Genomic DNA, 72089 nt, shown 5'->3' on the forward strand with positions numbered 1-72089 from the left:
ATTCTTTGACTACCTGCTCCAAGAAATGAACTTCTACAGTGTGTAAACATTTATTGTCAGCACACGTTAGTATATATGGGAATGACTAAAGATTTTCATTGTTATTTGGCTTCATGCCTTTGCTATTCCTTAGGATATATCCTTATGAAATGCTAAAGCAAATCAATCAGCTAAGCAGGTAGGATGGGGACAGTGCCTAGTGATACACCTTCTATTTTTCTGCAAGGCCTGTGATTTCAACCTAAAAGGATTTTGTGCTACTTAGTGTTACAATTAATCAAATTTTTTTTAGTTTTCTTTTTAGGCATATGCCATAACCTCTCCACCAGCAGAACCTACCACCACTCCTATATAACTACACCTGGAATTAAATAGTCCTATCCACCAAGTTTTTAAATACATACCTTTTTATACGCACACATACATATATATAAAGTACAAGAATAGAAAGTACAGATACTTATATTTTTAAATTTATTTTTATTATTAAAAATAAAAGTATCTGTACTTTCTATTCTTTTATTTTGGTTTAAGACATTTAAATAGTTGCTTGCTTTATGATCTCTTTTTAAAGAAAATTCTCACTGGCTGAACCTAACTCTGATTGTACGCTGCTTGAACATTTTATTCTATTCTAGAATGCTGTTTTATTCTTAGGTATCTTATAGTGATCTTTGGCCTGCCTACCTATGTAAAAGCATTACCCTGCCTCTGTGATACTGCATGCTTTTACTCTCCAAATACAAGTATGAAACTATATCCCCTGCTACAAAAAATTAATTTAAATTAATTTAAAATACCTCTGGAGAATCCTTCATAATCTACTGGACAGCAATGGTCATCACCTAGGAGAACTCTGTGCACAGTTGTCATCCAAATTTAGAAATAACAATGCTTATCTCCTTATCAATAAATGAGACAGATATACAAACAGATCCAAACTAAGAAAAAAGTATTGGATATTCTAATTTAAATGCTGAGGAAACCATGGTGCTATATGTTTAACAAAAAATTTAAGACAGACACTTAGACTACATGGTTTTTATACCTCCAAACTATTAACAGTAGATACCTTTCATATTTAATACAGCTTTATTACAAGTAGATATAACCATTATTGCTAAAAGAGAAAGGCTATATAAAAAAATCCAGTGCAAAATAAAAGCACCCTACAAAATCTGCAGTTCTGTTCCCATTGACAGGCATTTAGACCTCGCAAGAACAACTGATTTCAGTGACTTCAAAGCAGTTACTCACTGACACAAAGTTCAGACAGGATTTGCTGGAATTTTAGCTGTTGACTTCAAAGAAAAAAAATGGGAGACTCATTGTCTGACAGGTGCAAAAATTAATACAAAATGTATTAACACAATATGAAACAGACGTACATTAAATAGTTTTGTTTCCTGGTACATCAAATTACTTTTATAAAATTTACATATTTAATGAAATGATTTATCTATCATTGTGGAAAACACAGTTCTTTATTTCAAGTTTATATTAACTATAAATATCTAAGGACAGGAAAGATACTCTTCAAGTTGGCGTGCCTTACTTCCCCATCCTTTATGTCTTCTGCTCTTTGCCTTTTGGAGAAAACATTACAGCATAAGGCTGCCGTCTTTTTGGACGTTGACAGGGAGCAAGATCCTCTTTAATATATCCTTAAAAGAATAAGAACAGATCTGAGGTAAACCATACAGTATAAAAACACGCATAACTTTAGTTTCATTTTTTGTTTACCCTCAAAAAAATAACTTGTGAATTTTTTTCCTTTTATGGCAACTGGTTCTCACTTGACAAAAAGTTAGAGATCCCAGAGTGCAATATCGTTAATGAAAACCCTCAGCTGCCTTCTAGTAGATGACTGCATAGTAATGCAATACAGACAGATAATACTGAAGAAGAGAATGGAAGCTATGAATTATTCATCTATTCAAAACAAAATTGCGTTTTTCATTGTCTTTCCTACAGAAGATTTTACCTAAGAGTAACAAAGCATGTAATTACTGCAAATTCAGTTGACTAATAAAAATCACTTTTTAAAATGTATTTCCTAGTCATACACAGGAAACTTCAGGCACGTGTGCTTTGTGGGTCTAAACAGTACACCCCTCTGTTTTGAGGGCATTCTTATTTGTTAAAGACTTGTCCATCTGGAAAAAAAACCAAACATCAACCTATGGATCAAACATGCTTTGAAAGCTCTCTGATAAGAAAAGTATATAGAAAATTTCTATAACATGCTCAACTTAGCTAACGCTGATAGTAAGCAGACATTTTATGCAAATCAGTTACAGCACCTGGCTTTTGTCAAACCCTTACTGTTTATCAGCACTAACATCCGCTGAAGTGAGAGTAGTAGATTCCTACTTCATAGTTGGAAAATGCTGTCTATGCAACTCAGTTATTTAAAAAACAAAAATAACACAAACCACAATTGGTTCAATATACCAATAAGAAGTAGGAAATACATCCTTTGTACCCCATTACTTCTGAGTGACAGCTGCAATTGCTCATCATGGGAACTCTCTCTGGTATTTTGGTGTTCTTGCTGCACTCTTGTATAATATGGCTTTTTACCAAGAAAGGGCTGATCTGAAGTCTGCCCTTTAAAAAATATGCTGTTGAGGACCATTAACAACTGAACAGCTCTTACTCTAGCAGAACAAGGAGATAGCCAAGAAGCTAATTTTAACGAGGTTGCAAGCAGATTCCAAATGGGTAGTAACAGACAATCTCCCTAACAGGATATCTCGATCACCTGAAGTTATAAATGGACATGCCTAGTTTAGACCAGCTTTCTCATCGGCTGGAACAGGTAAGAGGCAACCAGGTTGGAAGAGGAAGGACTACGATTTGTTCATCTTGAAAGATAATGATCAAGACCCAAAAGGTGGTTCTAGAGTGGTGAGAACTCTCTCTCATTACTTAAGGTAAAGGAGGAATGGATTAGCCTCAGCCAAGCCCTGTCTAACTGGATACGCAAGAGAGGAAAGAGACTACTCACAAAGGAAGCAGCGATTCAGCAGCGTTCCTGACGTCCTGGCTAGCTGGACTGAGGGATTCACTTTCCTTTATGTGATACCAGAGACAAATTGATGGAAAAAAAAGAACCATTTTCCTGAAGCCTAACCAAGCCCAAGGAATCTTAACAGCCTGCGAATTCTATGACTAGTTTAACCCTTTGCAGTGGATATTTAAGAAGGGGGAACTTGACTAGGGCCTCAAGAGCAAATCTGACATTTGTCCCCCACGATGAGGGCGAGGCTTAAAGTTCTGAACACCGTGTTTGAAATACACATATTTCTTGGAAATACAGCTTTAAATTTAAATGAACTCAACTCACTATATCTTGATTAAGCAGTATGATTTGCACTATGAAAGTTAGGTAAGTCCCTAAAAATCAAGGCTCCCTGTTCTGAAAGATTAAAGATGATACTGCAACACTATCACACAAGAACACATACACATCTCTGGCTACATTTTCCTATGCCTGACCTGGAACTGTTACAAGAACAGATAAAAATAAGTGAAGATTAATGCTTCACAGCTAATAACATACGCACAAATAAAGATTAAGTAACTCAAAGAGAGTTCATATAGGGCTCCTTACCTCAGGGTTTCACCACTTCTGAAGAAACGTATATATAGTACACTACAAACTCACCATATTTTAACATCATTAGTAAAAACTCATTTTTATACCAAGCTCTAGGGTTTAGAAGAATTATTTAGGAAAGAACAATCTTCTGCATGAAGTAAAAAAGAAAAAACCAACCAAACCAGCTTTTGAGTGTCACTAACAAGCAGGGTATACGTATTAAAAACTATTTAATCACACCCTACCTTCAACATTTCCATTATCATGTGGTATTATGGAGCTCTAAAGATACAGGCAAAGGACATCAACAGTGCTGCCTGTCTCTCCTCAGTAAGTACAATCTCTCAGCCTTTGCCTTTGAAAATGCTGACCCAATTCTTGCTTTGGGTCAAAGACATGTAGGGTTTTAAGTTCTATGAAAAACCCAATTATTTCTGCCTTCTCTATCTAGGCTCTAAGAAAGTCTCCTTATATTCCCTTCTTCTTTGTAGTACAAGAGCTGCTAAAAAAAAGACAATATTTATTCAAAATAATGGCTGCTGATAAGGAAACAGACCTCAAGAAGACTGGGTGAGAAAGGCTGCTTTATGAACTAGAGATAATTTCAGGGAACCATGGGGGGGGCAGGAAATCAGCTTTAAAAAGTGCTTTGTAAGCCTTTTTTGCACAAACCTCTTTCCATACAAGTTTGGGTGGAAGGAAATCCCACCTCCCAGAAGTTTTCAGGAGTATTTGGAGGAATGTATCGAAATCTGTGTCTTGAACAGGAAGCTAGTTTCTTTTCTCTCTCTTCTTCTGGAATGTCTGCATAATACTGAATGTTAGGGAAAAAAAAAAATCCAAGTTAACAAATTCATATGTATAGAGCAACTGCTTTACACAATGACATTGTCAATCACTGTTTATTAACACGTTATCTAAAAATAACGGTGAGGATAGCCAAAAGTAGAGATTTGTTATCCAAATGACAAACACCTGGCCATTATCCTAAAAGCTTACTGAATTTACAGATTAAGTTTAACCTTATGGTGGCAAGTTTGTTAGCTTTACATCTTTTAACGTACCACAGGTACAAGGTTTAGGCATGTGTACAATTACTTATGTCAACAGTTTTACTGACTGATTTTACAAAGCTAAGTAGCACAGGTGTTGAAATAGATGGGAATTTTCTAATAAACTAAGTTTCAGCTTGCATTTACAAATAAAATAGAAAAGTGAAAAAACGCACTACAAAATCCATGCTGCAGAATTACGTCTACATTTACAGTAGTAACAGCAAACTTAAGTCAAAATGCTTCCTACTTTATTACCCTCAAATTAGGAGTAAATAAAGAGCTAGTTTAACTAGCTGACTGACACTGGGACTCCAGAAACTATCTGCCAGCTGGGCATTCTCTAGGGTATATAGTAAGTTGGCTAGCTACTCTTTCATCCCTGTCAGCTGTACTGGGGACTGCAACAAGAAAAGTATATATACTCTCCAAACTTTTTTGCTGGGTGTTCCCATGAGTAACATCATAGAAAGATAGGGCTTTTTTCATGCAGTTTTCTACTGTTTTAGTTTGTGTGTCTAGTTAGCATCTCCTAAAAATAGCAATCTGGCACTTGGATATCATAGAGTACCAAAATATTTTCAAAGTGAATGCACTGTTTGATTCAAGTGGCAAGCCAACAGTCACCATCTGGATTGCACAAGAAACCTAACCCTCATAAGAGCGGCAAAACAATTCTACTGAAATGACAGTGTTACAGTTCAAAAAGGCAAACTGAAGTTTAAAAGCTCATTCAATCAGCTGGAAAGTGATCTAGACTGGGGAAATCAAGAAAAGAATAGAATATCTCTGTCAATAGACATTACTTCCTGTCTCCATCTACGGGTAGGATTTCAGAAAACCTACTTACTTAGAATCATAAAGTACACTAATAAATTCCTTTTTTCCTACTAGATGGCAGACAAAATATAAAATAGGCATAAAAATCCTCCTCCAAAAAATCATGAGAGATAAATACCAATGATTGTATAGCAAAGAGTAATCACAGCTCTGAAAATGTCAGTGACAAAACTGCATGAACTAGGAAAAGTAGACTTGTTTCATTTTATGATTCTGTAGTCTGTGGGAACTGCAACTCTGCCTGAAACCAAGGTACATTTTCTCTCCCCGCCCCCCCCAAATCAATTCAGATTTCTTGCCATTCTACAAAGTGTGACACCAGAACGTATTCTTCTTTCAAAGCCCTTATTAATACAGGAATCTGATCTAGTAACATGTGGGTCTCTCCTGGTCAAGAACAGAGATTCAGGTTGTTAGTAGGTTGTACCCAAAATTTCAGATTACTGGTCTGTCTACTACAAAGTCCTGGCATGCAGGATAGAATAAACTGCCAGTTCCAAAGATAATATTCAGGAATGGTTATGAGCCCCTAGTAAAAGGTTCTTCAAAACGTATTGAGTGTAAGCCCAGGACACTCCCACACTCTTGACAGCAGAACCCCTTTCAGTCACTGAATTTGGAGACACTTAGTTTGAGAGTTTGCCACTGTCTTATGCAATGTTCCCTTAAACAGGAAAAAGCCTATGCTAAGACCAGAACTTAAGTGGATATCAGTAGTTTGGGGATTGAATCAGAGTGGGGTCACTCATGCAGCTGGACTTCAGAGACCCAGCTGGAAAAATGTCTGTGTCACTCAGCTAAAGGTCTAGAGACTAATGAAAGAAGCAGAACAGGTAATTATCATCTAGTACACATCAATTTTCACTGATAAAAGTTAAGAAATGACATGATGTTAAGTCAACAAAATTAATTATAAGAATTCTACAGTATCTGTGTAAACCAAATAAGATTAATAGCTGAGTCTCATTTAGGGATAATTAGCAGTGCACCTTACATTTGTCCTTTAAATAGCCTGGAATTTTAGAAATCGGCCTACTAAAAGTTTGCAGTGTGCTGCATTTTTTTGGAATTCAAATGTTTATGATTGGTGAGGAATATTTATGGATCACACAATGAAAAATACAGTACAATTTTGTAGGAACAGAAAATAAAAAGACCAATGAATAATCAAGCTAAGTATGTATTCAAAAGAAATTAGAAAGTAACCTTTTATTTTGGCTTGTTTAGAAATATATTAGGGTTGACAAAGAATGAGAAAGTTACATATATGTCTGCTAAACAGCAAAAAAACTCTCAGCTGTTTTCTAGATTGATCTCACTACCCACAGCATTTTCAGCCCACATGAAACATTCGAGCTAGGCTTTTCCATGTGTGAAAAGATACGCAAAATCTCATCCTGCGGTATCTGCACTGTGAAAGAATCGTTTACAGAACTCTACAATTTTCAGTCTCAAAAAAAGAACAAACCCTTAAAGTGTTCCTCTCATTAGTTTAGCACAAAGTTACTTAAGAGTAATTTCTGTAATCTAAATATATATAAAAAAATCTGATTCTCCTACTTATCTAAAGCATAGCTAGACTTAATAACCACACTAACAAATGTTACTTTTACAAGCTACCAGTAACTCCTGCATACAATCTTTCTCTGATTGCATCGCAAAGTCATAACAAACCAAAACAAGACCTCTGATCAAATGTTCTACATTGTAAAGTAAATGAGTTCCACAAAGTTTTAAGATAAGGACTTATAAAGGACTTTGATATCAGTCTGCTATGGCATGTGCAGAAGTTAAATCTCTCACATCTTCTCAAAATGACAGATAACTCTCCCCACTCTCATACTGCATGCAGCACATGGCCAGAAACAATTTACTGATTTCTACCCGCTCCCTAAGCATTTCCTTAGGCTTTGGAGACTTCAAACCCGTATGACTAATAAGTAAGCCAAGACTTTTTTAAAGCATCATTTATGCTTTGTCTAATACTCCCTTTTTCCATAGGCATTTCATTCAAAGCTAGTTTTATTATGGTACAGTGACACAGCCAAGCATTCCACACATTCCAAGACATTAATCTTGAATGGCACAGACTTAAACCCCCCCCCCACCAAACCAACAAACCCAAACTTTTTTAAAGTTTAAGGCAGAAACCTGATATTGTAAAATTGGAGCTGTAAATGTTTCCAAACACCGTAGTTACCACTCTAACTTGCCAGAAAGTAACAAGAACTGGATTTACGGAGAGAAGATCTGTAGCTTACAGAGACAGGAAATTAAGCCACTCAACACATGTCTCTTGGGCCAAGAAATAGACTGAAAGTTTGGGGTATTTTGGTGTTTTTTGTGTCGTCCACCCCCCCCCCCCATCTTGTTTTCTTTCAAACTTTTAAAATCAAACATATTTTTGAAAATGGTATTTATAGTTGACTGTAAAACTTAATTGTTTGTATTTAATGAGTTTTACCAAAGCTATTTTTCAGGAATGTGTTTTTGTTAAAAATATACTCTAATAAATTTCGTCAGCTAAGTAAACGTGACTTAACTACAAAGTGAATAGCAGAAGAATCTATGAAAAATGTTGGTTCTATGGTGTGGAAATTAAGTGAAAAGATTCCAGAGGATCCATCATTATTCAGTCATTAATCAATACTTCTGGCGAGCCATAATGTATAAGATCATCGCCTAATTAACTCCAGCCTGAAAGTTCATTAATGAGCAAATGAAATATGTCCTTATTACACATGTAATTACTTCAGTATTTTATCTCTATACCAAGTATCTGAAAGAAGTTTAGTAACTCGAAAGGGAGGAAGAAAGTGTAATGTGAAACCTAAAATTTCATAGTTTAACCTGCTAATATAAACATTTTTGCATGCATTTGCACATATATACCCATTGGCACCTATGCTGGTGCAATTATCTGAAAACACGGACACCCCAGAAAACAAGAAAAAAACCTGCTAATATAAACATTTTTGCATGCATTTGCACATATATACACATTGGCACCTATGCTGGTGCAATTATCTGAAAACACGGACACCCCAGAAAACAAGAAAAAAACCTGCTAATATAAACATTTTTGCATGCATTTGCACATATATACACATTGGCACCTATGCTGGTGCAATTATCTGAAAACACGGACACCCCAGAAAACAAGAAAAAAACCCGAAACCAACCAAGATATATCTATATATAGATACAACAGGACATAGAACTTACTTATTCCAGTACCTGTATATTTCAGTAGAGCTTTTGAGCTAAAGTTTAGAAACTTGTAATCATTCTTTGACTAGCTAATGTATTTGTTATTGACAAAAATCTTACTGGAACCATGATGTAAGAAGTTTCTATCCTTATAGAGATACACACAAAAAAATTAAGACTTTCTAAGTTATATGCAGTTACTACAGTTAAAAACAAACCAACCAACTCAAAACTTGGTAAAACAGCTTTGGTAAACACTTACTTCTCTGCTACTGTAGGTACTGATGATGATGCAACCAGTTTCATAATTTCAACAGCACTTTAGCACTTAGATACTAGCAGAGTTAGAAGAATGGAAGATTGACCAAATTTTAAAGCACTACTTACTATTTCACATTCCTTACAAGTATGGCCAAGCAATTTTTTTCTTTCTTCTTTTTTTCGAATAACCTCAATATGAGGAAAATCTAACACAGTATTCTTTCTGAAAAACAAAAATGTTTTCACACGATAGCACATTTATTTCTCCTACATGTCTGAAAATTTTCGGTTTTTAGAACACAATGAAGGAGAGTCTCAAGAAAAAAAATATCAGAAAATGCCTGCAAAACCCAATCATACTGCATTTCATAGCTGAATAGGACTATTTTTGTAACTAAAACAGTTCCAGTATTTTTTAAATGTAATATGATCTTTTACATAACCAGAGATGTGCATCTCCTCATTATGGCTTTTCATAGCGTGAAAATAATTCCTAGATCAAAATTACTCAAATATAGATCTTGTGTAGAATATTTATTTTGCTGGCGACACAGTTGTGCTTGTACTGATTTCTGCAAGAGGAACGTATGTTGGGGTTCAAGAACAGAACAAACAGATTCTTTTCAACTTATCTGCTCACAAAACACTAAGTAAGTTTTCCTCTACAAAGAAAACATACGCTGAGGTAAAAAATAAGCTAACAACTATTTAACTGAAGGGGTCGGTATCATTATGAAATGAAGATTCAGACTACCAACGATGATTATACAGAAAGGCAATAGAGGAAACACTAAGAGGTACAATTGTTAAACATTACTCCTTTATTGCCCAGAGGAAGGGGCAAAAGTGCCAGAGAAGGAAAGGTTTTCATTTGTACAAGCACCCAATAGGCTCTTTGCTCAAACTCATGCATGACCACATGCCTGTAAGAAACAACATGGATTACAGAAGACTGCATTCAATAAAACTATAAAAACCAGAAGAGGCAATCCCTTCTCTTCAGCAAATGTGATAGATAGGCATCTCAATGCGTTTATTCCCCGCCACCCCCACCCCAGCTTTTATCTAAGGCTTTTATCTAATCCACTAGAACTTTTACCTGTGCATCTTCAGCTGCTAGTATGTTACGTACAAACACGTTTATTTTATGGAAGAACAAGTTCCCTACAGGGAGGATATAAAGAGCCTTAAAATGCCTATACAGAACAAATTAAATTACCTTTCATCACTTTTGAGATAGGGCTCCACAAAAGCTTTCTGCTTGGCTTTATCTTGTTTATCCTCATGTTCTGTAAATACACAGGCAAAACAAGAAATTACATCATGTAAGGTTAACAGACTGCCTGGAGAAATGTCTGTAAAATTATTAGCCAGCTATTAAGAACTGCAAAAATGCCATGTACATGCAGTCTGAGACAACAGATTCAAACAGATACTAAAAATAATATAGAACTGATTGAACCATTGATCAAAAAGCATTACTAGAGTAGAAGGAAAACAGCAGTGAGACAAGTAAAAAAGATAAGCAGAATAGCAAAGGAAAGGTTGCTTAAAATATAAGATACTGCGAAACCTTTGATAGAACCTAGGAAGCAAGTAATCTGCAGCCAAAAACTGGTGTCTTCTGTAAGAGTCACTTTGCTGTACAGCTCCTATGCCAACTTCTATTACACATCTCATATTTGTGTGGTGGCTATAAACAATGAACTACCAAAATAATTTTCATATTTGTTTATGTTATGTCCTTACAATGAATAAATTTTCCCATTGAATTTATGAAAAATGAACTCATGGTTTATTTGGCATATTTGTTCCTAGAGAACAGAGTCTGATTTCAAATCAACTTTCGTAGTTTAACCAGGCTAATAAAGACAGAACAAATTATATCCCACTCTTTAGCTTCTTGCTTGCTGCTGTTATTCCCTTATCCTGCTCTTCATCATGAAGAGTTTCTTTTTGGTCACATGCAGAAGGACTGTCTTCTGGTAGGCAGGATTCATATTCTTCATAGGTTGTCCGATCAAACATTTCTGCTAAGGTATCATTCTTTTTTTTTTCTCCTCCTATTATAAAAAAGCATAATGAACATCCAAATCATCCTCTCAACAATTTAAGTCAAGAAAGTATATTTTGATTGAATGTGTATCAGAAGAACTAACATTTACTTCCTGCTCCAGTACTGCTTAACTCAACACCAGCAATATATTTGTTTCTGCAACTTCTCTGTCAATCTTTTAAATGTGGACACTGCTCATCTATTTTTCATAAAGATACCTTGATTCAATTTCTAAAATTTAATTACTAAATCACCTTGATATACCTTTAACCTTAACACTGGATACGTGAAATTTTTGTCCTTGTAATTATGGAGTTATCCAAGCAGAAGGAAATACTTTCTGTGGGTAGGAGATAAACTACAGAAACGTGATCAAGTTGCAACAGCTTAAAAAAAACCAAAACACACCATTAAAAGTCACTGCCCTGCAGCCATGATTCACCACATACCATAAATTAAATGTGATATAAACACATTCGGATTTAAGTATACCAGTTCTATTTATATGCCATTAAAAATGAAATTAGTCTTCCCATAGAAAGTCTGATATGATTACATAGAAAACTTTCAAAGCTGTTTGTTGTAAGAGTGATTGCCGCAGGTGAGATCAGAACTATTATATGGTCAAGTATTTAACTCTTTAAGCACTGTAAAAGTATAGCTACTGGCTCTATCTCAGCACAAATCCTATCATTTTCTTACTAAGTTAAAAAAAGATCAACAACCACCACTGATTCTACTAGGCAACAGACTGACCTTTGTAACCTACAAAAATACATCAGTGCTGTTTTACTGCAAACCATCTTCTACTGTCTATTCGTACAGGGGAAAAAAAAATGCCCTTCACTCTTTCCTCCTCCTTGTCACAAAAAAACAGCAAACCAAAGGGGAAAAAAAAAGTCTTACTTGGACTGCTTTCCTGGTTTTGCTCTTGATTTTTCATTTTTAACAGCACACTTTCACTAACATATGTATAATCCATATCAACAACTTCCCCTCCGACTCTTGATTGAGAACCACCCTAAATAAAAAAACCAAACATACAAAATTGCACTCAGAAGCAACTGATGTAGTCAGTGTCATTGCTGTATATCTGAAACGCTTTCGCAACAGCTACTGGCATCTTTTTGGACACTTTTATGATGTTTTTTCTGCAGTAATGTCTGTGTAATAAAGATGTAAAATCTAGGTAAGAGAATAACATGTTTTGAAATTCAAATGTGAAGCATTTATCTGGTGGATTACATTACTTGACGGGCAAGAAATGCCTTAAAAGTTTTCATGTTAAATTCTACAAAGATAAAGAGTAACAATGAAACATATAGAAATTAAAACCTGGTCAAATTAATACATTTTAAGATAGTCTTTAAGTGAGACAAAACAAATAGAGTTCAGGAAAATTCTCAGAGATCCTAATAACCAACCTGCACCCAACTCAAAGATAGATAATAGTCATTATTTCCACATTTTCTATTACTTAACATAAAGAGATATCACAGTGAACATTTTCACAGGAAAAATTATGAGATTTATCACATTTTTTTTTTCTTAAAAGAAACCCCAAACCACCCCCAAATGCATCAGTTTCATACTGAGTAGCCAGCTGGCTGAGTTTATCAAATACAACTAGACAGTGGAAACGTTTTAGGATAACTGTAGTGTACTATGCATAAACAAACATTTCAGGAGTGCAAACAAATATCAAATGAGCTGAATTTAGATTTTTTGTTAAAAAGTGGTTTTGATCTGCCCAGAATAAAGTTCATGGTACTACTTTTGTAGGCTTTTTTCAATATCATAGAACATGCAGACTTGTTACACAAGTTTACCTTTGTATCAATCACAGTAACGTCCATTTTGTACTGTGAAAGGTCAGCTCCTGGGTCTATGCACCACTGGAGGTTTTCTAAAGAAGGTTTATCTTTCGGGTCTGGATGCAGAGAATATGAGAAAAAAGGCAAATAATCAGAATCCAATTCCGCCAACAGCATCCTATAGTGTCTAAATTATAAGTCAGCTTTCCTTTTATCAATTAATCTTTGGGTTTAGGGATTGATTTTTCTCAAGCAATAAACATACCCATTTGCTTTAAATCATATTTTGCCTGAAGAGTTAGAAATAAATCTTTAATTTTTTGTCATATTCAGGGAGCACACCACTCCTTTGTGTTTGCATGAAGTACGTAATACATAAAATACTCTTGCAGGTAAAATCTCTGTACTGTGTAAATCAAGTAGTGTTAATACTCGCTAGAAGACATTAGGACAATAAGAATACAAAAGTCAGGGCTTAGACTACAAAAGAGTAAAAACCAGTGTCCGGTCATTGTTCCAGAGATGGCTCTTGATTTATCTGTGAAGTAGAGGTTTAGATTCCAAGCTACATGGCCACACCAACTGCTGACAGATTTTTTTAAAATTCACAGTGCAAGTATTTCTAAATAAAGTATGCAGTGTAACATCTCAGCTAAGGAGTACAAAAGCAGTGATTCTACAATCCCAGTTCAAAAAATAAGTTTTCAGACTGGGACCACTTAACAGGAAAGAAGATACAACTTCCAGGAAGAGTATTTGGCAGCATCTGCTCATTATCATTAAAGGTACAAATTTCTTTAACAGATCATCGTGAATCATGAAAAATGTTAACAAAATGGCTTATCCTTACACTTAAGTACAGTTTTCAAGCATTTGATATAGATAGTTTAAACTCAAACTTCCTGAGATTTTATTTCAGTATCTGTTATTCACATGCTGCAGTAAACAACAATGCTAAATAAACAAGAACGAACAAGATTCCTAGCCTGTTGAGTTTACAGCTGGATGCCAATGATATATGTATTATATAGTGGCACAAGAATGCCAGGAAGACACAGATTGAAAATGTTGGGGGTGATCTTGAGAAGTCCTGAATAGGATGAGACTAAGTTAGAAGCAGAACAGAGAAAGTGATTAAAATGGGAGAAAAGAAGATACGAAAAATTCTATTCAACCATAGTACAGGCTGGAGGGGCGGGGGACAATAAAAGGAACATTTTAATTGAGTTACCTTGCTCATTTTGCAGTGCTTTATTTTTTGATAGTCTACAAGGGTTTGGTTGAAGTACAGATGCTGGTTCAGACTCTCCATGTCCTGTCCTTGTTTTCTTTCTATGTGGTACATGGCCACTGACAACCTAACAACATATTGCAATTTTACTATTTCCCAAAACTTAAATATAATATTTCAAAGGAGAAGGAAAAAAAAAAGTCAGAAAAGCATACCTCCACATCATCAAAAAGTTGCTCTGTCTCTGGAGAACTTGGCATTGGTGCAATTTTGAAGGGAGGAACTTCTTCTTTCATTTGGATTTGGTTTTTCTTATCGGGGAATGTTTTTTCCAGCATTGCCTCTTGTCCATAGGATTCCTCTTGTAAATCTCTGCCAAACAAAGAACTCTCATTGTTGGCATTTTGAATGGATGACGAACCTTCAGGAATGGGCTTCCCTAGCTGTGAAAAAATGTCATGCAGAGTCACCTGTTTCAGTCTATTTTTACAGGTCTCCTCACTTCCTTGTTTTTTCTCTTGACAACGAACTCCAGAGAAGCGATCAGACAGATCCAAGGGCTTATCAACTGTATGTTCCCCATTAATATGCTGAACATCTGATCGAAAGGGCATAGAGTTCTCTTTGTTGAAGGATGTTTTTTCACAGCTAATTGCATGCTCATCTTCAGCTTTCTTCCTCTTGGCACACCTGCTTTCTAGCTGCCTCTGGTGTACAAGAAGGAAATCGCTCTTGATCAATTCATTTTTAGCTGCACAAGTGTTTCCAACACAGGTTACAGCCTCATTAGTATTCTTTTTCACAACCATTTGCCTATTGATAGAGGCCTGGCTGATAACTGAGTTGATTTCAGTTCCGAGATTCAGTGGTGCAACAAAAGCAACATCTTCAGATTTTGGTCTACTTTTATGAGATCTGGAACTGGAAGGATTGTTGAAGAGGTTGGTTTTGAGATTAGGCTTCAATCCTGAATCTAAAATACAAGCGGCATGACTTGTACTTGAGTTGTTCTTCATACTGCTAGAAGCTCCAAAAACAGGAGAGGCTACCTGAGAATCCCAGTCAACATGTGGTGGAGTGTTCTGAGATGGATCTGAAAGACTGAATACAATGAGAGATGAGATATTTTTCTGGAGTACACAGAGGGCTGGGAGGAGAGAAAGGGATATACAAAAAATATGTTTCCTATCAGTGATCTACTTTAAAGCTGTCAGACCTGCTAGCATTAACTGAAAACAGAAGGAAAAAGAAAAGGGAAATTTTTCGTCTAGGAGTAAGTACTGTTGCACTTAGAGCTGTAAAAGGCAAACAAAACACAGACCTTGTCCTTCCTTTTACTATGGTGTGAAATTCTGTTCCACGTTCAACTGAGAACCAAGGACAGAATTAAGCCTACCTAGGAATCTCTTCTACCAAAGGACTTCCTACCTTTCAATGCAGTGAAACAGAAGAAAGTGAGAATGGTTGTGATAGCAGCCTATCTAGGTTCTTGTATACATCTTATAATCATGATAACAGATTCTCAAAGCTTCTGCAAGTGAAGGAAAAATGTGCAAACTTCTTTCAGGTACTCTGTTTTTTACTTGTCATCAATAAAACATACATTTAAGATGACAGGTAAGGGCTAAAAAAAATTTCAGTTTAGACCACAACATCCTGAGGAGAGTGGGAAGGGCAACAGTCAACTGGTATGACATCTAGTCAGCAGAAAAGTTTTATGATCATCTTCCTACCCCAGCTCCAGGCCCCTTACCCCCAGGTTTACGGGCCTCAGAAAATACCTCGCAATAACAAGAAGTCAGTGAGGGAGGGACTCTGTACATAGAAAGCCAAATCAGAAGTTTGAGAATGAAGTAAAAGTCCACAGTTTTGCATTCTATCAGTTCCTTTGGTTCTAATGTTATTTACTTGAAAGAAGCCTGTATAATACGAAAATATTTATTTCCATCTCTGTACCTTTAAAGCAAACCGCTGTAAGGTTTTAAATTCTAAAACCAGAACTTCATGTAAGCCTGTTTAAAACAATATTATTCTAACCAAGTGGAAACACACCCTAAATTGTTGTCATCATTTCTTGATTCACAAGCTGGATGTTTTCTTGAGTCTTCAGACTGCATGCTCTCTGGGGTCTGGCTCATAACAGTATTAGTGCAGGGAAGACTCAGTATACTCTGGGACTCCTTGCAAGTGGTGAAGGAAAACAAAGAAAGGAAGTGTGAGAAGCTATTAGAATTAAAAATTAGAAATATGCTAGGTTTGCACATAAATACTCTGAAGACCCATTCAAATTGAACTATTCAAAACTCTGAAAAATAATAAGAGTTACAAGACAGATCAAATTTTGACCAACAATTTTAAAGAAGTCTTATGGAAATTTAAAAAATTCATCATTCAATGCACACATTAAAAAAACAGTCTGCATACTATCATTTTCACTGTAGTTACCAAGTAAAAACATCACATAATCTCACCTGAGTCACCAAACAGACTCATCACCAAATAATCTTTTTAGTGTCTTAGACTTGATTACTGCACAAAGGGAGTTTGGCAGACCCAAGGATTTAGTCCACTTAGTCAAACTTGAAAGTTGTATAGACAGCAGGAACTGCGCCCCTACCCTCCTCCCCAACCCCCGGGACAGGTCAGCACAGTTATCTCTCTTCTTGCTAGAGCAATTCTGTAATGAGTAAGCAAAAGCACATCAAAGTGAGCTTATTGGAACTCAGAATACTTGTGCAGAGTTTTAATGCAAAAGAGAAAAATACTGTTTTCAAAAACAACTGACACAAAAAGCTGATTATGTAAGAAATCTGGGAATACTACTTACAGATTCCTCTTGAACAGCAAGTCCAATTGTTTCTGCCACGACTGCAGCCAAGTTAAAAGATGGCTTTGGAACAGGATAGCCTCCCATCCTTGGTTTATCTTTATGAGTAGAAAGCAGCTCACAGTAAGTTGCATATACATTATAATATCTTACTCCACGCACACAAATGGTACACAGAACTAAAAAGATCACAAATTAAAATCGGTAATTATGGAAATAGTTTGACTTGTTTCAGGTAAAAATCGTATCTGGAAGTGGTAAGTGGAGAAGGGGGGCAAAAGAAGAATTTCTGATGAGAGCAAACTGCTGTATCACCACAGAGAAATATGCTTCCGATTTGAATACCGCTCCCCAAAATTAAAATACAAAGACAAGTCAATGTAAAAGTTGCTTTTCAAACTTCAGTTCAGGGCATGAATAGTCTGAGAAAAAGCATGTAGAACAGTGATAATGTATATGTATAGTAAAATGCTTGGGTTGCATATTTCCTATTTCACTTATAATTATTCTTCCTGTGTTTTTATTAGGAAAACAAATAGATGAGTTCCCCTTCTTTCAGGGATTTAACATTACTCAGTTTATTAAACTGGGGCAAGGAAATATGATGGGAAAGTACAAGAACCACAACCACCACAACCCTGACCTGCAGGCATAATTCCAAAATGCTGATTCTTGCAGTCATTTATAGTTAAATACTTCATAGAAAAAAAAAAATCGGGGACACAGAAACTTCTTGTCAAAGAACGGTTTATGGAGAAGGACTTAAGACTTAAAGACTTGTACCAATTCACAATTGCAAAAAAGGGAATAATTAACAGAAGCACTTCTAAATGTTACATATTCATGTCAGACAGAAGTGCAATTCCTAGAATATTTTATCGCCTGTACAGTTGGAAAATCAGACGTAAGACAATTGGATAAGTTGCCTAAAATATGAGATATCAGCAGTAAGAGCTGCAACTGAGCTTTTTAGTTCTTGACTCTAAGCCCTGATGCTATGCCACTAGATCATGTATCTAGTGGTATACAGACAGGCATTACAAGACAGGCATTTCAGCAGCAATTCTGTGATTAAACATAATATCCTTTTTCTGGCTCCTGTGTTTAAAGAGACGAACCCTCAGTTTTACAACATTTTTTCCTTATTTTGAATGGAATTAGAACTAAATCTATTAATACACTTACTTGGTACAGGGGATAGTTGTGGATCACAGGTGTCTGCCACTAGTATCTCTTCTCCATGGTGACTGTTCACTTGTGTGGAATACAGCGGAATTTTTCCAAACTCTTGGAGAAGATGTAGAAACATTTTCACACAGTGAAATTAGGTATCCTGTTGTGATAATTTTGTGTAGATACAGACAATGATCCTGATCTTAAAAGCACTTGAATGTGAATTTTGACATGTCAGTAGATCCAGTAACCTAAGCATATTCGATTATTTTTATTCTGAGGTATCACTATGACAAATTAGTCACAAATATTTCATATTAATCCTTTCTCTCACAAACATGAGCCTAGCCAGTCAGCCATAAAACAATACTGACATGTAGTTACATCACTTTCTATACTAACCACATAAAAAGTATGTATCCAACCTATATTTGACCTGTTAATATGGCAACAAAACTATTAAAGAGTAAACCATCCAAGGGAATAATTTTCTGCATCAGCTAAGGTAATGAAAAGGTGAAAAACCTGAGATTTTAATCATGACCAACTTTGTGCCATGTAGTCTTTTCTATCTGGACACCAACAACTTTTCATAGCCATTAACTGTGATGGGTATTTACACCATTTCCTACATATTTAACTTTGGTTTAATTTAGTAGCTATTTTTTTTATTCAGAAAATGGAGAGAATTAGGTATCTTTAGAAAGGAGAAACTATTCACAGCACTAAAATTACATACGCAAAATGAAGGGCGTGAATAACTAACCCACCCTCTTCACCCCACAGTTGTGCTATTTTTATTCTTGGGAAAAAGCTTTTAGTCAAAGACTTATATTTAGATGTAATCATGTATTATTTAAAATACTTTTTTTTTATTCCGTAAGATAAATTAGCACATTAAGAGCACCTGGATTGTTTATCATATTTCCTGTGTATCATTAAAATACAAGCCCGAAGTCCCTTATTTAAAAAAAAAAATTCTTACAGTTACTATGCATTAGAGCTATTTCTATGACATTACAGAATGAAGTTTAGAAGTTAAACGTGCACAATACTTCTGGAGTTAGACACAAAACAAATGCAAACAGTTTACCAGTACCAGAAAAAGAAAGATCATGTAGCTGCTAGAATTAGATATCTATCAGTTTCAGTAATATTAAATTGCTGAATGTGGCAAAACATTTATTTCACTCACCACTAGGTGGTGACATAGCTGTATGCACAAGTCAAACCCCAACAGATTTTTTTAGTTTGGAGTTACAGAAGAGGTATGGGTTGGAAAACTGTTATATTTGCATGTGGATGTGGATGAAGAAAAGTAGGAGGTTGAGATAAGCTTTGAGCATATCGCTGATATAACAGTTACTGCTAAAGATATTTTTTCCCTGACTCATGTATTATAGTTTAAATGGAAAAAAGCCAAACCAAAAACACAAGACTTTTTTTTTTAGTTTTCACCCTTTGCAATCAAATTTATACATCATCTTTTTCTTCAGCCCTTAAAAATATATTTTAAAATTAATTAAAAAAAAATACAATACTCTTACCACTGTCGCTTTCTGCAAGTTCCAAATCTGGGTGCGTATGTTCTGTGTATCGGACATGCCTATTCTCTTTTTTTCTTCTCATACGATTAACCACAGAAAAAGAAGTAGTCAGAACTGGAGAATCTGGAATGACTCCTCCTTCTAATTCCACCACTTGTTGCTTTCGCTCCCTGGAGACGAAATTAGGTGGTCAAATAAAACCCCAAGTCAGCAAGATGAAGAGCTTTCACTTCAGCAAGCAGGACAATCATATGGTTCAAGAAAGTAACAATTTAGAAAATACAGTCATCTCAGTAACACAACAGTGTAAAAAAGTAATACTAGAACCCAGTTTTTAGACACATCTAACAACAAATTCATACTTGCTCCACCAAGCCTAAGAACAGCATACAATCCTAGCTCTTCACATTTGAAGTCAACATTTAATTACTGCACTATGGAAGACTTTTTCCCTGGAAGAAACTAGGGACTGTAGAGTTTCTAGCTTGTTCTCTGAGGCATGTGCTACTTGAATGAAAGAATGCTGAAATGGATGGACTAGTGTTTCTCTCCCTGTATGGAAGTCCCTGCATACTCCAAGAATACTAACTGTCTTAAAAACAAAACAAAAGCTTTCAGACAATTTTAAATGGTAATGAACTGCACTGTATTAAAAACAATCCCTCTCCAGACCATTGGATGATACCTCTTATTCACCTCACAAAGGTCTTCAGAGAGGAGTGTAAAAAGCAATGTAAACCATGTAAAACAACTAATGTAAAACACAACATGGGTTATGAAGTTTATTTTCTCTCACACTGTCAGCTCTAACAGCATGTTGCAGAGTCAGTATATAAAACTTAGCGTAACAAGTAACTATGTCTTTTCTCTCCAAAATTTCTATCTAGACATAGCAAGGAAATAACAACAAAAAAGCGTTAATTTCACTTCTTTTAACTTAAATACAGTTTGTTTAGTACTTAATAAGGGCATTGCTACCTGTCGTATGGTGGCGGTAGCAAGAAATGGAAGAGGCAGTAAAAGAAAAACACAAGGAAACCTAAGCTGGCCTGCTTGGTCATCTTTCTGCAGTAGCACTTTTCCTTATGACTCTCAAGGGAAAACATGGGCCAAAAGATAATTTCCTAACTATAAAGAGAAGGATGTAAGGTTTTGATCTAAGGGAAGAAGAGGAAATATGGATATATATCTGCTTGCATTGAAGTGAACCACAATATCATATATAAAATAAGTTAATAACACTATGGAGAACTGTAGAAAGCTGCCTGGCTTGAGACAACAAGCATTTTTACAGTTAGGCTTTTTACCATGACTAACTTTGAACACTTAATGACAAACACTGATGCTCTTAAGTCTTGACAAGTCCTATTGTGCGATTTTGTAATTCCTCTTTTTAGCACATTTACAAAGACAGCACCATAACTGGAAAACTGTATCATCTACTAAAAATATCTTAAGAAACAAATCAAAACAAACAGTAAAACAATATATTCATTCAGTTACTTTGCAAATTTAAGTTAGCTGTTAGAGTCCTCTTTAAATTTACTGGCACACGTGGCCTCGTATGACTTCCGTGCAAACCAAAAGGTAGTTCCTATGTACCACCACAAAATCTATCAAATGAAGAAGCTGGCATACATACTATATATCATAAATATTCAATAAATAATTTCTGAATCATGGAAGCATTTATCTGAGACCCCAGAAAAGATTTTTGCAGAAATTCCCTTGCTGTTTCCATCCATGGATAATGAAATTCTAATCTGATAAAGGATCAGATAATACAATTCTTCTAAAATTTCATTGATTTCACTTTTATAAAGGATTCTTAGATATTTTTCCTGAAATATTAAACCTTGGTAACAAAATACAGAAGATTGCAAAAATCTAATTTCATGTCATGCACCAGAAACAATCTGTTACCTTGCACCTACGTGATGATGTTATGTTGATCTAAGTTGCTCATTCTAAATAAAGTAACACGACTGTAGTTCAACCGAAACAACCAAATGCAGTGGCTATAGCACAAACAGCAGGACCATCCTTGTTAATGACTGTTTATCCACTCAACTCTGCACTCATTTAAATGACCACCTAACATGCAGAGCAAATAACTTAGTGTTACATTGTTCACTCTCCACTTTCCTACAGTGGCCGGAGATTTTTACTGGAAGCTAAATTGCAAGACTGGGGATCAAACTAAGACATTTGGATGGATCTGTCTGGTGTCAATTTTTTTAATGTCACCTCCTAACTTCTGTCAAGCTCCATAGGAGAACCATTATTGAGAAGGAGTTATACAGTGGGAAGCATATAGAAATTTGTTCCTACTTGGTATTAAAAAGGAGTACTCCTGCGGTCATGAAATATGTTACTCTGAGAAGATGAAATGCATACAGAAAAAGAAAGGATGATTAAGGTGCAAATGATGGGAGACAAACCAAGAAATACAAAGGAATAGGAACACAGTCATTCTGAACTGAACTCTAAGTTGTTTTATTCCTCTACCAAAGTTACTGTCTGACAAAGACAAGAAAAAATTACATGCAGAAAAAGCCTTACGTATCAAGCCCACACATCCTGTCCCATTCCCCCCATGCACATACGCAACTTGTTCACAGATAGGCAAAACTGAGATAAGTTTCAGATGATGTCAGAACACAGCTATTCAAGAAAGGAATACTACCTCTGCCTTGCACAGTGCACTGTATTTGCATATTAACCACAACATTATATGGCACATTCTTGCTATCATATCAGATTACAATTTGACAGTCAATTTGTAGCTCATTACTTTTACGGTTTTCTTTTGAAATTTACTATGTCTTTTTCTTTTTAAAATTGTAAAATTATCATAAGTTTATTTAAAAAATTTATTGCAAGATCCTGGGGCTTTTTGACTAGCTGAGAAACTACTTTTCTAAAGTCTTAACCTAGGATGAAAGAATTGGTAAAGAGTCAACAGAGGAATAAAAGAATGAGATGTCAGGCTTTGCTATGCACTGTGACCAGAATAATCTTGAACAATCGTGAAGTCAAACAGAATTTCTATGACAAATGTATCTCGTTCAGTTTAAAAAAAAAAAAAGATGCACACAGTTTAAAAAAAAGCAGAAATTCTGCACAAGACAAAGATGCTAGTTTTATGTTGTTACAGTGGCTGTAGGCTAACTTTTCATAATCTATTGAAAAAGAGGGAATTCAAGTTTTAAAGACTTAAAAGCTGATATTTATATCCCCAGACATTACTACTGAGGAATGGGAGGGAGGGGAATATCCAAAAAAGCTCAAAACTTACTCTAACTCCTTCTGTAATTGCTGGAACTGTTCAGTTATCTTTTTATTTTCATCCTGTAAGTTGTTTTTTTCATTCACTGCAATTTATAGAAAAAGAAAAAGGAGAAAAAAATCAGTGCACACGTTAACATCATATCCTATCTAATTTTGTCAGGTCCTTTAAGGAAACAGAACCAATTCTAAAACGTAATACTATACACTCTCTATGGCTTACCAAAATGAATTTTCAAGCTAGTCATTAAAAAGGTTGTAAAATGATGTGTTAGAAAAGGCAAAGGTGTCACAATTACTGGATCATATTAGTTCCACACAATCATTAACTACTTTTGTCCATGTACATAAAAGTTGGACTGTGTTGTAAAGATGAATGAATTGCTTGCTCAGCTTCATGGACAAAATTGCTTCCTCAGGTTGAAGACAGCCTTTAAGTATAAAGTAATTAAAATTTGGTTTTAGCTACCCATGTGACCAGCTAATTGGAGACAACAGGAAAAATAAAACCCAATTTCTTAAAAATCAGTTAAATATTTTGTCAGAAATTTTTTATTTACTTTTCTTAATTTCCAATTCATTCTGCCCATACTTCACACAAGCTTATTGCATCACCTTCAGCCTTTTTTCCACGCTGTCTCAAACTAATGTAGTGATAGCTCCCAACTTGTCTGTTCACTTTAATTTTTATTTTCATGTTCTTATTCTTTTGTTGTATATTTTATCTCTGGATGATTCTTGACTGACCTTTTTTGCTGGTTGCAGGAAATACATAAATTGTCATATAGATCTCAACCCAAACCCACAGAAGACTACTGTTCTGTCAGATAGTCTTCAAGAAGATTTGTATTTAATAGGTCTCACCTTGATTTTTAAGGCTCAGAGGTTTATTTAAAGATTGGTTGTACCCTATTTGTTGTTAATCATTAAACTCAAGAATTCAGAATATTTTTATAGAAATATCCAATATTAAAAGTCCTTGAAAAATTAATGTATTTTATACTAGTACAGAATCTAGTATTTCTATAATTTAAGCACTAAAAAGCTACTTTTTGTGTCTGACATCTCCCATATTTTAAATCTCACTGAATGTCTGCTTGTTGATCAAGCAAGACAACTAAATGACACAAAATAATTAATGGTAAAGATACCATTAACATTTTAAAATCCTGACCTGTATTTTTTAGCACTTTATACAACCAATCTTTCCAAACTCTCTTCATTAAGAGATTTGTTGTGTCCTGCCTTCATATCACCCAGAACAGTGTATTTTTTCCTGTCCCATATGTACGACTTCCTGATTTAAAAATGAGCTGTCTACAAGCTGCCTGGCATGATTCTTTTGTGGTTTCAGAGGGTTATGTGAAGGTTACAGGTTACTGCAGTTAAACTCCAAGACCAACTGCAGGACACAAGCCGGACCCAGGGAACTTCTGTTTGAACTTGCTACTTTGTGATCACCAATTACTTTTGAAGTCAGGGTTTCCTTAGGAAAACTGGCAATCAGTCATTCTATGCTTTAGCTGTAGGAATAAACAGAAGCAGCCACATTTTATCTACAGTAGCTACTTTACACTGTAAGATTTTCCATGTCAGTTCACTTTCAGTATCAGCACTTCAATCTAAGAAAGAGGGTCAAATGACTAGTAATTGGTATGTTACATATTTTCAGACTGTAGAATTAAGTATCCCCCAACTGAACTCGGGCTTACTAAACACACAACATATAAATTATATCAAGTTACAGGAATTCACAAGGAACTAGTTTACAAAATAGTATGTTTTGCTTCAGACTCATGGATAAAACTCACTAAGCTCAGTGATAAGTTTAAGATTCTGCTGCCGGATATTTTCAAACTCTTGCTGCTTCTTTCTCATATGTTCTTCGGTTACAGCACAGCGATCACATAATCCCGCTCTTAATCTATAATAAAATTAAGAGAAAAAAAGGCCCTCTGTTAAGAAAATATTGCCATACATGAAGCAGATATCCACACTTAACTGGCCTTTTGAACAATGAAAACCAGAAAATTTGACAACTATGCAGAACACCACTAAGTACTGCAATTTATCTCTTGACATACCAATATTTTGAGATTTCTGAATAATCTAATACTACATGTACTAACATTTGCATAAATGACGGTAGGTACTGGATACTTCTAAAACAACATGCATTACTTTATTGAAGTGGAGCATGCTATACCTTGTCACTGAAAGTCTTTGTGAGGTATCCTACTAAGAGTACTGTCAGATATAAATTACATAGAATCATAGAATCGTTTAGGTTGGAAAAGACCTTTAAGATCATCAAGTCCAACCGTTAACCTAGCACTGCCAAGTCCACCACTAAACCATGTCCTGAAGCACCATGTCTACACGCCTTTTAAATACCTCCAGGGATGGTGACTCAACCACTTCCCTGGGCAGCCTGTTCCAATGCTTGACAACCCTTTCGGTAAAGCAATTTCTCCTCATGTCCAATCTAAACCTCCCCTGGCGCAACTTGAGGCCATTTCCTCTTGTCCTATCACTTGTTACTTGGGAGAAGAGACCAACACCCCCCTTGCTACAACCTCCTTTCAGGTACTTGTAGACAGTAATAAGGTCTCCCCTGAGCCTCCTTTTCTCCAGGCTAAACAACCCCAGTTCCCTCAGCCACTCCTCATAAGACTTGTGCTCTAGACCCTTCACCAGCTTTGTTGCCCTTCTCTGGACACTCTCCAGCACCTCAACGTCCTTCTTGTAGTGAGGGGCCCAAAACTGAACACAGTATTCAAGGTGCGGCCTCACCAGTGCTGAGTACAGGGGCACGATCACTTCCCTACTCCTGCTGGCCACACTATTTCTGATACAGGCCAGGATGCCATTGGCCTTCTTGGCCGCCTGGGCACACTGCCGGCTCATGTTCAGCCGGCTGTCGACCAACACCCCCAGGCCCTTTTCCACCGGGCAGCTTTCCAGCCACTCTTCCCCAAGCCTGTAGCACTGCATGGGATTGTTGCGACCCAAGTGCAGGACCCGACACTTGGCCTTGTTGAACCTCATACAATTGGCCTCGGCCCATTGATGCAGCCTGTCCAGAACCCTCTGTAGAGCCTTCCTACCCTCAAGCAGATCAACACTCCCGCCCAAGTGAGTTCATTGTAAGTAACGTTCATTCAAGCAAATACAAATAAGCAAATCATTTCAGTAAATATAATTACTACTTCATATAAGAAGGATATATCACTGTCATTAAGCAAAGTAATAAAATAAAAAGGACAAAAAGTTCGCTCTGTACCAAATACCAAGCAAATGTGAAATCCTTTATCTTTATGTAGACACCAATACTTAAAAGTGCATCCAAAAGTCCATGTGACGCATTGCCTCCACTGTCTCTAATGGTTTTAGATCAGCTGTTTAAAGCATATCCGCTATCAGAAAAGGCTTTGTTATGATCACTCCATCTTACTTGACACATTCATTCATGCAGTGAAACGTGTGTTCCTTTTACAGCTGATAACTGAAGTGTATTTTTTTCTCGTATACAACAAAAAACTAAGAGTATTACCTAAGTGAAAACCACACTCTATTTTGCCTGCTAAATAAGAGACCAATTGGTTAAGAGTTCTGCATTGCTGCTGCTAGCTCACGAAGTATTAAAAAAACCCCAGCAAACCAAAAACCCCAAACAAAATACCTAAGTTTCCAATTCCACAGCTGAATATCGGAAGCAAAAGCCATCTTGGTTTATGGGTATTTTAATATTGTGGAATTATGGAAAGAGTAAAATACTGAAATGCCTCTTCATACTAGCTTATCTGACTGTGTACTAAATACAGTATTATCATCTCCTTGTAATAAGCCACTTTAAATACTCTTTTTGTTTTCCGTAATGTGAGTACTTCATCTGCTAAGGGATTAGAAAAGTCCATCCACTCTGCAAATGTCTCTCTACCTATGTGGTGTGAAAGTTTATTACCTGCACGGTTATGAGTTTATCCCTAATGCCTTTCACAGAGAAACAGAGTTGACTGCAAAATTTGAGTACCTTAGCTCTAAAATTTGAGGTAGCACAGGAATGTGGGCAAATAATTTACTGTGTAATGATCTCCTGTTCCCAGAAAGATTCTGAGAGCCTATTGGCAGCAAATTTAACATACACTTTCCAAAACAGGTATAATTTTTAAAAGATGAAAAAATACATTGTGATTTCATGTCTATTGGTTTTGTTTTGCTATACCAGATTAAACAGGAACAAATAAGGGAAAGGCAGAACGGCTCAAAAGGTGATCAGAATGTCTAAGTCCAAAAGCAGGCAAAAGACAGAACTTGTGATTAAATTTAGGTAAAACAGGCAACTGGTAAAAAAGACCCCCCCCAACAAATCTGAAAGATTTCCTAGTGAGTTATTTCATGAGTTTCAAAGTATATTATATAGTTTGCCCTTGGGTTTTGTACTTGCATTACATCTCAATTGATATTAAACTTACCTCTAAAAAAATGGATGGAAAAGCATGTGCTTTAAAATGGCTGTCTGCCTCCCAAGCTGATCTATTTAACTTCTATTTATCTTAACTGAACTAAGCAAACTAAGCAAAAAAATAAAATAACAAAAATTTAATTCAGTCAGAAGAATCTAAATTCTACACTTTTCTTTAACACACACTATTTGGATTGTATTAGAAAAGGACTGGTTTAGAAAAAAAAAAAAAAAACAAAACAACTTGCAAAGTATCCAGAGCTACTCTGTAAGAGCAAAACACAACAAACGCAAAAGCTAAAAGATACTACTTCACCTGTCTTCTAAAACCTTGATAGTGTCATGAAGTGCTTTTTGCTGTTCTCTGAGCTGCTGGTTCTTGGTATAAAACTCTTCAAGCCTCTCTGCATCCCTAAAATCAAATAGAGAAAACGTTAGTTCTAGCTTTAAATTACAGCTATTAGTTTTTCAGTAGAGAATTCTCTCTGGCACGTTTCTTTTATACTCTTGGGGAGCGTGATTATCATCAGCACAAATATTAAGTTGAAGATAAATGAAGCAAGTGTTTCTGATGAATGGTAGTTTAGAAATGTCTGAGTTAGGAAAGGAGCAGCTAGTTTCTAATTCATATTACAGTTGAGCTTCGTTGATAAATCTGATTTTTGCTCAGGACAAAAATTAGAGTTGATGACAGTCAAGGCATAAAAGCTAATAGTATTCAAGCAACAATTTCAGGGAACATAAGCTCAAGTACTTCTCTTATTTTACTGTGTTGCTGAGCTGTCGGGAAGCTAACTGGGGGCTTTCCCAATCAGGTCATTTTGGTCTTGTCTTAGTGAGTGCTTCTTGCAGCGTGGCAAACCACCTTAGGTTTGTAAAGCTCTGACAAGTCTTTAGATCCATTAGAGGTTTAGTTCCTCAAGAAGCAATTCTCAGAGTCTATAGAACATGGATTCCCGTAATACGAATATGGGGAAGAGAACTCTCTTCCTAAAAACCTCAGAAATAGAAGATCTTGGGGAAAATACCTTCTCTAAAAGCCAGGACTACTTAATTAACAAAAGAACATTTCCCCCTCAAAAGAGCTAAGGTAAAGCGGTAACATTAACTTGCCAATTTTAGCTCCCCTTCGCTTTTATTATCAGATCACAACAATTCTTCAAGATGCAAACAAGGTATGAGCAATAAGCACACATTTTTTTTCTACAAGGAAATTAACTTTCAGTAAAAGCTAGGCAGCTGAATCTATGTAACATGACAATGACTAACTTCTGAGAATTCATTCCCAGCTATTCTTTTTATCATGGAATCCTTTGTGTATTCCATGAAAGTGGGTGTTTGTTTGCAGTGTGCCTGAGACAATTATTTGCGGAAGCCATGAAATTGGCTCACAAAAAGCTGCTAAGCACACACACAACAGGAAATGAAAACGTATTTACTAACTTGTTGGTACAATTCTTTTACACAGACATACTTTTAAATTGGCACTATCCCTTTAAGACACATTAGTCAAACACATTTTCATATTGCTGGTATTAAATAAATACAAGAAATTAACAATCATGGGTCAAAGTGAATGGGACAGCTGGAAGCTTCCACAGTGTACAATCACAGATGTATTTTATTAATTCTGAAATTTAAGAACAGATATTTTATTTTTCTGTACTACCATCCAGATGAATATTGTCCTTTTCAGCTGCATATACAACATATAAAACAGTTACATGCAAACAGCATGAGGGACCATTCAAAACTTGTACTTTCAGTTGGGGAGGGCAAAGTGTTAAAGTTCTGTTACCTCTGTTCATTAACCACGTACAGCCAGGCCATGTGTCGTGGTTTAACCCCAGCTGGCAAATAAGCACCACACAGCCGGTCGCTCACTCCCCCCGCAGCAGAATCGGGGAGAGAATCGGAAGAGTAAAAGTGAGAAAACTCGTGGGTTGAGATAGAGACAGTTTAATAGGTAAAGCAAAAGCCGCGCACGCGAGCAAAGCAAAACAAGGAATTCATTCACTCCTTCCCATCGGCAGGCAGGTGTTCAGCCATCTCCAGGAAAGCAGGGCTCCATCATGCGTAATGGTTACTTGGGAACACAAATGCCATCATGCCAAACATCCCCCCCCCCCCCTTCCTTCTTCTTCCCCCAGCTTTATATGCTGAGCATGACGTCATATGGTGTGGAATATCCCTTTGGTCAGTTGGGGTCAGCTGTCCCGGCTGTGTCCCCTCCCAACTTCTTGTGCACCCCCAGCCTGCTCGCTGGTGGGGTGGGGTGAGAAGCAGAAAAGGCCTTGACTCTGTGTAAGCACTGCTCAGCAGTAACGAAAACATGCCTGTGTTATCAACACTGTTTTCAGCACAAATCCAAAACATAGCCCCATACTAGCTACTATGAAGAAAATTAACTCTACCCCAGCCAAAACCAACACACCATGGCAAAATCTGAAGTCTGACAAAAGCAGTCTGTATTTTTCTGATGTTATTGCATAAAAAAAAATCTCATTTTTTTCAGTTTGTGCAACTTACAGGCCTAAAATATCAAATCTTAAAGTCTTTTCTCAAGCTACCTTTAAGTCATTCTAAGCCATTGAGTTATTAAAAAAAAAAAAAAAAACTAACATACACTAATACTCCATGCCTTCCACCTAAACCCTTTAAAATATCACATTAAGATAGTAAAATGATAGAAGAAACTAGGCTGTTTTGTGGTTTTGTTTTTTTTTTTTTTTTTTTTAGAATTCCAGTGCACCTGATCAACATGACAGACATCTTTGGCCATGAAGGCACTCTGCATAATGAGCGGTCTCTGACCTAGCATTTACAAGTCATTAGCTCCAATGCTGAAGTGGGGTACAAAATAAGGCGCTCCTTGTCAGCTGATTACTAAGTCTGAAATACTAAACCTCAGGTATTCAGATGCACCAAGGAGGACAAGACCTCCTATGTAACAGTATTGTATCTACAATGTGGTAATTGTAGAAAGATTCCAACAATAATTAAACCATTGGTATGTGTTCAGTCACTTCACTGATAATATTAATCGTCTAGAAAACTAACTGATCAATTTAAGGTTTTCAGAATGTGGAAGCAACTCATGACGCACCAGGTTAAGTTAACAATAACAGCAAGAGATAATTTCATCCTTTTAGATTAAAAATGAAATAACAACTTCATTTATGAATTATACATGATAACAAGATGTTAAATAGATTTTTTTCCAGGAAAGTCAGCGTAGCCTTTAAGTGTGAAACATAGCACCAAGTATTTGCTAACTGAAAGTAATCTAATTTCATCTAACGTAAATATATTCCTTGTGATACTGCAATATCAATCTTAATGTTCAGAAAGCATATCTTTAAAAAGTAAACAACACATATGCTGTTTGGATTTTAATGAAAGATCTGACAACATTCCATGATATACCCTGAACTCGGATTTTAATGAAAGATCTGACAACATTCCATGATATACCCTGAACTCAAAATCTTGATGAAGTTCATATGAATTCATATTTCCAATTGACTAAAAATTCACCGACAGAACAAATAAGCAACTGGGCTCTATTCCCACTTTTTTTTAGTAATTTGTGAACTCTTATGCACAATTAAACAGCAGCTGCAAATAGTATACACTGTGTTCTACTAGTGTTGGGGATTGAACAAGAAGCCATATAAAAGCTGACAAATCTTGATCCTGAGGAGCAGGTGCATATGTAGGGGAACAGGGAATTAGCCACACAGGTACCCTTGGGATTGTAAACTCTGCTGTAGGTTTGGTGAATTGCACTTGCTCAGCAACCATCAGAGTGACACTGTGCAGACAAAAGTCAAAACCATAGGCAATTATCTATAGCCTTCACAGATGAGATCTGTATGAACGCAGCTGAAATGTGAGAAAACACCACACCACGCAGGCTCAGAGTGCTACTGTGGATTACCAAATGCCAGCAGGATGGGCGATGTTTAACACAATATCGTGGTTTAACCCAGCAGGCAGCTAAACACCACACAGCCATTTGCTTGCTCCCCGCCCCCCGCAGTGGGATGGGGGAGAGAATCGGGGGGGGGGGGGGGGGGGGGGGGGGAAGTAAAATTTGTGGGTTGAGATAAAGACAGTTTAATAGGACAGAAAAGGAAGGGAAAAATAATAATAATGATAAATGAATATACACAATAAGTGATGCACAATGCAATTGCTCACCACGCATCGAACAGTGCCCAGCCAGTTCCCGAGCAGCGGTCACCCCTCCCCTGGCTAACTGCCCCCAGTTTATATACTGAGCATGATGGTATGGAATACCCCTTTGGCCAGTTTGGGTCAGCTGTCCTGGCTGTGCCCCCTCCCAGCTTCTCACTGGCAGGGCATGAGAAGCTGAAAAGCCCTTGACTAGTGTAAGCACTACTCAGCAACAACTAAAACATCAGTGTGTTATCAACATTATTCTCATCCTAAATCCGAAACACCGCACTATATCAGCTACTAGGAAGAAAATTAACTCTATCCCAGCCGAAACCAGGACAGGAAAATAAGCAAGACACAAGCTCAGAGGAGGTTTGGGCACTACAAAGGATAAACAAAATCCAAAAAGATATCTAGGGAAGGGAGCAACACAGGCATTACACAACTGAAGGCAATTTCTTCCAAAAGCCTAGTGAAAAGAAAAAAGAACACTTTTCCTGGAAGTGAGAGTGTTATAATTACAGAAGAACAGTTATAATGAAAGTAGACAGCAAGTAAAGTATGCACTGTAGTACAATCAAATTATACTAGAAAAGCCAGTATCATTTTAAGATGCATTTACATATTCCTGTTACAGGAAAAGAAAAGATGGATTCCACTAGAGGGAATTTACTCCTATGGAAAGACACCTTTGCTTCCCTCCCAACCAGAAATATAAGCACATAGAGGAATTTAGACAATAACTGTCAAAAATGCTAGTGAGTTGCTTGAGTTACTATTGTACAAAAAAGCACATGATGACCTAATTTTCCTAGACTAAGGGAGGGTTATTTCCTGCTAATACAATTTGAAAAAAGTAACTAAAAAAAGACAGCTAAAAAACCTAATAGGAATTAATGAGGAAGAAAATTGACTACATGGTGATAGAAATGTTAATTCTGAAAAAGCACAAACTATGCTTGAGAGCACTGTGGCTACACTTTAAAACTAAGATTGTCTATCTTTGACTTCAGATGGCAATGCTGGGAATGCAAATATGGAGTATTTTTGCTAATTTTAAGAGGAGTTTAATTTCTTTAACATATCTAATACAATTATAGTTTTCCAAAGTGGAAAAAGATCAAGTAGTTTATTTTTATTCCCCCTACATAGCACTTTATAAAGTGCAATTCATAATACAGGTTGTACGTGATATTAACATAATATTAATGTAATTAAACCTGAAGTCAAAATTTGGATAAAGAATCACATTAGCATATCTCTTCTTTAATTAAATATGGCTTTAGTCAGCAGAAGGAAAATAAAAGCTGATTTAATGCTGTAAATACATATTGTGATTCACTGTACATGTAAATCTTGTAATTCAGATTTTTTTCCCCTTTTTTTTTTTTGCTTCTAATGAACAGAACTAAAAATTAGTAGCAACTAATGACTGCAAAAAAAACTTACATATGTCTTAAAATACAAGAACTGAGTGAAAATTAGCAAGGTTATTACCAGAATCTTTACTGAATGACTGAAAGCTGAGTTAAGGCACAACACCTGATACTAAAGCCAAACATGTAGCAAAAAAAAAAATTTCTAAAAAAAATTGGCTTGTTTTCTCACTTCTCTTTTGCAGATTTGACCTCAATTTCAAAATATCTCCCTAATTACCTTTCGTATTAGAAACATCAACATCTTGATAGGCGTCCTAGAAATACTGTAGATAAGAAAAGCCTACAAGTCATTTGTTCAAGGACAGCAAACCTAGTGTTCAGGTTACACACCCTATAAAGAGTTACACATATCTTTAGATTACTTCAGCTGAATTATTAAAGTGAGCAGAGTTTTGTACACATCTGAAGGAAGAATCCAGGAAACCTCAATTGATCTTACAAGAAGATCATTACGGCTCGTTAATGGTACTCAGACTCTCCTTTAATAAATTAGATCATTAGGATGAGTACTTACAAACATCTGTCCTTTTTCAACTTAGATATTTTCAGCTGTAAGCCTGAAAAGTGGAAAGAAGAAAATACATGTTATAGAATTCTGGTTTAAAAAAAAAAAACAAACCTGAGTGAAACAATAAACTAACACTCCTTTTGCCAATGACATCTGCAAAAGAGAGAAAAAATGTCACTAGTCTGGAGAGAAAATGGTTCATTCTAGACTCCTTATGTTCTACAGGATCTTGGAAACAAATATAGCTATTATGATCCCTAGGAAATAGGGACTTCTTAAACACGCAGATTCCCACTTAAACGGGTATAAAAACACCTTTGTAAAAAAACCACACATGAATACCAAGCACTGTCAATATATTTTCACTGACTATGCCTACGTAAGTAGCATAAAAAGTTCTGTGTACACGTAAGTGCATAATACTACACTTGAAATGTAGCATCCAACCACCGAACTGAAAAATGTATTACAATGTATATGCATAAAGGAAACATTAAAAATACATGATTCGAGGTCTCAAAGCACAAAAGGACAACACACTCTATTGGAGGTATGCTACCAGACCCTCTCAGCCAAAGCTTCTTTGGAACATCTTAAGGTGAACTGAGGAATATTTCATCTGTGGCCCTTCTCCCACTAAGGCCCACACACTCCTCAACATATGTTCCGTGCAGAAGTAAAAGGTTTGCAAATACAACTGATGCTCTCAGCAGGAGTGGCCAGCTGACAGCCCAGGGACTAGACAGCAGTCCAGCCACTCTGCTTGCAAGGTTTTGGGTGTGTATGTGCACAGGGGCAGGAAGATAAAGGTACCTGAAGTATGGCACAGCTTAACAAGTGGGATGCAGTGCTGTGAAAATTCATGCGATACTACCCACATACAAGGTGGCCGTTCCTATTCTAAATAAATGGTCAGAAATAATCAGACTCCAACGGTATAACATTTTCTTAAATACAAATCCAATAGAAATTTTCGTAAGACATCAGAAAGTAATGTAACACAATTTTTTCCTAACGCCGTCTTCTCTTCAAACTATGAAAAGTTGTGAGCAACTTCAGTTTGAACATGAGGTGTCTTGTAAGCCTTCTTGCAAAAGCATTAGTCATTTAGGATAATATGATAAACTTATGAAACCAGAACACTTTTAAGAAGATTTCTGACAATTTTGAATTTAAACCAAAACACATACCCGATGCTACATCTTAGTACAGAAAATGTTGGTTAAGGCAGCTAATAGACTTCTTTTTTCTCTCCCCTACCACACTCAACTGGGAACAGCTCAAAGGGGAAAAACTACTTGCTTGAGAAGGTTCACTCTTCAGGCCACTTACAATATAACAGTCAGGCCAGCCAGAGCCTCAGTGAGCCCATGCCACAGACTGCTACAAGATGCCAGTGAGACAATGAGGTAAAAATGCACAGTGACTATTTAAAAAAAAAGTTCTTAGGAAATATAGCAAGACTTCTTTTATCTCTAAGTGTTCAACACCTGTAAGATGTTATGTTCTATCATGCAGATCAGCATAGAAAGAGGGTTTATTTTTTTAAGTAGTTGCTATTCATCAAGTCAATTAGGCATCTGCAATTAGAACCCCTATAAAGCGTGCTTTAATGTTGCTCCACGCCCATCGGAAGGAATGAAGCTGCACAACAATGCATCTCCTGTATGAACAGGTAGTCTGTTCAGCAAGTATTTAGGATTATAACATTGGCAACCTGAGCCCCAAATTGAAGAGGCAGCACTCAAAAGGCCGAGTACTGTGCTACAGGTAACACTATCTCCCCTCTCACCTGAATTCAGGAAGAACAAAAATAGTTACTTAAATGTTGCATTTTTTTCTTAATTCAAATGACTGCAATGAGAAGGCAAGAAACCAGTTTGTTACATTTATCCAAGAGCATTGAATTACTGTGTCAGGTGTAATCTCTTCCTTTTGCTTTTCCAGAGCATTGGGAGGTTTTAAGCATACTCATTAAGATAGCTTGGCTTTTTCAGATTTCCTTATTTAATACTCCAGTGAGCATATAAACTTATGTGAATCTGCATAAGTGAAACTACACTATGTACATTCCCAGTTCAATTTTATTTTTCACACAATATTTCTATGAAATAGACAAGCTGCAGACTATATAAATCTACACTACCTAAAGCTCATAAGTCCTTTAGTAAATGACACACTGTCTCCATTAAAGTGATGCAGACTTTCTTTAAACTATCATTAGGCAGATTAATCAACCGCGCAACACTATTTTATGAAACTTGCAACTTGATTAGACTATGTACCTGTAAGATTTCAATTAATGGCTATGACAATTTCTGTTCTGATGAATTTTCAAATGCATTAAATCCACTTAAAATTGACACTGCCTGGGAAGACTGCAGCATCTTTATCGCTGAAGTTTTCTCAGAACGGGTTGGACAAGCTTCTGTCAGCAATGACACAGGCTTAATCCTTCCTTAAGGGTATAGAGATGGACTAGATGACCTCCTAAGATCCCTTCCAGCCCTGTTTTCTGTAATTATTTACTTCTGAGGAGCTTCCAGCTACTTCCTTTCCTACAGCAATCTATCAATGAGATTGCTTTCCTCATAATTTTCTCTGCATCTGTGACTAGTTTTTTCCCCCATTGATATCTTCTGCTTTTCAGAGGTAAGAAATAGTTGAAGAGAATTAGGCTATTTCTTGTACAAAAAACTCTCCTCACATTTCTATGCTGAAATAAGTTTCTTTTTAGTATAGAGCTTTAGACTTGAATTCATCCTTAGGAACCATGTTGATAAGACACACATGCAGCAAGTATCCATATAATTATTTTGAGCTAGATGCAAGTATTAATACCTGCAGAAATTAGTCACTTTATAAACAGCATTACTAAATTCCTTTCTGATTTGTGAGCACTATGAAAGTATCCCACACATTCTACAGGTAGGAAATAAAAGTAAATATAGTTTTAATGACCATTATTCTGAGTTGCTGAGCACTTCTGCATTCCAGGAAAAGTCAACTGACATTGACCATGCCCAAAATCTTTGAAAACTGGGTTGTAGGAGTGCTACCCATTGTCACATAATGAATTTGAGAGAAAGTGATAGCTATTTTGTCTGAAGAGGGCCAAAATGTGGAATTTTTTGCAAGTGATCAGTTTAAAAGAATAAGAAGCAGGGTTTGTTTAGCTAACATGGTGGAAAAAACACATCCTTTACAATATAGCAATATAAAAAAAAAAATCAATAAAATCCATGTCAAACTGTATGAATTTGAAGTATTCTCTAGTCTATATTCTACAGATATATAAATAGTATAACTTGTGTAATATGCCTGACCATTTCAAGCTCATGTGTCATAAATCCTACTTTTCATGGATTTGTAATAAATAATAATAATTCCACCACTACAGTGTTCAATACATTGGGCATTGTACATGCAAAAAGCTTTTTCTCCCAACTACTAACTTTCCCTTAATCCACCTTCCACCATCTTTAAAATAATTTTTTGCTGACATTTAGATTGGAAATTCATGAGTCAATTTTAATTCTTATTTATAGACTTCAGAAACAAGCAAAGTCCAGGCAAGCCTGTGTTTGATGTTTCTAAAATATCTTCCAGTACCATTTTCTATAAGAGGATCCCCACCTTTTGAAAAAATTAACTATCCTTCAGGCATGTCTTTGATGTTATCATGGAAGACCTAATTTTACCTAACACGGTGTGGGACATACTGACAAAGGGCTAGGCATGAAAAAGACTGCCTAGTGGCAAAATTATCTGGCCCCACCCAGCATGCATTCTAAAGAGTATGTTCACTTGTATAAAGAAAACCAAAACTTTAAAATCACGTGCTGCACATCCCAAGAAACTAGAGAAGGGGTCACTTAACACAACCCTCTACGTTAGAGCTTTTTGTTTGTTCAGTTTTTGTTGTTCAGACATGCCATAGATTGCCAGATCCCATTCTGTCAGTACTTCCGCATTTATCTGCAGTTGACATCACACCCACTATGAAAAGAACCATCAAGAATTTAAAAAAAAGAAAAAAGAAAAAGTCATAAAAAAAAAGTTTTTTTTTTTTTGTTTTGGCACACGATATAAAACTATATTTCATATGATTACACATACTTTTTTTCATGTAACAAAATGCTACTATCTGGTACATCTTTCCTTTCAGTTGCCAAACTCATAGAAGTTTTTTTTGTTTGGTTGGTGTCAAGGCCCAGTGTTGCAAATTGTTGAGTCAAGACTTTCAGTACGAGGTATGAAACATCTATACATTATAAAACAGTCCCCCACAGTTTTTGAAATTAAGAAGTGATGATATAACTGGACGTAAATGGAACTGTTTTGAGGCTGGTGGAAGTGACCGAGGCCACTGGAATGGTCTGGCTACAAAGATCTACTTACATGGCTAAAGCTCTTAATTCACAAAAACTCACCTGCTTTTATTCCAGCCTAATATAAATACTATTTCATGTGTAAGGATATGCTTGTTGGAAGATTCAGTCAAATACTGTTCTAATTCCAACCAAAAGAATGGATCGTGTGACTTAAGATTAGCAGAACAAAATCCCAAGTTTTTATGAAGTATTTTTAGCAAAACATCTTATGAATACTACTTGTGAAACAATATTATAATAAGAATATAAATATATATTGCAATAATTCATCTTTACTTTGAGTGTTATTAATTTCCTGCAATACTGAAGAATGAACAGACACTAACAGTCAATCTGTAGTAAAATTGATATCACAGGTCACAAAATATAATGTAAGAATAAGCAACTTTATTATAAATTTTGTTGAGAAAATTTAGAACACTAAAAACTGAAGAAATACTTTTCACTTCAGTAATATTAATCTGCAGTGGTATTTTGCACCAGTTAGGGGAAATAAACAATGCAAACCATTTTAATGTATCTGAAGTGACTAAACCCAAAGGTAAAAAGAAAAAAAGCAAAAATTCCATTGAATAACTTGATTTGGAAACTTTGAATCATAATCCATTAAAGGTAAAGTAACATTTATATATTTCCTAAGCAAACACAGATCCCATGTAACATTGCGTTACTCTTTCTTCACTGACCTAGCAAATCATTTAAACTTGTTGATAGTTTAAATCTAATCCTGTTAAGCCAGGCTTAGGCGGTCAATCTGTAAGGATCATGTAATCACCCAGTCCAACTTTCTGCATAACGTAAGACATGAAAAATCTATTTAGTTCCATGCACACAGAGTGGTAATCTGGTTCAAAGTTTTCCTGTGGTAACAAACAGCCTTCTGTGAATGCAAACTTTAACAATTTACCTTGCACTTCTTTATCATGACATTCTTTCAGTTTGGACCACAATTCCTTGAAGAAATCTCCACTAGGTTCTGCAGAACTAGGGCTCCCACAGCTTCCTCCAGATGCATTCATCTTGCTTTTTTCTGCTCCCAACTTCTTTGACTTATTTGCAGAACTGGCTCACTCTCAAACTTTAAGTTTTAAATTACATAGTTATGAAGCTGTTTCTGAAGACAGGTGTATGCCTGTAATGACAGATCAACAACACTTATGTTTGCATTTATCAGAGTATAACTTGCAGCCATGGATGAAATACAAAGCTTACTGCCTTCCCTTGTTGAGTTGTACTTATATACTGACGGTCACCCTGAAAGTGTGGAAGATGCTAAGTATTTTGCTACCAGTAATTATAAACTAACAGAATTTTTCCCTCCCCTTAAACAGCTATCAACTTAAAATTAGATTAACATGCTTAGGAGTCTTTATTCTTTTCCTACATAAAGCTACAGTTAAACAGAATTCCTGTTTTCCAAAAGTAACCCATGCTTCCAAAACCTTGCTGTGAGCAAAAGCATTTGTCAAAAGTTTTACCAGAAATATATTTGTGTACATACATCCTTTACATAAACACTGATTCAAACAACACCCTTCTGCAAAGAAAAGCCCACATCCCCTTGAAGTCTTTGTAATTCTACATTAAAATTATTCCCACTCCCTGATGAAAAGGAAATAGAAGAGTAATCTCAAAATTTATAAACCTCAAAAAAATTAGTATTTGAGAACTATCAAAGTCAGACAGCTCTGTCTTAAAAGCCAGACTGCCTACACAACTCAGAACAATCTTACAGATAATTCTTCTTTGTTTTGAAGGGTTTCTTAGCACACATGATGCCCTCAGGTAAACTACAAGGGAAGCATGGTTCTCGGATCTGGGTCTGAGCCAAGGTAAGATTCAATTCTATTGGCATTGGGTGTCCAATATTGAAATACTCACGTAATCTCTCTGTCCTTCAGTTCCCTGTGTGCGAAACTGGACATTCTAAGTTTTCCCCATTTTTATGTGGTCAATTTTAAACAAACACTGTTGAACAGGACTGTGTCATTACCAGGTGGACATAGCTATCTCTATTACTCTGTAATATAAATTACAATAAGAAAAAAAAAAATCTAAGGTATTTTGTACTATTCCTAAAGTAACAGCCTAAGCAAGCAAACAACAATGTCTGTATAGACAAATAAAAGGAGCAATTGGCTCTCAAGTTTTTTGAGGCACAAGTTATAGTTGTAGTTCAGACAATACAAGGTCTATAATCAGTCAAGAAGCTGCATTTCCTATCTTGAGAGCCTTCAAGCAACTTAGAATATCTGAATGCAGCTACTGGTTTAGCTGGTCCCCTAGATTCACCATGATAAAATGGTTAGTCCAGTGGTCAGTGACCTAGTGTAGGGCCTGGAGGCCTTGGTTCCAGTCTCCTTTCTCATATCTCTGTGCACAGTCTTAAGCAAGTCACTTTTCTTTCAGTCTGGCTGTCTTTAAAATGGAATAAAAAAAAATAACAGCATAAACGGAACAAAGCGTTATTCTTGACAACACAGGAACACTTGAACTGTATGTTTTCTATAGTATAAGGATACTTAAACGCTACAGTAATGGAGCTGACAGAACCCTCAGTAACCATTAGGTAGCTCCACATTTGCTTTAACATGCTCTGTCTACAGAAAATTTAGTGTTCACTTCAGTACCTGGTTTCAAGTTAGCTAATGTTCTTATACAAAGAGAAGTACTTAATAGAAAATAAAATTACCTTTTCAAATTAGCAATGCCTACAGTTCTTCAGTGGAAGTTGAACAGTAATCTGCTTGCATCTTTGCAGCTGCAATGCTCCACTTTGTGTGCAGTCACATTAAGCCATCTTACAACGCTTCTTTGTGGAACTGATTGCCTAGTGACATTAGGAATGTCTTTTAAACTCTTATTTTTCTACCTTCAAGCACAGATATCTCAGAAACCATCTTTTTCTCTGTCAAGTGCTAGGGCAGTGATATCAACAAACTTGCTCCCACTTACTGTCTTAGATTTGAGTATGTCAGATGAACCATTTTCAAGAAAAGGGCATCTGACTCTAGAATTAGTAAAGGCTGTCCCTAATGTTTTTGGTTTGGTTCTTTTTTTTTCCCCCCAAAGACAACTGTAAGAAAAAAATGCACAAAACTTGCTCAGAGTTTCTGCAAATCATTAGTACATCAGCTGAATACAAACAGGGAAAAAAAAGAGCAAGGAGTTTTCCCAAGCTTCACCTGCTTCAAGATCCCAAAATGATACATTGCTTTCTACAGGTGTTCAACCTGTCTTCAAATAGAGGGCCCCCAACAAGTGTTCAAGCAGAGCCTTTGACAGGTCTGGGCAGTTGCACAGGTGTAAAAGGCATTCAGTTATGTCAGCTTCTTAGCTTACTCTCTAGTCATAAGAAAGGACTTTCCAGTACTTAGGGAAAAAAAAACGCCTGAGCTGGATGTACAGACATTTGCAGGCAAGGAGAGAACTGATAGCTGCCTGAGGGGAGAAGGAAGCACAATGCCAGCCCCTCTCCCGAATGTCCTGCTGCTGTACGCAGGCAGGGAGCAGGGCTGCTCTCTCAGACGAGGCTTTGCTCCTACCCTCCTGACTAACCCTTTCACAGAACAACCTAAACACTTCTATTTCCCTCTTCTTCCAACCACCAACTCCCTCCGGCATCGTAAGACTTTTCGCAGCTTCATAAACGATTGCCTTCCTGCACACACACCTTCATCAGCACTGGCAGTTAGCGCCGATAAGGCACCGAAGCTGCTTATCTGTATTTACACCTCACTGACAGGAACACATTGCCTCTCTACGATTCTGGAGAGCACAAAGCTTCCTGAACCCCTGACCCCCACCAAAAAGCCTGAGGACCAGCTGCTCCTACAAACTCAGCTCTGCTGTACCTCTCAGCGGCGATTTTTTTTTTCTTTCCCTTTGCACAAAGGCCGTACAGAAAACTCACTCGTAAGACACGCCGGGGCGCTCTGAGAAATCCTGCCATGACCAGCGCCTGAGGGTTTGCCAGGCGGCAGCAAGCACCCGCGCCTCAGCCGCTCCAGCTTTCCGCCAGGCTTGCGTTACGCCCGGGAGCCTGGACGGCAAAGGAGGGGTGGGGCATGTCCCACACGCCCCTTCTCCCGAGCGGCAGCAAGGCCGGCCGGAGCCTCCGAAACGGAGAGAACGGGCAAGCGGGGTCCGCTTCCCCCCGGGGGCTTCCGGCGGAAGGAGGGCCAGTCTTTGCAACGTGCTCGGCGGGAACCCAACGGGACTCGGGGGCGGGGAGGCCGCAGTCGTGGCGCGAAGCTGCGGCGGAGCCCGTCACCGGACCGGAGCAGGAGCGGCACGCTCGCGGCCGTTACCAGGCGGCGGCGGTGAGGAGAGCGCGCGCCGTTACCTGGTTGGTTCCCGACAGCTCCGCGCGAAACGGCGGGAAAAGGCAAGCCGGGGCCGAGCGCCTTTCCTGCGGAGGGGGGCGGGGCCCAAGCGGTTCTCGCGAGGCTGCCGGCCTCCTCTCGCCAGAGCAGGGCTGTGAGGGGCCATCGCCCCGCGGGCTTCCCTCCAGCCCGGTCGTTGGGGTAGTGGCCCCGGAGCGGGAGCGACCGCCTCAGCTCGGCGTTCAGGTGCCGCCGGCCCCGCCTTTTCGAACATCCATCGAGTCCAACAGCCGCTGTCCCAGCCCTCTCCTCCTCAGCCTGTGTCTGGCCTGGCGTTTGGGATTTCCAAAGAGAGCAGCCTGAGAAAAGCCAAGGAGATGAGCCAGGCTTTGGCAGGTGCCACGGTTAAGCATGGCAGGCACAAAGCATTGCGGAAAAGCAAGGGTGTGTGTGAGAGCCCGCATTAAAGCAAATGCTGCCCATGCAGGGGCAGACTACCTGAAAGAAAGTTGTGCTGGTTTAGATGTAAAGAGGATCTTGGATACTCCTGTGGCAGAAGTGGCCTTGCTAGTATTCAAGCTATGCTGCCAAATCTACCTTTTCCACAGCATTTGTAGTCTGCTGACTGCTGGGGTTCAGACACAGAAGATGTATTTGCAATGCTTCCTACCCCCCTCCCCTTCTTGCTCTTGACAGATTGCATGGGTTTGTCATTTTAGTATATGGCAGAACAGCCTAGAGCATATTTTAATGTTTTGTGTAAGTATGAAAACCTGTAGGCTCATACAATTAGTATGGCATAAGGCAGCTGAACTTTTGTGTCACTTTTGAGATTTTTACCAATGTAATTTTTTTGCCCAAATTGCAGATCAATGTTCTTTCATTCATTGGGACCAACCCTCCTGTCTGCCATGAGATAAACCCCTTGACTTTTAGTTTGTAGTTGTGCTTAGTAATGTAATAGAAACAAAACACAGCTTTTCACTATTACTATTCTGCCTTCACACGATTCCACTGCACCATTTTGGTATGTATAGGAACGCTTGCAGAGACAGCTTAGTGGCATGATTAGAGGGCACAATGGTGATCACTTTGCAAGGGCCAGTGCTGCAAACCACATACTTTCTAGATTATTAATAGTGGTATGAAAAAAGTTAGGTGTTCAGGTATTTAATAATTGTTAGTAACTGTTCCGTCTTACTCTTGTTACATTACTCAGATCACTCAGATTTCCAGAAAGTATCATAAATATGGAGGTACAGCATAGATAAAACTGAATCTGAAATACTACTTCAACATTTCTGAAGTATTTTGAAATACTGTCAGACAGGAGTCCAAGACAACCTGTGATTAAGCAGGCTTTAAATCTGTGGTTCACCTTTGTTGAAAATACTCTTGGTTTCCCATCAAATATGTACCTTGAATTTTGAAGTATTTTGGAAAATCTTGTAATTAACTTTTCTGCTCGTTCCTCAGCATTGTTTAAGCACTTATTTTTCAACTAAAATAAAATAAATCCAATGTTGAGTAGCTCAGCAGCAGATTACTTACATCGTAAGTTTGATCCCTTATCATATCGGTACACATGGTAGAACTAAAATTAGCTACATCTTATAGAAGAAACGTCATAATAGGTTGTGATAGACACTCCAGTCTTCTTAAATAATGCTTGTTGGCAGCTTTTTATTCTACTTTTGAAACTTCTATAATCTAGAAGTTTGTGATGTAGGATGGTAATCATTTCCTCAGAGGTAAGAGAAACAGGTGTCTTACATATATACACAGATCTGATAAGTAGCACTAAAATAGCCCTCTTGCTGATTGTTCAGGTATTTTACCATAAACTGGACCGTTCTTTCTATTTACAGGAAGCATTCTGGAAAATAATTATGTCAACCATTTTATTTCCCAATAAACTGTGTGAGCAGTTTATTCTCATATTGTCTCATGTTGAACTTTACAGCAATATAAATCCATAGACTTCTACAGTGTTATCTACTCAACAGTAAGCGATAACGGACTGAGACCAGCAGTTGCACTTTACCTTTATCTCCCTTCCAGATTTATTTGATTTTATGTTTTCCATAATGACATACTTGGCCACCAATTACTGAATAGATCCCTGGCTCATTAAACGTACTAGGAAACTACTGAAGAGTCTGATATTCCACGTTCACTTGTACTGAATGTCTTAAGCTGACTAGTCTAACTGGAACTGCATCTCATTCATCTCATAAGAGTAAACACACACACCTAGACAATAAAACTGTGGGAAAAATACTTCACCATTGTTGCGCTTGAACAGATACGAAACTTTCTATGGTGTCATGGCTCATGTCCAGATTTCAAAATAACCCTTAATATGGCACATTAAACTCGGTGACAGAATACTTATCCATGAGCAACTCTGCAAAAAGGGAATCTAATTGAATCCTAGCCCATTTTAGACCTGGCTGGTCTGAAATGTTTAATCTTACTAACAGTATGTGAAGCTGTTGATTTTCAATTACGCCTTCCTTCTTGATGACTGGACTATTTACTAGCAAATCAACTAATGACTGAATTTCTCTTGTAAGAGTACTGCAATGTTGCAGCACAGATAAAATAAAAAATAGCCTTTAATTCCACCCCCCCCTTTTTGGGGGTAGTGCAAAGGCTGCATCAGTGTTTCTAACCATTCAGGTAGCAGAAGGTGACCTAACTCACTGCATATGCATACAGAATAGGCTTAAAAGAGATTAGCAGAAAGCTTACATTTTTTGCTTCTATTACCTTAAGTTTAGATGTAAAGATTAAAACCAACTTTGAATTACACTGGGGAACTCCAATTTAAATATTGTAATTGCTTTAAACACAATGGTAAATATATCACTCTTTTCCTGTATATATAAATATATATACACACACATCTGTATCTATCTATAAAATACTAAAGTCCTTATTTATTCACATGAGATTTAGTAGAGTGCACATACACGTACATGGCCAGTGTTCTCACAACCTCCTTGACTTGCAGATCTGCACTGAGGGATAAATATATTCCTTAATTCTCTAGTCATGTTCATTTAATGAACTTTATGTTGCAGTTGCCAATAAGGACATCAAAGGAGCCCAACTTCAGATGCAGCGAATAAGAGCATGTGGCGCAGTTCAGCTGCTACCTAAACGGGATTTGAACTGGGGGTATAGGAACTGGCAGTCCTCTGAACGGCATGATTTCTTACAGCTGGGAGGGTGCACAGAGCACACCGCCGCTGTCTGGCACAGGTAGTTGCTTTCTCTGGAAAAACAGGGAGGAGCCACTCCATCACCCCCACTAGTTGAATTTGATTCTTCTCAAGCTGCTTGCGTAGCCACTTTTGAAATCGAGCCAAGATCAAATTCCCTGATGCCAGTAACATTGTTCACTTTAAGGAACTCTCTTCTTTGAAGTGCTTTCACTGCTCCTCATCTGTAGTCAGAAACAGCCAGGATTTATTCAACTGAAACTCTCAGGTCTTTTAGAGAGCCTTGATGGAGAAATAAAAAAGCAACCTTAGGGATGCTGTTGCAGGACCCCAGTGCAGTGTTCCTGGTCCTCAGACTCTAAGCAGCAGCACCTATTTGTGTTAGCTGCATGCAGAAATGTTTTGCTCCTACTGACGTTGCTCAGGTTAACATGAATAGTCTGAGTAGTTACGCATATTTATCTCGGTCTTGGAAGGCTGTTTCAGGCTTGGAAGGCTGAAGTAAAAGTTTACAGGTCTGTGTACAAAATCATGCCACCTACCTTTTACTGTAGTGAACGACAAGAATTCAGGACAGGAAAACAAGCAAAAGAGAAACAACATATGGGAAATAATATTTTACTTACCTTTTGAGGAAAAAAATCCCCAAACAATGGCCCCTGCCCCTCCTGCCCCCTAAAAAAAAAGCAGCTGAGGAAAACCCAAATAAAACAGAACACGTAAACTGGAGAGAGAGAGGATGGCAAGGAGTATTTTGAAAAACTGATTAATTTGGTTTGACTTTTAAAAATATGCTGTGTTAATATCCTGTAGCTTTAGAAATCAAAGCTCTCTTGTAGCATTTTATAGGCTCTACAGAGAGTCCCTGTGCAAACCATACAGTTCAGCCAGCTATAATTTTTTTCTTTTGAAAATGGTTTATTCCTTAGCAAGTTTTCCTTCCGTATTTGATAGCAAAATCAACAGAGATGATAAAAATTGAATGTTTTTTCCTGATGAATATTTTTAGCTTCTGTGAGAGTACAAAACTTTCTGTATGTCCTTTTCCATTTTCCTACACTTTGAACAAAAATTTTACACCCAGATACAATGCTGCTAATGAGAAGGTCATTTCAATCTGCTATTCATTGAGTTTTTAAGCTGCTCAGGAGGCCTTTTTATTGGCACTCTACAAAAGAATAATAATGTTCATTTTTGCACCAACCTGGAAATAGCTGGCAGTAAACACCTTCATAATTGAAACTTCCTGTTGTGTGACTACCATAAAATCTTACATAATCCTGTATAGATTTTTTTGTATCTAGTGGTTCATGTCCACTGGGGACTTTGGTTTATTTTTTTTACATCATGAAAGAGAATGGTAATTGTTTCACTTAAAGATAGACAAAATTAAGATTTCCAGGGAGATGGAAGTAGCTATGTGAGGGGTTTCAAAAATGTAGTTACTCAGATGGCAAGAAGATTCTCATTTACTTAAGTTAAAGAGTTATTTTGTCCTAACAGGCATGACAAAACCTGTCTTCATTCCTTTCTATTCAGCTCAGCAAGTACTTCTGTGCTCCAGTAGTTAATCAGTTACCAGATTCCACAGCTTTTGTTTTCACACAGTTTAATTTTTCTTATTTGACACAGAACCTGTGAATGGATTCAGTTGCAGATACAGGTACATACTTTCAGGTCTGCTTACTCTTTATGATTAGGACTGCTTTTTGTTACTGTTGCCACCACCGTTACTCATTCTAAACAGGTAAATTTCTAATAAGTATATCAAAAGCAAGCAGTAAGAATGGCAAGTACGTTTCCTACCTTACCATGAAGCCAATTCTGAATATGTAAATCTAGAGTTATTTAACTGACTCCATAAAATTGAACAATTAAAAAAGTTAGTCTGTCAAGAATTAGTAACCACACATCTCACTGTAATGGCACTATGCCTTGTCACGACAGTGCTGTTACAAGACAGGGATTATAAAAACACTGTATAAAAGAGAAGACCAATAGGCAATACTTAAGTGACCTGCTCAAAATACTAAGTCATTGGCAGTGGAGTTTCTGTCTCTCACTCCCGTGCTTAGTTCATTGAACTACCCTCTCCAGTAAATACTCTTGCAGGCAGAACAGATGATGTTGAGCTGCACGCAGAAGGGTCAAAAAGCTGCACTCACAAAAATCCTGTCAACAAGCGCCATAGAGACTGGCAGTACTCAGACACATTAAGGAGATAGCCATTATACCACTTCAAGCATAAGAGAAATTTTTGCTTAAGGTTATCTTAAATTAATTTTAAAGAAAGACTTTCAAAACTCACCCTTCTGTTTGAATTGTGAAAAGTTCTGTTCTTGATCGGGGTGATAAATATTTACTATTGACTTCCCCTCCAGCTATAAACCTCAAGTGTAAGTAAGATGAGGAAGCCACTGTGGACCACACTAGAGAATGCCGAGAGGAGATCTGCTGCACCTAAGATATATACAATGTGCAATGGATAACCTAATATGCCTTTCATTTAACTGGCTGGGCAGGTTTCTGCATTCTGGAGAGCATGGAATCATACCAGAATTTGTTGGCATAACAGGCCCGTCAGACCGGTTCCCCGGGGCGCCCAGGAACCTGCCCAACCAGTCTGCATCAAAGGCCGGCCCAACATGCTGCAGCTCAGCTCAGCTCGGGAGGCTTCGTACACGGTGAATTATTCACGCCTCTGTCAACTCCCAACATACTACTCAGAGAGAATGATGTAGCCTCCAGCAAAATAATTTACTGAGGGGTGGGGGAGTGATACATCCTTGTTAAGTGTAGCAAGATCTTATTGTTATAAATTTTCTTTCATTTTATATGCAGATGCACTGGGCTAGAGGTCTTGCCCAGCGTAAGTACAAAGAGAAACAGGAAAGAAAATACCTTTTTTTTATAACACTAACCGTACAGACTTATTATAATCAAATAACACAAAATCTTTAGTGTGACCAGCTAAAAAAAACCCCAAATTATGCTCTAATTCAGATTTATTTCCAGTCCTGCTCTAAGTCTTTAAGTATACCTACCGTATGTATAGGATTCAGCATAGCTTTGTTGCATGTGGAAGACAGGACAGTGGGAACTTGCACATGGAATACCCACCTCGTGACTTCAGTGGAGCCCTCGGTCAGTGCAAGCTCGCCCTGAATTACTGCACAGGATATTTCAAGGTGAAACAGGTCAGAGAACATGGAGGGTATGGGACATGCTTCCATAACTGTGAGGAACTACTTGTGAGGCAACACCCTGCTTCTCCGAAGGATACAGCAGCTGCCCTGTTACAATAGCACATGGGCTGCAGCAGCAGCTGTGCTGTTTCTTGTTCATGGCTCGGGGGCAAGAATATTTGCACATCAGTCCTGCATATAGCATAGTTATTCAAGCTGTAGGCAGAGATCAGGATATGCCCCGACAGAAGCCTGCATCTGTGTAAACTTAGTACTTTTTTTCTCAAATACAAATATAGACCATAATTTTCAGATCTCCTGCTGTGATGATCAGACATGCTGACTAAAATCAGTAGGAGTTGTAGAAGTTTAACACTTCTGGAAATGTGATCATGGGTACATACAATCAGTGTGCTAAACCTATGCTTAGGCAGGTTCCTTCATTTTTTTATTTAGGCACCTAAATTTAAACACAGGCTTGAAAAAATTGGTTCTATTTAATGTCGTCAAAGGCTCTGAGTAACTGTAGAAACCCGTGTTTGTTCATAAAATGATCCCACAGTGGTATCGTTTATCCTTTTTTAGATCTTCATTTCTTACTGAGCCATTTTAATAATAGTTACTAGACAACTAGTGGTCAGAACAGGAAGTTACCATCAAATTCAACCAGCATTGTGCAACATGGGCAGTTTTTTCATCATTGACCACCATACATAAAAGAAAAAATGCTGATATTTGAATATACTCTACTCAGATTATTTTACTACAGGAAAGTAACCATTCTTATAAGACTGCATCTTATGACAGCCTTGAAAGGAACGCTTAATTCTGAAGAAGGCAACTGAATTACTAACTGAGCTGAAATGACAGAGGTACACTGTTTGTGCTTGCAGTCACACCACCTTAGGGCATGATTTCATACAGCTAAGCAGGGCTGGGCTTGGTCAGTACTTGGATAAGAGATTTACAAAAAGTCCACTGCAGGAAGTGGTTTTGGTGATTCAGTAGGCTATACTGAATAATTGGGCATCGGTGCCAAATGCGATGGAGACATTGGGTTCTGGATATGCCACAGTCTTGGTGCCATATGAAAACTGAAGCTTTTAAAGACTCCAAAGCCCTTTCCACAAGCACTACATCTTGAACTGTAAATCCCTGTCCAATGTGAATGTACTATGTCTGCCTGCAATTTGTTTTTATGAGTGTCGCATAACTGGATAAACTGCGTAACTGATTAACACAGGTAAATTACCACCCAAAATAGCTGTGGGACTATACAATGTGGAAAAGGTTCTGCTTGCATAATAGACTTAAGGAGGGCTGGTGTGCTTCAAAGCTGGTTTACTCCTTCCAGCTATGTCAGCTGGTCTCATAAAAGACACTGTCTGAAATTTTACGTCCTGCATCCTGAGCTCATCATGGGAACAACTGGGCTGAGGAAAGAACATTTTGACCATTTTTAAATGGATAGAATAAATGCTGGCTTTCTTGATACCTTTTCTCCAGATTAAGCCTGGAGCCTTACAGTGAATCTGATGGTGGGCCTTTAAAAGACATCGGGCTTGCCATTTAACTGTTTACTGGAGTCTGAAGAGTATAGGGATAAAAGGGATCTTTACTGTCTCTTCCTTTGACTTGGTAGCTTAAAGGAGAGTTTGAACACATTTTCTCCTCCTCGTCAGCCTCTTGCTCCCCCAAACCAAAACCACCGTGTACGCACAGTAGGGGCTTCTCATCAGTAGGGGCTTCTCATACAGGGTGGGTGGCAGGGTTGAGACCTTAAATTAGGCTTTTATATTCACTTCCACAAGTTACAGAAATTTAATTTTTCATAAGTAAAAAAGCAAAGGTTTAGGACAAAGAAGTCATTGTATGTGTCAGTACATTATTGGATAAACATTACTTGACTGCTGTTCTCATCCTTGTAACTCATGACAGTTCTAAAAATACATATACCACAGAAATAAATATTGTAGTATCAGACTTGCTCGGAGTTCTCTGCAAGAGAGATTGCTTTTCCTCCTAAAGAAAGCAGAATAATTATCTGAAGTACTGAATCCTCTCTTATTTCAAATATAATTTGCAATAAAGGGATCTTACAGATGAATGATCTTTCAAATCAAACCTATTATTGAATGCTTTTCCAACTGAGAATGAATTGTAAGTTGTTTGTCATCTTCAGCTTCAGTCAAGAAAAGTCACATAATGCTTATCTGTGAACTCTTCCAATTTATACAATGATCACATAAAATCTTCAGGAGAAGAGGCTCAGAGAGGTGCAATTCTGAAAAGTAAGACAATCTAAATGATGCAGGCTTCAACTTGTTCTTATAGTGAAGGTATGCACAAACATTCATGTCTACAAGTATTCATTACAGAGAGTTTACAACATACCTCCCCGTAGCTATCAAAAGCTGCTCAGTACTTTCACAAACAAATTCAGATAACACACATGCCCCCACACCCCTATCAGAGTTAGGTAATATCTCTCTCCTCTTGACTGGTTGTGTAGCAGTGTAAGGACAGGGAGACTGTTGGTTCATAAAGGGCATATTGAAAAATAGGCCAAGTCCTCCCTTGGATAGGGAAGAGAGGGAGCAGCAGTTTATTTCTGACCTAGAGGCTAGCTAGAGAAAAATGCCTCCAAGTGAGCCAATGGATGCAACCTAAAGCATTTCTTGATGCTTTTCTGAGCAAGAACAGGTTTAGAATTTGTTGCAGCTAATTTGCTGATGACGACAATTTCTCATTTACCTCAGCTGAGACAGCAGGGCTGGGCATTGGCAAGATATCAAAACAAATTACAAGAGAACTATCACTATTCTCACTACAAGAGTAAGCCTGATATAAAAGCTTGGCTATTTTTCTCTGAGAGGAAAAAGCCTTGAAATATTATTCTTCTTGGTGTCAGTCTACCTCTTTCTCCACAATTCTCAAGACTGTCCTTAACAGTTGGTCCAGTTCAGTAATTCAAGAAGGGAAACCAGTTTTGTGAACTTTTGGGCATAGAGAGGTCTCTCTATGGGCTGTAATGCTACAGGAATGTTGTGAGGAAATGTAAGAGAAGAATTAATTCCTAGGAAATTCCAACATTCCCTTCCACTCTCAGAGAGGAGGAGGGAAAGAAAGAAAATACAAACAGAAAGTAGCAGAAGCACCCCAGACCATTACACTGGAATAATTACTCTGGAACGAGATTGCACAAATGGCTGGAACCTCCATTTGTGTCTAATTCAAAGAAGCCCTCCCTACAAATAGTCCTTTCCAGCACTCTCTTACATAGAGAGTGATTGGTTATTACTTATTTCAGAAAAGACTGCCTGCCACAGACTAAAGTATCAACATCCCTTGTCATTGGATTTTCTTCTTGTCTATTGTCTGTATTTGACCAGGTTTGAATTACTATTATGAAGCATTGCAGCTTATCCTCTTACAGACATTTAGGAATACTTTACCTTTTTTGTGGAGGTTAATCTTTACAGAAGAGTGAGTATTTGCTATAAAGAGAGTTATAAAGCAGGAACCAGAAGTGGCATTGCTGCGATTGTTTGGGGGTCTGAATAATAAATATTGTTCTGTTGTTTGTCTTCTTTTTCAGATGATACTGTACTAAGCAACAGGCTTCCTATGTGGAGACAGGGAAGCATAGGATATCAGGGACCTCACAGTTATCTTTTCCCATGCTGAAATTAGATATTTTATTTCTCCATTTTGTCTTCTATGTCTTCATTTTTTTTTAAACATGAGAACTACTTTCCCACCTCATGGTGATTTAGCTTGTACTTACAGCCTCTTCTGCAGTCCCTTGTCAAAGACCTTGGAAAATCCAAGTAAATTATCTGCTACTCATTCATCTGCTGTTTTACTAATACATCAGATAGTTTTAACAAGGAGCTACAGTTTTCTATTGCAGGAGGCTTACTGAAATGTCCTTAGCATATTAGGTTTCTCTTTGTGTTTCATATTGCTAAATGTAATAATAGTTTAAATCAAGCTGTTACTGAAGAAAGACTCACTAGAATTTCCCAAGATTATCCACTAGGTCTATTTTTAAAAAAACAATATGTATTTGTTGCTTTCCGGTTCTTTGAGTATTAGTGAGAAAATCTATTTTTGGTTTGAAACTTGCTATTAGAGAAAATATCTTTTGTTAGAAACTTAAAATGCCACTTTGTTATTAAGCATCTTCAGAATTCAGAACACCAAGAGAAACCCAACCACTCTTACGTTCTGTTACTTCATTCAGTTTTTTGTTGCAGCATTTTCTCTTCCAATACCTAAAGCTTTGTTGGCCTCTCATGTTTCTTGTACTTAGAAACAGCAAAAGCAGGAGAGTATTGGGAAAATACTAGATGGAAGTAAGTGTAGGTTCCAACTTTTCAAACGAAAAGCAGACTTTTGCAATTAATATCTTTCAGGTAAAATTCTGAACTTCTGAAGCTAGAAGGAGCTTTGCTAATGACTTTACTGAAGGCAGATTTTTCATCCTCTTATGCTACCTTTCTTGTATGATAAAATAATCGAGCAATCTTTTGAAAAAATTACCATTCCAGTGTATGTTTCTGGCTTGAGCTGTTAAGGGAGCTACTTGCTTTTTGAAGCAAGGGGGAAAGATAAACTTGAGCAGCCATTTCCCCTATGGTGCTGGTCAGTACACAGAATACAGGACCATGCTTTACTGTAACCCAAGAATCCCTTCCAGGCCTTGCATGATAACAGCAGCAAATCAAGACACAGACCCATCAAGCCTCCAGCTTTGACCTTCAGCCTGTGACTTGAACCGTAAGTATGCTTGTATCAGTTCAGCACATCATCCAGCAGATCACTAGCTGGCTGTAATGCAGTGACCATCTACCTCTGGTGAATTTGATTCTGTGGGAGAGGTCTAGCAGCATGCCCTTGCAATAAGCATGAAAGCATACTGCTTAACGATGCCTTGTGCTCAGATAAACCCATTAAGTGGCAGACGCCCCTACAGCTGAACTGTAGGGTTTTTCCATCGTGCCTCTTGCCTGCCAAGTAACACCATGTGTCCTTTTGTCTTGAAACGCGTTGAGGTACTGTGTTGCATGTCAGAAAAGAGGAATCATAAGAACATTTTTAATGAAATGCACTTCATCATATTTAGTTCTTTTGCTTCCTTAGTGACAGCGCTTCTAAGGCTAGATGACAGTAATTTGTCAAGGGCTACTAACGTATATCTAGAATATATAGAATAACACCAGTCTTGCTTCATCAGTCTATCTCCAAAATAGCTTCTCTGTTTTTAATCCACTTTGCAAGCTACAACATATTGAAATTACAAGGCGCTATGAGGAGGGATGCTGAATCTGAAGTTAACTGCTGTTGTTTCAAAAGCAGTCACTCTCAGAACAACCGAGTAACCTATAGAAAAATCCAGGGAAACTGGTGTTATTTGGTCTTTGTATGAAGAGAAAAGGACCTCTGACTTTTGAGAGCCCTTTTTTTGGTCTTATTTGTCATTGTTTCTTATATTAAATTCAATTTTGTGACCTCTAACAGGTATTCACTGTCCCTGCTTAAGTGTCTGAGAAGTTACTTAATGTCTTGGCTTAATCACACTGAACTAAATTAATATCTGTTAAAATTAATGTAACTAACAGGAAGATGAATTGGGCCTACTTGTTTCATCTGATCTCCTCCTCTCCCTCTCTCATTTCTTCAACTTCTGTCATCTATGGTCAGTTGTTTATATTCAGCAACTACAACAGAGTCGTATCTTCATTGCTTAACCTGTTGTCAGCTCTCTCACAACTTTAAAAGGAAAAGGTTTATTGAAATAGGATGAACAGAGGGGCTTGTTTTCATGCCTCATGCAGTATTTCTTCTTTATCCTCTTTAAAATATAGATTAGCTACCTTCTGGGCAATCCCAGGAGGAGGTAGCTTCTGGCAGAGGGAGGGGATGAGCAGCGGGAGCTGGGAGAAGGTGTGGTAGTGCCTTCCCCCAGCACAGCTCTCTGAAGGGCTTCTGTCCACCTTCCTCTGAAACACACAGCTGGAGCCCTGACTGGCAAAGAGGCTGTCGCTCCCCTTCTTGATTTACCCAGAAGCCAAGTTTGCCATTGTCTCCCAATTGTGCCAATGAAAGTGTTTGTGGGTTTTCTTGGTGGAGGGCATCAGTGAAATAATTGGGTTAAAAAATTGTATACTTTAGCAAAAGGAACTTTAAAACAAAAACTATTAAATTAATATGGTAGCACAGCCCCACAAACCCTGTATTAGGGTAGCTGAAGTGCTGGCAAACCTTGGCAGGGCAGGCAAAAGTGATGGGCCTGCAGTATTATTTTTTAAACAAACCCTATGTTTCATTTTAAAACAAAGTCATCATTGGTAGTGTGTCTGAGGGGGCACATGCTTAGACCTTTTCAATATATGAAAGGGATCAAACTTTTTGGAAACTAGCACATGCACAGTAACCAAAACCTTATTTAATATGCTATGAATGCTGTTCAGGCCTTAATTTCATGAGGAAACTGTATAATGGACTTACAGCTACAATGTAAGCTCATTACTGGACTAATTCTAGAAACGACACTATACATTTTCCTCATTCCCAACTCGTTTATCACTGAAGAGATGGGATCAACTGAAAAAAAACCCAAACACAGAAAAGGTAATTGTGTTTTAAGAATGTCCTTTGTGTTAGATTCATTTTCCTCCCTCAGGAAAGCTGTATAACTAAACCAGAAACTCTTCACCTGCACAGGAAAGATGTAGACTTTGAAGTGATTCTTCGTTACATGATGCCGGTCAAGTTTCTTTTCGCACTGTGGTTTCTGTGCTGTGCGTAACACCACAGTATTTTCAATGCTCTAGTGATCAAAAAAATAAGAACAATACAGACACAATGTAAGTATTCTTGTTTCCGTAAGTACTTATGAGCTTCTGAAAATTCCAAGGGAGGTGGGAATTTGCCTTAAGGAAAGTGTATTTTTTCTAGTACTTCCATAAGCTCCTGACAGAAGGCAGTTCTGTCAGGACTGACGGCTCAGGTAGCCTTTACTCAAGCCTCCACCTGAGGCAAGACCAAAATACAGCAGATAGCTCTGCAGGATTCCGAGTCATGCTATCTGAGAAAACAGATACTAGAGGATTTCAATGTAGAAGGGCTTTTTAAATGATTCAGTTAAGCTAGACCAAATTCATCTGCAGCCACTTATATTGATTTCCATTCCTAATTGGCTAAGCTAAGCCAGGAAGTCTAGTTTGAATGTGAACTTCAGTGATCAGAAAACTTCTTGGATTTGCTCAGTGCAATCAGTTTAAAATCTCATCTTTAATCAGTGTGTCTGACATAGGAAGATTAGAGAGAAGTAAGCTAAGGTGTGTATTTACAGCACTCTAGCTACTTTGCCCTAGTCCTTTCTGAACGAACACTTGTAATAACTGTAAGTGTATCCTACTTTCAAAGTGGACTAACTAGTGAACTCTGGTGGCATTCCCTAGTCCACTTGGCAGTGGTTACCTTGTATAGCTGAGACCTGAGTTAATCTATTGAAACTTGCTCATATTCCGTGTGCGAGATTCATTTGTATTCTTCCATGGTTAGCGCTAAGTGGGCAGAAATGTCAGGAAGCCTGACCTGGAGCATCTGCTCTAAACCCAGTGCTTGTACAGATAAAGTGTGTAAATTAATTGGGTGCTATGTAATTCAGGTATCTAAAAGGGACTTTCCTACCATCCCTTGTGCAAGTTCTCCCAGTATTTTCTTCTTTAGGAAATAAAGCATATTTTAACAGATGCTTTTTTGAAAGTAAAATAATTGGAATTTGATCTAGAGTAATAAAAATGGATCTACTTGTACAGTGTGGAGGTCTTGAGTGTTTCTATTTGCAAATAGAAAATAGAATAGTGTGGTTTTCTTCTTATGTAAGCATCTAGAAATGCAAAATCAGAACGTGCTGGTGAAGCCATTCTTTCTTTGGTCCAACACCGAGAAAAATAATTCTGATGCATCCTCTAGAATTAACAAAACCACATTTATAGGGGGGAAAAAAAAAACCCTGACAGTCTATTTCTAGCCAAAACTAACTGGGTAACCATCACTCTCCTTAGCTGGCCCAAACACAGACTCTCCACCTACCTTCTTATAACTGGGCTGACTCATGCACAGTCAGGACCAGACAGTATGCTCTGTAAAATGGCGGCAAATAGGAACCTAAAAGACAGCAAAGAATACTGTCTAACAAACCCTTTTAGAATTCAGTAATCGCATTCACATTCAGATGAAAATGTGTGAGCTAAATGAAAATCTGAGAGAACATCTTCCCCCACCCCAGGCAATTTACAGTATGTATGGAATAGTGAACAAACATTGTATATCTACCTCCGGTCATATATTTTTTCTGACACTCATGCCTGTAGTTCACTCCTGACTCATATTCAAGCAAATACAGGAATATGATTAGTTCTAAGAACAAATATCAGGGGTTCATATTCGAGTTATGTCTTAAAAGGCACTGAAACAAAAATATAAGATGTTAAACCACATCTGAGGTATTGATCTATGCTCTGCTACTATTTAAGCAGATTTCCTCCATACATATTAAGGTAGAAAATATTTGACTAATGAAGTGCATAAAATTATTTTCCAGCCTGAAATGGGTGATGTCAGTGTAGGTGAGGGAAGAATTTGTCCTGCTGTGCTTTCTCCTTTCATTGATTTGTTGCTCTTTAGGTTTTGTGTTTCAGGATTCTTTGAAGAATTGTCTCTATTTATTCTGTGGGGGCACACAGAACCGAGGGATGAAATCGGTTCCCCTCTTTTATAAACTGGGCTGGCAAGGATCCTGCTGCCTAAATGTCTGTGCTGGAAGGGATGGGGAGTGCTTGTTGCCCACGCAGACAATTGCTGCTTCCCCTGTGCAGCCAGATACCTGAGCTGCTCCTCAGTAAAAGGTCAAGGAAATAGATGGGTGGTGGCTGTTTTGGGGTGAGAGCAGAGGGGAGGGAGGGGTTATATCTCCTTGCAGGAGCAGTCTACTACTTCCAGTTTCTTCACTGCAGCAGCAGGGGTTAAACCCTCAGCTCTTGAGTTTTGTCAGCACATGTGAATTACTTTATCCTCTTTTTTAGGGTGCCAAGATCCAATCTTCCCTACATGCTGAGAAGCCCTGGGACAGCCCAGTGTCAGCAATGTTGGTTTCTAAGGATTCGGCACACTTACATGCCTACTGCTCAGATGATATCTTTCTTGTTTTCCAATCATGTCTGCCTCTTATATTTTAAACACAAAGCAGTACAAGGATTAATGCAAGTGGAATGTGCGTACTGGAACATGGCCTATTTGTTACAGGAAACTATTGTCACGCGTTACTGACAATCTGACATAGGCTCAATTGTCTGAATTGCAGCGTAAAACGGGAAACTTACCTTTGAGGAAATATAAACCATTTACCAATGGCTAATCTCCAGGTTGTTTTCTTAACGTCAGTGAGAAACAATAATTCAGTGACAGGGAGAAGTTGGGTTTTTGTCATAGGTACTCTACCTGGGTCACCAGTAATATCAGGTGGATTTTCTTCAGAAAATAACTTTTTTCTTTTTTGCATCCATCGTAGCCATTTACAATACTAGGCAAGAGGAGTAGCACCAAGAAAAGACATTCTGGTCTCAGTGACTTTCATGGCACAATGGGGTTGATTTAAACTGGAATTGGTTTAAAAAGTGAAAACAATCACTTTGGTTTCCCCTCTCTCCTTTTTGGAAGTTTCTAGACCAGGTTTGGCCCATTCCTGGGCTGTGAAAGAAAGTGAAAGCTCAAGCGTGCTCTGGCTCCCCACCACCTTGTTGGCTTAAATACTAGGCAGGATCTGGCCCAGCCTCTGTCATTTAGATCAAAATGCCCTTTTTAACATAAAAAGAAGTTTATTGGTGGGACAAAAGTTACCGCATTGAATTGCCTTGCAAAGTTTCTTTTAAAGGACACCAGAATTACTGAGAATTCAAATAATATTTAGCTTCAATAAAACTGCGGGAGTTTCTGTCTGCCATAGGCATGACATAAAGGTTAGACTGAGCCCCTGGGGGTGAGGGATATCAGGAGTGATCAAGGGCAGGAAAGCTGGACAGGGTGCTACGTTTTGTTTTGCTTCAGGCTTATGACAGCCCTATTGCACTGCTGCTTGGAGGCTTGGCATCCTCTCTTTTTCAGCTGGCCTGACTAAATAGTCCACCTCTTCTTCTGGATGCATATGTATGTGTTGTAGGAACAGAGGGAGCATAGACAGCGCTGAAAATCCCGTGGGGGGGTCACAGAGCACGCTCCAAAGATGACGATGAGCTGCAGCCTGTACTGCAGCACTGTGTGCCGTAGTTGTTGACAAGTGGTGTTGACGCCAGGGTTGGAGAAGGCGGCAGCAGCTGACACCAGTGGTAGTATTCAGAGTGTGAATAGGAAGGAGGGCATGGGAACAGCAGGGATGACAGCTGACACAGCAAGTGAAGTATGAATCAGGGTGCAGGAAGGGGGAAGGAATTTGCACAAGAACACAGACAATTTGGATTTGAGTTTGAAAGTTTTCTTCTCGTGAAAGTAAACACCTGCTGCTACTTACTCTAAATATACTCACTCTCAGGGGCATTTATACTGTTACCCAATTGCTTATGAAGCAGTTCACCAGTACTGGTCAGAAACAACCTGCATATTCATTTTCTAAACAGAAATTAATCTTGTCTCTGTGTAGGAAGTGATTAGCACCTTTGCTAAGCATATTGCAATCCTTAGAGAAACCAGACCATTCCAAAATCTGAAAAACAGTAACATGAATGTTTCCAACGATCAGCGTTTTCAGCAGTATCAATCAAGCAGCATGCTTAAAAAATCAGGAAAACATCTTTATCCAAGCAATTTTTTCCCATTTCTCTTCTGGTTCAGACTTTCCTCTGATTCAACTCCAGAATAATCACCTTATGGCAATTGTTAGGAAGGTTGGAAGAGTTAAACCAGGGTGAATATGGCCCTTTTGTTTGTGCTATCTGTACTTTTTGTACTCTAAAGTCCAGGGTGACACTTGATATTGTACTTAGTCAAAGCCTTTCAGGCAGTGCTCTCTGTATCAGATTAATGATGCTCTGAGTTACACAGGCAGCAAATCAACCAAATCAATACACATACGATAGTTCAGGTGGCTTTTTGTCAAAAGAATGAAGGACTTGCTGTGACAACAACACCGGAAAGATAGAAATATGTGGGCAGATGGCAGTAGGGCCTCGTTTGGACAAGTGAACAGCCTGAACTAGTGTCATCTCACCTGGCATGTGACCTGAGAGAATTTGGCTCTGAGTTCTTTCCTCCCTTTTGCATGGCCCTTTGTTCATTGTCTTTCAGCAGTGACTGATGTTTGAAATCCATATGCTACTGCTGCTTACAGAGCTCTAGCACCAGAGGAAAGCAACCTGAGCTTTAGAGAGACTTCAAAAGCAAAAGGACATAATATCTATCTTGGGACAGATATTTAGGCTGGTTTTTTTAATAAAACTTTGCCCCTGAGAACATGGCAGTTGCCTAATTTTGAGCAGCCATTACCTTACCTTTATTTTGAGGGATCACTCAGCTCAGCTGGGACCTCTGCACTTCCATCAAGGACACTAGCCATCTCAATACCTAAGTACAAATTGATGTGTGAAATACTTTTCAAAAAATCCTGATGCTAGGGGAAAAAAAGAGATAAAACTGCCCATTTTTATGTAAATGTGTGGGTCAGAACAGGAGGAAGGACTCTGTTGGTAGCCTGAGGAGTTTGCCTCTGCAGGGTCAGACTACAAGCCTTCCAGAGAAGTTCCAACGAGATTGTTGTTACGAATGCTAAATCATCTTTTCTGTTTCTTTTCTTTTTTTTTTAATTAGGTTATCTGGTTTTATCATGCAGGAAGATCAAAAGACATATAAGCACCATGAAAGAAAGCTAGGAAAAGATGCAAGTGCGGAGAACCTGATAAAAGACTACCAGGTGAGTGACCACAGGGAGGCTGAGCTGGCTTCTGGCTGGGTCTGAGATTCCAGGGTTAAATTGAGCGAGTTACTTGCACTGGCCGCTTAGGAAAGGCAGATACACAACAAGTGGAATTTTATTTCTGTGCTTCTTGTCCCCCTATAACTGGAAGACAGCTAATAGCAGGAATGCTGTTGCCTCAGATCCCTGCTGGAGGAGACGATTGCTTAAGGCTGAGCGTGTGTGAGGAAAGACGTTGGCTTCCTATTCTGTAGTATTTTCCCTGATGTGTTACACAGCATGACAAATAGAACAACACTTTCATGATGTTTATGTGTTTTATAATACATTCTAGCAGTAGAATCAAGGCCAAGTGCCAAGATAGTTAATTCCACTTTCCTGAATTACCCATAAGGTTTAAGTTATGTATGGCAATTTTCTCCTTTAAACTGTTAAGTGTGCAGAAAGGGGTTATTGCCTGCCATCTTTCTACCTTCACCGTGGCAGGGGCAGCAAAGCGAACGTTGCTGTGTGTTTGCTCGTGTGGTGACACAGAAGTGCTGCGTGCCTTCCTGCTGCTGTTAGAGCCATGACGAGCTGCGCTGGCAGCCCCGCAGTGCTGAGCTGCGCGCATGCACGCAGCTGCCAGCAACTCACTGCCTGAGGAGTTCCCATTCCAGGAGATGAGGCAGAAAAGGGTAAAGCACCGGTGTATCATCATCACGGCTGTTAAACGGAGGAAGAGAAAAGACAGAGAGAGATGAAGTGGCAGGCCCAAGGTCGCCCTGAGGAGCTGGAGTCACTGTAAGGAACTGAATCCCCCATTTAACCTACGTCTCCATCGTAGGACCCACCCACAGATCTCTGTGTTAAATCACACAAATCTTACAGATTTACAGTTTGATTTCCTCATGCTGCTAAAACAATGCCAGTCCCTGGCCATGCTTGCTCCATGTAACTTCAAGGGCTCCAGCAACTTAAGCAAATAAGGAAAACCACAATCAAAGGGCAAAACATGCTACTCCTTCCTTGGACTTCTAGTCTTTTTCTTTCTGCTGAAGGTGCCTGGTAAATCTGCTTAGCCTTCACTGGAACTGTTGTATGGTAATGAACCTAAACTTAAACCTAACAGTCTGAGGCTGCTGTGTGACTCTGTAGGGTGATACAGTACCTCCCAGTCTGCTCGCAGGACACATTAGAGGGCCTCTGTACTGAAACTGATGGTTTACTGCACTTAAGTGGTTCTGGTGTTTTACGCCAACGAATTACTAGATGTCCTGCGATGGGTCACATGGCCCAGAGAGAGCTCCCTAAGCCACGTGTGCAGGCTTCACTGCATGGGGCCAATGTACTTGAGTCTGCTTTGGGCTGCACGGTTTGCTTCACTGGTTCTTTCCTGGGCTTCTTGGCATGCTTTGAGATACAGCTCTGTCAGTTTCCAGGGTGAAGATGATGTATCTGACCCATATTTAATAGCCAAAGAAAACACTGATGGTTCCATCCATCCCAGCAATCCATAGTGAGTAGGCAAAACCAGAGGACAGCGTACAAACAGGTGATGAATTTCAGCTCCTTCCCAGAAAGCCAGGCAGGGAGGAGGGGGTGTTCTCCAGATCACAGCTTTCCCTGCTGGTTTGGGGAGCCACGGCAAAGTGGAGTGGTAGGAATACAGCTCAAAGCTTATAAAGCTGGGGTTCCTGGAGAGGGATGTAGCTATAAAAATGCACACTCTTAACCTACTAGGAAAATAAAATAGTTAATGGTGAAAAATTAGGGTGTTTTTACAATTGCATTTAAAACCCTAGGGGAGCCTGTAATGGGCTAAATGGACTACTTAGAGAAAAGACCTCATGTTTTCCTCTTTTTTGTGTGTGTTTTAATTTACTGTGTGTAGCTGCCATTATCCATAAACCAAAACTTACGACTCTGTTACAACAGGAGAAAAGAACACTTTATTGTCTGCTGTTGGCAGATCACCCAAAGTCCCCTCCCAACTTAACAAGCGTTAAGCTTCAATAAGACACAAGACACTTCAGAAAAAAACATCGCCACAAGGCTAATGATGACAACAGCTGCCAGCAAACTTTCCATTGCAAGCAAGTAAAGACTTGAAACAAGTTTTAGCTCAAGTTTTGTTTTAGTAGCATCAGTGACATGTCTGTGCCGGCAAAGGCTCAAATTGCATTCCTTAACACTAGGACTGTAGACCTGTCTCCTGGAGTCATTACATTGCAACAGCCTGGTAGTCATGAGTGGAGTTGTGGAGCCTTTAACAAATCTGACCTTTTTCTTCTTCTTTTAAGGAAAGGTATTTACACCCTAAAAGGCCAGTGAGGCAAGTCACTGGAGTCTCATATAGATGAAAATTTCTGCATGCCAAAGAAAGTTAAGGTGCCTTTTGTGTTTGGAGGAGGGCAGAAGAAAGAGGTTGTGGGTCTCAGCAAAGCTGGGCAGTCAAGGACTTTGTAACTCTGTTTACTTTTCTGATACTAATTTTCTTCTTAGCAAGTCATTTAAAGCCCAGTCTACATCAGTGGCCTTACCTATATGAATTAGAGCTCTGTACAGTATGAATAGGTGAGGTCTGACCTCTAACCTTTCCCTTCGTTTTTCCAATCTATAGTGCAGTGCCAATTTTACTTGTACACCTCTCCCAGCTGGGTGGATCATGAAGTTCCTGTATATGAAGTTGCTCTATACAGAAAGCCTTGAAGATAATTAGATGAAAACAACCTCAAACCCTTGGTAACAGTAAAATGTCTGAACAATATAACTGCAAGATAGTACAACACAGATAGTGAGTACTGTTTGGTAGGAAGAGGAGTTCACACTATCTGTTGTTGGTGCTCTCTCTCTTCTCAGAACAAGTGTTGCCATTTTGCTCAGCATCTTCAAGAGCTGCAAAGAAATAATGAACAAAAGCAGGCTGAAAAGCCCTTCTGACATCCTGACTATCTTTTCTGTCTTATGAAAAGTATGATCTTAGAATGGGGACTGTCTTGCAGAGGTGGAATTAGCCATTGGGTAAAAATGGAACTTATTTAACAAATCTGCTCTCTGTGCCACAATCAGGAACATTTACATGTCAGTTTTCTGACTGAAGTACATTTTTGCTATGTGTAACCTAAGACAGAGGCAGAGATTGCATTTGCTCTAAGAAGAATCAAGAAATTCTGGGCCAAATAGTCTGCATCTCCCTTACTTGGTGGAGCACAAGCCAGAAAGCTGCCTGAAACTGCATGTACTTTCTCATCTGTGTGTCTGCAGTTCTGGCCCTAAAGTACAGTTCAGCAGCCTACATATTCTATAGTGTCTTACTGCGGACACCAGCCTTTTCAGAAGGCTCCTAGGCTGACTTGTCTGCATTGTATTGACCATGTAATTTTGCTGCATGGTGATAAGAGCAGAAAACTTGACATGAGTTAACGTAGCCTATGGGTTGGCACATGCTTGAATCTGGGCTAAGGGATAGTGTGGCTCCAAATCTCTGCTTGTTTGAAGCTCCTGCATTTTGGGTGTTAGTATTCAAATTATTTGGACATGAAACGAATTTGAGCTTAAGCATGTGCTGGGACCCAAGCTTGAAATGCAGTCTAGAAGTAACCATGGTGGTGTCCATACCCATGCAGACTACAGTGCAAAGTCCTGTTACTGAAGCTGCATAGGGGCATCATGATCTGACCTTCTGCTTTTGTTTATTTATGGTGTCACCAGTAAAACACTGGAATAATATAGCTTGGCCTTTATATCCTATACTGAATTTGTACTACATGAGGTTAGAAAAACAGCTTTTACAAAAAACTTAAAGCAAGAATATTTGTTATTAAGTCACTAAGTGATCATAAACACCAAGCCCCATGTTACTATTTTTAGAGTAATTTTTCAGACCATAAATGTACTATACCATTTGCAGCTGGCCAGTGAACAGAACAATATTTAAGCAATTGGCAGATCCACCAATTAAAGCACGCACTTACCCTACAAAAATACAAACCTTCTAAGGGATTTCTACAAAGATGCTTTGTATTTGTGGGCCTATCATCAGCATACAAAGAATAGTACAGGCAACAGGAGTGTGTTGTTAAGGGGCTTACACTGACTTAAGGAAAAAAATGCTGACTATAAAAAGTAAAGAAGAATATTGGATTTGAGAATTTCTGCTGAGTATTTTGTATAGAAAACCTGATATTAAAGCTGCGAAGAATCCTCGTCTGTATTTCAGGGATGTAGTCCTGGTTACTTATATACAAAACATTTGCCTGTCTTGATTGTTTAGGATATATTTCTTAAATTCATTTCTTTTAGAACAGAACAAGACCAAATTCCTATGTTTTTACTTCAAGGCAAAACTCCCACATTTGGCCTAAATGAAACTGACTTGGCTTGATTTATATTTTATTTATTTTCTATGGGACATGCTGTGGTATTAATTTAGGCAGGACACTCCTCATTGTTTTCACTGGGGAGTCCTGCTTAAGCCATGGATCCACATTACACTATCCTAATGATGAACTTGGAGTGAGTAATCAGATCTGAAGGAAGAGACAACCTGATTTTGGAAATCTGTTACTTTTTGTGCATGCTTGACTTTAAAAAAAGAACAAAGAGACAAAGTTCAGTTTGAATTCTGCCACACAAAAGCAGCAGTCCTTCCTATTCTCTGAGAAGGGAGGTTCATTTGGGGGAAAAAAAAAGAAAAAAAAAAAGGAAAAAAACCTTCTGAATTGCATCCTCCCACGAGGACATTTAATTTAATAAAGCAGCCTCCTCGGGATTGCTCCACTGTTGCTTAGGCGCCTCGGGGGGAGGATTCTTCCTCATGAGGGGGAGGATCTTGGCCAGGCATGAGGGAGACGCTAAGGCTGGGTGTTAGGGAGTGGATTTGTCCCTGAGGGCAACGTTCCCCTTTCCAAACAGCTGTATGGATTTCTAATGCAAATTCTGTCTTCATTATGTGTGTGAGAGGATTCATTTTTAGGTAGGTCAACTGTTTCGTGCTCCTTTCTGAATTCCCCTGGCTAGCCTACTTGGTCTGGCAGTTTGCAGAACTGCCCACCCTGTGTCCTGGTGTATACCTGCCACCCCCCTCCATCCTTGCCCCCAGGCGATGGGATGTAGGATGATAACAGTGTAAATGAATTGTTGGCAAGTTACACAAGGGCAGTCTGAGTTCTGGCTTTGGTGTGCCACTGTTGGTAATCCCAGGAAGAACAAGTTAGCCCTTCTGTCTTTCAGGGTGGACCAGTGGAGTCCCCTGCCCTGTCTGTAGCCAGGGTCTGGAGTGGTTTAGTTGGCTGCTACCCCAGCACCAGTCACCCACCAGCTCCCAGGGCCAGAGTTGCTCCTCCTTGTCACACCACTTTGGCAATTTCTTGTTTCAGCATCCGTTTACAAGGTAGAAGCAAAAGACAAAATCTACTCTGTGCTCCTAAAGAAGTGAAAGGGAACTTTCCCTGTCAGCCTCGACATGAGCAAGGCTGAAATGAAGCCCCCCCCAGCCTTTACAGTAATGCAAAAGTCTTTCAAAATGTGAAACAGATGCCTGCTTTTGCGAAGCTTAATGTATACCTGTTATACACTGCCTTCAACCCAGCAATGGATGCCGTCCAGGAAATGGCAAAGCAGAATCTAGAGCTTTACATACACAAATAATACACTCTTCTATCTAGGAGGAATAGTCTATGGATATAAAATAAGATGTTATTTGTTACTAAAACGTTTCAGGCCAAACAAACTAAGAATGGAGTTGGGAATGAGCAGGTTTGCAACAAACCAGCATGGAAGAAACCCCTTGCTAGGTGGTCGGCACTCTTGTGCAGCATCTTGAAGGATGATTAGATACTTTCCTGACTTTGAGGAATATTGCGAAGGACCAGTCCTTTGCTGTTTCTCTTTTTGTGTGTGTGTGTGGGCGGGTTGGAAGACTATATGGATGTGTGATTTTGTTCGTTTGATCTTCTTTGTGCTCTTGCCTCCCATGGCAGTCTCTCTGGTTGGTCCTACCTATTTGATTGAGTTTTCAGGAGGAAGCACGAAGGAGGAGAAGCCTAAGAGCTACGGAGGAAGGGACATTGAAACACTCTTACATCCAGCAGCAGGATTGCATTTGGCAGCTCATGCATGCCTTTCTCTAAGCCAAACTTTCTCTGATTAAATGTTTTTGGCTAAAAATCAGGATTGGTAAGTACATTGCATATTGAACTCCTTTCCAAAAATATAATGAGAAAGGAGGGGAAATACTATTCAGTTTAGAAAAACTCTATGGCATTGTATTTTGATATCTAGTTACGCACACTTACTGAAAAACGTGAAAAGTGGTGGTCGCTAGTGGCAGGGTCACATAACCAGACTTTTCAAGAAAAAGTCGGTAATACCACCAGATGGCGCTTAAAGCACAAAATAACCGTAAAAATGCCTACACCGCAGGGCTTCCAGTGCCACCTAGTGCCTTCCTACTTTGGGCATGTAACGTCTCATTCAAGGAGGTCCCCCGGGGTGGCTGACTTCTGAAGGAGCAGGTTATGCTGCCCATGTTCATCATGTGCAACATACGCAATGGTTTGAGACGGGGAGTGTGGCTGGAGGAAATATTACCGTCTTGTAATATTCCAACTCTGTTCTTGCACTCCTCCAAAGCATCCCACCCTCACAGACAGGGTACTGGTTTAGGTGCACTTTTGGCTGTTCTCATGGTAATTTTGACAGTGTTGAAATTTACTATCAAAAATCATCGGTTGCAAGTAAAAAGTATAAGTAAAAAGAGGTGGGCTGTGAGAAAATAAATAGGTCTTCTTCAGTATCCCTTTCAGAGTGACACATTGCACACTTGCAAGCCTCCAATAGAAGTTTTGCAAACATTAATGAGTTACTATTATAGCTATTGCTATCATACTTTGTTTGCTTCCCTTTATCCTGTAACAGTGAAGCAAACAGAAGGGAATAACTGTAGACAGTCATTTTCAAGGATTCATTTTGAGCAACAAATCCTCAGTTCCTTCTGCTTTGCTGCTGAGCTTGCAAATACTTACTGGCAATCTCTGTTGTTCATCACAGGGGAAAAATTTTAAAGCAAATGAACATCAAAGAAGTAGTGAGAGGAGAAGGATTGGCAGTTTCCACATTAGACTATCCTATGTAAAAAAAAAAAAAAAAGTTGTTTTATCTCTGAATGGTTGGGACTTACTCATCTCTCCACAGCTGCCTGCTTTACACAGTCCTCCAGCTTGCCTGAGCATGCATGTTTTCTGAATGGGAAATGTCCTGTCCTGTTATGTCAGCTCCTTTTCTCCTGAAAAAGAAGAGCTAACAGCAACGTTCTTCTCTTGCAGAGCTATGATTTTCTGAGCGATGATTTTCTACATATTGCTGCTTCATTGCACGCACTGAACACTTGCCATTTCTAACAGAATGAAAATCTTCCTAGTAGTTGAAAGAGGTTAATTGCAATTAATTAATACAACAAATGCTTACAGGCATTGCCTATTAAGTCATTATTTTGCGTAGCAACCTGTTGGTCTTATGATGTTGTTCCCCCATCCATGCCAGTTCTCTATTCCTCCCATGGATCACAATCGTTTACCCACAAGCAATAGGCAAATACGGGTGTTGTCATGTTTTCGGGCGTTTTTTTCCCTTCCATCAGAATGGTTGTGGTGTGCTTTGGCTGTAAAGGACACCTGAGCCACCTAGAGGGCTGAGGGCAAGGAGCCTTCCCTGGGGGAAGGTCAGTGAAGGAGTGAGGAAGAGGTTTTTCTGTCCAACATGGGTGCGCCAGGGGCTCACTGGTTCTCCCTGGTTCAAGAGACACAGAGACCCAGCAGGAGCCTTATGAGCCAGCTTGAGCAATGTCTTGCTCTGAGTTTTGAGCGTATAGCAAAATGAGGAAGAAAATTCCTAATTAGCTCATCTTGAGAAAAGATGGGGAAAGTAACAGTCTTTCTTGTCACTATGCTTTTTTTTTTTTAATGTTCTATTTGCTCTATAGTTAATATGCATTTTTTGACCGTTGATGTCAAAGGTAAGTGCCATATGTGGGTCTCAGGCCCCAGTTTAGGAGAAGGCAGTGACAAACACTGCACTTCTGCTATCTTCAGTGGAATGAATTCTCAAAATTAAATGCATGCTAGAGATTTGGAGGTTTAAGCACTTCTATACAGCTTAAGTATTTTGCTGGGACACATGTGGACCTGGACTTGCATGTAAGGCAAGGACACCCAGTAGAGTACAAGCATGACTAAGAATGTATTCCCTCGAAGACACTTGGAACAGATACTTGTGCCTGCAGTGAAGATTGTCTGATTCTTCCCAGTGAGAAAATGGGGGCAGAGTAAGTGGGAACAGATGTGGGGATGGAGAGAGAAGCCAGGGAGAACAAGAACAGTGGAATTTTCCAAAACGAAAATACATTTTTTTCTGTGATTGAACTGTGCTTTCCCAACTTTCATCTTTCATTTGCTGTCTAACAAATAGCTTTGAAATGTACTCAGTGAAGATCTGTCTCATCTCCCTCCCGTGGCTGGGCATAGACAATAGTCTTCTACTGCGTCACCAAATGCTCAAGCAGATTCGGACAATCGTAGGCTGTACTGTGGATCTAAGTTTTTGGGACCTGATGATTACTCATGAAGTTTTCCAGTACTCTCTCCCTCATTTTTTTTCTTTAATGGAATTGCATGTAAAAACTACATTATTTAGCTTGCAAGTCAAGCACTACAAAGTAACAAAATATCCGAAATAAGTTGTCTGTGTTACATTAAGTTGTCTTTTCCTTCTATGTCCATGACACTTACATGATTTTTCCCACAGAGTCCTTAATTTTATAGGATGGGCTGTATTCTTAGAACAAATGAAGTTTCTGTTAGTCTCATCTCTGGGAAAATGCAGAGGGTGGACCCAAAGCTACAGTCTGAGCCACTGAAAGGTTGCAGTTTGCTATAGTAGTTCTGTTAAAATCCAGCTACAAGAGAAATTAGTATATGCTAGAAGCAAAAGCAATCAAATGCTTACTGTTTTTCATCTTCCTTCTCTTTTTGAAACCTATAAAACAATGTGGTTTTGCTTATGCTTTTTGAGCCAGGCAGGTGGTGAATTCCCAAGTGGATTGTGTGTTGCCTGAACCGTCTGCTGTTTGATTTGTCTGGTAATTAAAATCTCAGGTAAATTACATGGAAAATTTCTGCTGACTGATTCCTCTCATGGCTTGGTTAGTCCAGGTGGATCACGCAGGGGAGAAGAGGTAAGGGCTTCCAGTCAGTTGAGAACCATCAAAGCCTATGGAGGTTGGCACTGGTACTTGCTGGTTCTTTGCAGACAGCACATGAAAAGCAGAGCCCTTCAGGTGCTCATTTCCAGCAACTGGTTTCAAAACCTCAACAGGAACTATGCGAAAGGTTTAATTTCTATTCATGACCTATCTGGGCCAGTGGGGCCAAGTAGGTTTAAGTAGGTGATATTTAAAAGATCCCATTTGGTCTTCTCTGTGGAGATACCAGAAGACGTGGTTATCTCAGAAAGGATCAAATGCCATAACAGAAGTTCTTTAGAGGTTCCTGAGTTGAGACCCGAGTACCACCTGAGATTCCTTGAAGAGAGGATTTGCATACCTAAATGCAAATGCTTCTCATACTCAGGAAGAGAGTCCAGTTTTGGGACCCTGGGTTTCAAACTTGTCGTGGCAGAATTTCCTTAACTCATTTGATTCCTTCTTCTCACAGAAAGCTGGACAGAAAAGTGTTGTCAACAGATTTGAGCTGATAACTGGAGCTTTTTGTTTATGCTGGGCTACTTCTGCATCCCTGTGTAAGCTAATTCTGACTTAAGGATTCATCTTAAGGACTTTCAGATATATTCCTAGCTCCCAGACAGATGCCATGAGCCAGCAGTCCAAGAAGAAATGATCTCTCCAGGAAAAAATGAAGAGAGGGATGTGAAGGATAATTGGTTTTACTGGCTGAGGTAAACCGTAGTTGCAATACGCATGACCTCTAGTGCTTTTTCTGGGGAACATAGCTAAAATCTGTTAGACTCAGTTAATTGTGGAAACTCTTGTGGCAAAGAGATATTCTTACAGGTTTGCTAATCCTTCCCCATTGTAAAAGTTTGTCTCACCAGATAAAATACATCTTTAAATTCATCAGATTACTTTAATTTTTAAAGCATACACTAAATTATCATTTGAGTAGGTAAATAAGACCCTGGTGTTGCTTTGTCTTGTCGTGGAAGGTCTTTGAGGCCTCATCCACACTCAACAGTAAATTCATATTCACCCTTGGGGTGATCTGGCAGAGAGCAGGAGGGGCAGTGCCACTGCAGCCTTGCAATAGCAGAGGAGCTGCTGGCAAGGTTTGGCTGTACAGGCTTTACCCCTGCTGTAGAGATGTTTTATTAAAGCACTTTTAGAAGCAAATATAGCCGCTTGTCTTTTCGCATACTCTTCTCAATAGTGGATGCCTGAAAAGGCAAAAGCTGAGCAAGGAGAAATTTTTTTCCAAGACAAAAATGCTGAAGTGATGGCTATCTACTTGAAAATAGACATAAGGAAAGGCTGAAGCAGAAGATCTGTCCTCCTTTATCCTTTTTGGCATTGCACTAGAAACCTTGTTCTCCACTTAATGAAAGAGAGTTCACATAAAGCGCGAGAGAGCCCCTGAAGAGCATGGAATCAAGATTTATTTGTTCGAGCCCTTGTTTTTGCTGATGTAGGTTGTCCCAGGATATTCAGTGGATAGGAGCCTAGAAACTTGGTACAACGATGGTTGGCTCAGAGATAGGCCTCAGTGTTCAGATAGGGAAAACAAAAGCTTTTCATATTGTGCATAAACCATCAACCCACTCCTCCTCTACTCCTCTCAGAGCATTGATTTCCTGCTGCCAGTAAGCACATCAGCATATCTGATAAAAAATGTCTGCTTAACCTCATTACCAGAATTACCTGCACTGAGTAGCGGTTTCACGGATCTTTTACTCTCCTCTCTTGACCTGCCTGTGCTGGATTCCTTTCCCCCACTATTACTACAGTTTTTCTTACTTATAAAAAGAGCACACACCTTGTCTATACACATCTTGTATGCAAATCAGCATATGAGGGAAAACTTGGTCTTTAAAGAGGGAAAACTTGGTCTGGGACAAAAGCAAGTGCACCCAAGATACTTGCACTTTTAACCTGCTTTCATACAGAAATGCTTATTATCATCATGCTGTCTGTGTGCCTATCTTTCAGTCCTCTATAACTTTTGAATTTGCTGACTAATTTCAGTCTATTTGATGAAGGAAACTTGACATTAATTTCTTCTGTGTTTAGCAAAAATTAGTAGCTGAGCAGAGTTGAGGGGCCTGACTTATTTTTCCGCTGAGGGAAAGACTTCATTATCAGCAAAACATTATCACTGGGCATCAGAAAATCCACATGGGAGAGAAAAGGAGCTGATAGACGCCTCAACCACGGGAAAAGGTTCAATCAGAATTTGCATCTTATTAGACACAAGATAATTCAACCACAAGACACAA

General features: G+C 38.5%; 1 protein-coding gene across 5 annotated transcripts; it reads right to left on the minus strand.

Moving 5' to 3' along the window:
* Positions 1-956: 956 nt before the first annotated feature.
* On the minus strand, positions 957-47870 carry RBBP8 (RB binding protein 8, endonuclease). Of its 5 annotated transcripts, XM_076329846.1 has the most exons (20): positions 41805-41965; positions 40584-40721; positions 38799-39023; positions 33504-33546; positions 27685-27780; positions 24715-24827; positions 22914-22989; positions 19616-19785; positions 18081-18182; positions 16896-16993; positions 16121-16248; positions 14284-15169; positions 14069-14195; positions 12853-12953; positions 11930-12044; positions 10860-11030; positions 10187-10256; positions 9094-9190; positions 4277-4418; positions 957-1664 (listed from the first exon to the last, which is right to left on the minus strand). In XM_076329846.1, exons 3-20 carry the CDS (start codon positions 38908-38910, stop codon positions 1567-1569), a joined length of 2745 nt encoding a protein of 914 aa, XP_076185961.1. In that variant the 5' UTR covers positions 38911-39023; positions 40584-40721; positions 41805-41965; the 3' UTR covers positions 957-1566. The 5 variants fall into 5 exon arrangements, with proteins under 5 accessions (XP_076185961.1, XP_076185962.1, XP_076185964.1 ...); XM_076329847.1 differs by lacking the exons at positions 40584-40721; positions 41805-41965 and adding an exon at positions 47752-47870; XM_076329849.1 differs by lacking the exon at positions 40584-40721.
* Positions 47871-72089: the final 24219 nt, after the last annotated feature.

Source organism: Aptenodytes patagonicus, chromosome 2 (genome assembly GCF_965638725.1).
Source record: "Aptenodytes patagonicus chromosome 2, bAptPat1.pri.cur, whole genome shotgun sequence".
Classification (NCBI taxonomy): domain Eukaryota; kingdom Metazoa; phylum Chordata; class Aves; order Sphenisciformes; family Spheniscidae; genus Aptenodytes; species Aptenodytes patagonicus.

Coding starts and splice junctions, on each gene's coding strand:
- RBBP8 (XM_076329847.1), bottom strand. CDS start 38,910: ATGAATGCATCTGGAGGAAGCTGTGGGAGCCCTAGTTCTGCAGAACCT. Junction 15,170..16,120: donor AATGATGACAACAATTTAGG/GTGTGTTTCCAC, acceptor CATTGTATTCAG/TCTTTCAGATCCATCTCAGA. Junction 10,257..10,859: donor AGCAAGCAAGAAGCTAAAGA/GTGGGATATAAT, acceptor GTGTATTTACAG/AACATGAGGATAAACAAGAT.